This window comes from Cucurbita maxima, unplaced genomic scaffold (assembly GCF_002738345.1).
Source record: "Cucurbita maxima cultivar Rimu unplaced genomic scaffold, Cmax_1.0 Cma_Scf00015, whole genome shotgun sequence".
Taxonomy (NCBI): Eukaryota; Viridiplantae; Streptophyta; class Magnoliopsida; order Cucurbitales; family Cucurbitaceae; genus Cucurbita; species Cucurbita maxima.
The window spans coordinates 417,134-489,222 of NW_019272031.1; the positions used below are offsets into that span (position 1 = coordinate 417,134).

Genomic DNA, 72,089 nt, shown 5'->3' on the forward strand with positions numbered 1-72,089 from the left:
TTTTTGTAATAGCCTAAAAATAAATAAAGAAATAAACAAAACAAAAAAAAATAGTTAAAATAATAATAATAATAAATTAATTAATTAATTAAAATTAGAATTTAAAATATATATATATATATATATATATATATATATATATATATATATTTCCTCACCTTCTCCACTAACCTCTAGTCCCTCCCCACTATTATCTCTACTCGACCCATCCCAACTGCAATACATAAAAAAAAAAAGACATTTGAGAAGAAGTAGAATGACTTTCAACATATTGTAGATTTAGAGATTTTTGTCAGATATTACCCTAAAATCCTATCTCAAATTTCCTTTTCGTTTATAGTTATGGTTATAATAAATTAATTTAGGATCAAATCTTCTTTCATATCTTAACAGTCAGTAATAATCAGATCTCATATACAATTGATTCAATTCTTGTTAGCCAGTAATATCGGTTTACACAATTAAAAACCTAATTACAGGATGAAAATAACTAGGGAGAGAGGGAGGGAGATCGAGGAAAGATTTTTTAAACAGTAGGGAGATCGAGGAAAGATTTTTTAAACAGTATTTAACAATAAAACATGAAATATCAAAGGAAAGTGAGCTCCTTTAAATTTCGTCTAACATAAAAGATCATAATTTTTATCGGGGGCAGTAAGCTCCTTTAAATTTTGTCTAACAGAAAATATCAAAATTTTACGATGGCCTTTACCATAGCCAATGTAAATTAGGGAAATAATTTTATAGAGTTCAAACTTGAAACAAATGTCATGAGCTCATATAGGTTGACTTAGATTTCAAAGGATGGAATCGAACTTTCATTAAAGATATATTTGTGACAACGACTTAAGCGACCTTACTATCGGCATGGTTATATTTGATGTTGACACGTGCCCTGTGGTTCTGCATGTGTCATATATATTGATATGTGTGAATTGTCTGTGGATCGATATGCTTCCTATATGTTATGTTATGTTATGTTATAACATGTGGATTGTATGATAATAATTATGGTACGATGTGCTCAAGGATATGTTTGAGATAGGATACGAGAAGGATGCACAAAACAAAATGTAACGATAGGAGTAAGATACGCTCATGAAACGTAAGGTTAGGTTACATACCGGAGTGCTGCTATGGATAGGAAAGATTGATGAAAGAATACGGTTAGGTTATGGGTAGAAAGGGATAGGTTTGTGATAGATTGATAGAACGATAGCGTTAGGATACGTTCTTGTGATGATATGACTAAGGTACATTACGTAATGATATGTCTGTGATAGGTATAAGAACGTTAAGGCTATGGTAAGTTAGAGAACGACATGACTATGAAGTGTTTACATTATGACTTGTTTATGATATGATACATTATATGCTAGATTATTGTGCTTAAGTACGTAGTCATGTGAACGTGAATGTATGATATGTATGCATTTTAGTCTGATGTGATGTGTAATGCATGTAACGATATGTTGTTCTTGAATGGTTATGGCATGATTGTATGGAATGTTTGAATGTAAACAACATGAATTGTATGACATGAAATACGGTAAATTGTCTAGAATCATAACCCCAATAGGAATATGTATGAAATGTAAATTGAAAATGTGAAGGACATGAAGCATGGAACGTGACAGGGGGTTCTGTTCATTAATGATAAATGTAGAAGTAGTGGGGACCTCATGCATTATGCGTGTTCATGCATCTGGGGGGATACCCCTATCCCATCACGAGGGTACGTACACGTACATCCAATGGAAGGACAACGATCGTTATGCTTTGCATAGCGCTACAGTGACGGTTACTAGTTTTAAAGGGTCCCGGCATAAGGGGCTCCTAGAGTATGCCCACCGGATAAGAAAAGTGGCCCAGCGGTGTGCGAACTAGCTGGTGAGCCCATACTCGCATGTATGAGCTGTGTGTAAAGTATATGATACACATCCACAATTACCCGTTAGGACAGCACCATAGGGAAAACGAACGAAATGAAACGAAAGATAGGTCCCATCATTTCATTGCATGTGATTGTTGCATTTAACCCCAATAGTAGGGTCACTTACTGAGTATTTCTTTAAATACTCAAGTCATGTGCTACTATATTTTTCAGGTTAAGGCAAGACATTCCTGTACGGCTGATGAAGGCATCGTAACTCGTGATCATGGCACATGTATAGGATAGTGGTATTTATTTTCTTAGACTTAGGCTAGAATAGGATGTTTTAAACTTAAACGCTTATTTATTTTATTTCGGGTCTTTTGTTGTGTCGTTTTAAAGATGTTTTCGAAACACGTAAGTCCATGGCTGTGTTTTAAGTTAAAGGTTATGTTTTATGGAATTTAAATGAAGTCTTTCGCATTCAATGTTTATGGTACGTATACAGTAGCGGCCTTAAATTAAGTGGAAAATTTTGGGTTCAATGTTTATGGTCTTCCGCATTCAATGTTTCGTTCTTCATTATCTTTCTATTTTGTTCTTAGCATCCTCTTAAAGATCCTATTTAGATCTTGAAAAAAAAAAATCCTTATCGTATTGCTCTTAATAAATCCTTATTATTTGATCATTTCCACGTTTATTTGGAGATCAAATAAATTTCAATTCTCATTTTTTCCTAAAGCATATAAATGTGGAATCGTTGTGTTCGATCTTCACGACCATTCTCTTTGAAATTCTTTTTTTCAGTGTGCAATTATATCCAAAAATATTTTTGTCTCTTATTTGTTTGTTCACTCCTTGTTTTATTTTGTTGTTATTTCATAATTAACTTATCTTGATTGCCTTGAATAGCTTTCTACTATCAGAATTGCTTTACCCATATATTAGCCTACCTTGATCATAATTTAGTCTCTCTCCCAAACAGCCTACCTTTGTGTGTATAAACACGAGTCTCCCTGAGTGTAAAATCAGTGAGTTGAGTGTCTGAGGTCCTAAACATATTTCACTACTATTTGTACAATCATGAACCAAGACGAGGAAAATGGAGGGGAGAACAATGATCTAGTTAAAGAAGTCCAGAAGAATGAGAAGGAATTTGAAGATTGGGTTCATTTGGCACTTATAACAAGAAGACTGGTTAAAACTCAAGTTATGGAGAATGATGTTGATGATCAAAGAGACAACTTGTTCCACACGCAGTGTTTAGTCAAGGGTACTGCTTGTAGTCTTGTCATTGATAGTGGAAGTTGCACCAATGTTGTAAGTACCATGTTGATCAAAAGGTTACAAATTCCGACCCAAGATCATCCTAAACCTTACAAGCTCCAATGGCTCAATGATAGTGGAACAATGAAGGTAGTTTCTCAAGATTTAATATCTTTTACTTTGGGAAAATATAAAGATGAAGTTCTTTGTGATGTGTTACCAATGCAAGTTGGAGAAATATTGTTTGGTCGACCATGGCAATTTGATAGGAGGGTTATGTATGATGGCTATTTGAATAGGTATTCTTTTGTAAAAGATGGTAGAAAAACCATTCTTGTACCTTTGTGTTCTGCAAATGTATTTGCTGGTCAATTAAAGTTGGAGGAAAGAAAGAAAGAGTTTGAGGAATAAGAGTTAAAAGAAAAAAATGAGTTTGAAGTGAAAATATAGAGAAAAATCAAAGAGAAAAAAAGAAAATGAAAAAAGAGATTAAATTGAAGAAAAAAGGAAGAAAAAAGGAAGAGAGAGAGTTATTTGGCTACAGTTGGAGAGGTGAGAAGTTTTCACAAAAATCGATTTTTGTACTTATGTACAATGGAGGATTTTTGGTCTCTAACTATAACAACTTGGCTTTGCCTGGTGTTTTTCAATCTTTTTTACACGAATTTGAAGAAATGTTTCAAGATAAAGAAATACCTCTCATTAGAGATACTAAACATAAAATAGACTTCATTCCAAGGACTGTCATTCCTTATAAGCCAGCTTATTGAGTCAATTCAACCGAGACAAAAGAAATTCTAAGGCAAGTGGAGGAGCTCATGGAGAAAGGCTATGTACAGGAAAGTTTGAGACCATGTTCTATACGAGACTTATTGGTGCCAAAGAAAGATGAAACTTGGTGCATATGAATGGATAATAGAGTCATCAAGAAAATCATGGTAAAGTATCGACATCCTATTTCTAGGTTTGATGATATACTTGATTTATTGCATGATTCGTGTCTAGTTATAAAAGTTATCTTGAAATCTGGATATCATCAAATTAGAATGCACGTAGGAAAGGAATGGAAAACAACTTTAAATATTAAGTTTGGATTGTATGAATGGCTTGTTATGCCTTTTAGGTTAACTAATGTTCCTAGTACACACATGCGCTTAATATATAATGTTTTGAGAAAATATATGAGAAAACATGTTGTTTATATTGATGATAAAACTGCAATTAAAACAAGTTGCTTAATATATAGGTTAACTAATGTTCCTAGTACCCCTAAAGTTCCACTTAATTATAAAACTGCAATTAAAGAAAATCTGCAACTAGATTTGGTTCCTGAACCGTCCAACAGAAGAAAATCAATCGTATATTCACATCCAATCGTTGGATTGAGCTGCTATTTGGATATGTCTAACAAGACTCAATGTTCTGTAGATTCAACGGATAAAGTTGAAGACAAATGTCGGTAGCACCTTCATCGTTTTAGATATTTCCACTAAAATTTTAGATAAATAAAAAACGAGCAAATTCACCATAATTCTAGAATAATCAATGGCGGTGCAAGCTTGATCTATAAACAAGAAGTTATGGGCAATGTTTCAAGACAAGAATCAAGTGATGATTCCTAAAATTCGAGTTTGAAGCTTTTAGATTTGGATTTTTCTTCCTCATATTTCTTCTAAATTCGAGGGTTGTGGTGAATCATTTTTTATCCTACCAACTCCTACACATTCCATATGAGATTTCCAACAAGTTTCGTGAAGGAATTGAGCAATGAAAAGCTTTAGAATCAGTTGTCCCGAAAAAAGGTGAAAAACATGTTTTCCGGCGAAATTTGGAAGGTTATAACTCAAGCTACAGACCATGACAAGGTATGAAATTGGCCCCTACTTCTTCCTTGAAACTTCATCTAAACATTTTGTGAAGAAATTTAGCCTATTAGAGGTGTATATAGAGTAGTACAAAGGCAAAACTTGAGGAGTATGATAAGGAAAAATCGTGATTTTTCCAGCAACCAAGGAAGAAGATCAAGTCCAAAGTCAAAGGTCAAACTTTGACCCATAAAAGTCAAAGGTCAAACTTTGACCCATAAAAGTCAAAGGTAGCCATATGTTGACCTTTCTACTATTTTTGATCAATTTTGACCTTTTCAGATCAGTTCTCATGAATTTCTTTATGATTACTGAAACTAGACCCAAAGATGAATCTTGAAAAGATAATTTGGAATAATTTGGAAACCGAAAGCTAAAAAACGGAAGTCTCGAACACAGATGATGAGTTAAGTAGCCACCTAGGACTTTTCTTAAAAAATACTAGTTGGAATCACTTGGATTTCTACATGAACCCTAAACCAAGATGGATTAAAGATATATAAAAGAAAAAATCAAAGAACCGTGAGTTAAGCCCTGAATCGATCAAATTGCTCGGGATTTAAGTAACATTAAAATAGCAAACTAGATGAACTTTGCAACCTATGAAATTTTAATGCTGACCATATTATAGCATGTAGAGATTATATATGAAATTTGATGGTCATTGGACAAGGATAGGTAGGTAAACCAAGAAATGGTGCAAAATGACCATATTGCGCCTAAGGAAATCTACCTATGGTTCATGACCTAGAGAACCTCCAAATGCTATTAAATTATGTGGTAGACCTTATTTTGTGATGTCTAAAGATGTGGTGAAGTTTGAAACCCATTGGAACACGTTAAGCAGCAAAACCAAGAATTAGGGGTAAAATGACCAAAATGGCCCTAGGACTACTTATTTAAATTCAAGGTCTATATGACCAAAATGGCCCTAGGTATGTTTAAGAGTTCAAGTTGATTAGAGAAAACTTGGAACCTAAAGCAAGTTAGGACCAAAGAAAAATCTTGTAATAGAAGTGGTCATACAATTGATGAGTGTCGGTTCATAAGACAAAGTATCTCACCGTGGGAGCTCAGTACTCTTTGTCAAAAAGAAAGATGGGTCCTCAAGGTTGTCTATAGACTATCAGGAGCTCAATGAGGTTATGATAAAGTACAAATACCCACTCCCAAGGATTGACGACCTTTTCGATCAACTCTAAGGGGCTTCAATATTCTCCAAGATAGATGAAGGTCAGTATATCACCAACTAAGAATCAAAGAGAAAGACATACCTAAAATTGCCTTCAGAATAAGGTATGATCACTACAAATTCACGGTTGTCCTCTAGACTAACTAACGCCATATTCAAGAACTTTCTTAACACATTTGTAATTATATTCATAGTTGATATCCTTATCTATTCTAATGGTATTGACAAGATTGCAAAACCAGCCGTTATACGCCAAGTTTTCTGATGGCAAGTTTTGGATTTTAGAGGTGGCCATCCTTGTGCATGTCATAACAAAAGAAGGAATTTCCGTAGACACGACTAGAGTGGAAGCAGTAATGAAAATTCCTTAACTGAACACGATCATAGAAGTCCGAAGTTTCATAAGGTTGGCAGGTTATTACATAAGATTTATAAATAGAAGTCCAAAGTTTCATAAGGTTGATAGGTTATTACAGAAGATTTATAAAAAACTTCTCCAAAATATTACCACCTTTAAGCCAACTCATCAAGAAGGGTAAGATATTCACTTGGACATCGACATGCGAAAAGAGCTTCATGGAACTCAAGGACATGTTGATATCAGCTTCAGTCCTTCCATTGCCAGACAACTTGTGAAACTTCTTGGAGCTAGCAACCGTGGTGTTCGCCCATAAGATGTGGCACACTATGTTTATCAAGAAAGCATACAAGTATATATGGACCAGACGAGCCTAAAGTATTTGTTCAAGCCTCGACCCGTGATCGCAGCCCAGCCTACGATTCGTGACTGATGCCTCGACCTGCACCTCGATCAAAGTCACCTGCACACGTGTTGCCCTCGTATTGCGCCATGATCGAAGTCATCTGCAAACGACTCCTTCGACTTTGTCAGCTTAGACAACTCGACTTGGGTGTTCGCGACCCCTTTGACTTATTCGGCTCAGGTACTCAAATTTCAACCTAATTTCTACCGTTTTGACCCTCCCAAACCTGTTTTTAACCTCAAGTAAGCTAATCGTTGTCGTTTTAATGTCATATTTCACAAATGTCAATTAGAAATATTATTAATTGTGAAATACTAACGAAAGGTGACAAACGATCTAATAGGAAACGATTTCCGGTAATACTTTGGAGCAGCTTTTGAGGAACTAGAGCCAACGATAATAATTTAGGGAGAACGCCAGCTAAGGCCAATAAAGTAAATGGCCTTACTATAGAATAGACTAGAGACTTGTTTGCTGTATGATGTATGTTATATGAGATATGATGTATGATGACATGTATGAGATATACGATGATGTTTGATGATGTTTGATGACATGCTATGATGATTATGATGTATTTGTTGGCATTATGATGGTGATATCTGTTGATTATGATGCATGATATTGTTACCATAATATGATGATGTTTTCTATGTTAAGTAAGATGTATGTTATGAATGCCATTTTGCATGATGTCGAGAATTCGACCTAGGACTCAACCCTACAAAATATGAGCAACGATGTTAAAGATGAATGTTTAATGCGCATGTATTACTAATAGTAATATAGAGATGGAACTAAGGTTGTGTTAAAAAGGCGTTTTAAGGACGAGAAATAGAGGGACTTCATGCATTTCTGTATGTACATAAGCATTGAGATTCTTCCCCTTTTATGATGACGAGTAAAAACCCGCATGTTACGATAATGACGGTGATGATGTCGAGTATAACACCCAGGGGTTCACTGACCTTTAGATGTTGCTACAAACAACTAGCTCGACGATAATGGGTCCAAGGGGTGCGAACCGCCTAGGGATTAACAATTGCAAGTGTGGGTCGTGTGTAAATAAGTACTATTCATCCAAGTTAGTCCGAAGGATTGTTACATGTGTTTGCATTTCTTCACGACCCCTATAGATGGAACACTTACTACATATTCTTCGAAATACTCAGGCCGTGTGCTAGATTATTTTACAGATAAAGTCAAGGCATCCATGTACAGTTGACGGTGACATCACAAAGTAAAGACAATGGAATGTTCAGAAGATAAGAAAATATTTAAATTCAAGGGGCGTCTTGCCTTTATGTGAAAAATGTAGTAGCACAAGGGTTGAGTGTTTTAAGAATACTCAGTAAGCGACCCCCTATTTGGGTTCTGATGCAAGAACTTGTGAATGCAATGACGGCATCTATCATAACAGTTTATTTTCCTATAATACTATCTTAATGGGCAGCTTCGATGTGTATCATATACTCTACACATGACTCATATGTGCGAGTATGGACCCACCAGTCGGTTTGCACACCCTTGACCCCTTTCTTTGTCAGGCGAGCATGCTCTGGTAGCTCTCTATGCCAGATACCCATTAGAAGTAGTAGTCGTTACAACTATATTATGTAAAACGTAATGATAGTTCTCCTGTCTAATGGTGTACGCGCCCATACAATCATGAAGGAATACGGGTATCCCCGAATGCATGAGCACACATTAATGCATGAGGTTCCAATATTTTTCCATTTTCAACATTATTAAATATAACCCCTGCTTTCGTTTTATTCATATCATATCAGTCATTCATGCTTATACCGAGGTTATATTTCATGCTATTTATCGTTCTTCATGTCATTCATATCATTCTATACATACAATTCACAAGACAGAACGTAATATTTTCATGATTTCAACATAACGTTTCCATAATGCATAAACTAGCTAAATCTTATTATGCATAAAAACTTACTCCTAATGATTTAAACTGACTATGCCTAATTATGCATAAATAATTTAAATTGGATTAAAAAAATTTAACTTAAGCCTAGGTGTAAAAACTTACTTCTAATAATTTAAACTAAGTCTAATTATGCATAAAAACTTACTCCCAATAATTTTAACTAAGCCCTATTATGCATAGAAAATTACTCCTAATAATTTAAACTAAGCCTAATACTGCATAGAAACTTACTCAATTTAAACTAGGTCAAATCATGCATAAATAATTTAAACTCGATTAAAAATATTTAACTAGCCCTGCTAACTTTGAACGCTTTCTAAAAATTGAAATTAGGAGGAAAGAGTCCGAGCGAATCAAACCAAAATGGATCAACTAAAATTTTTGGCCTTGAGCCATCAGAAAGTGTACTCAGAGTTGGTTGAGGATGATAAAATGAAGTGGGGGACCTCCGTTTTATAGTGGAGGCCAACCCGACACTTCTAAGCTTTAGCAATGTGGCACAAAGTTTCCCTTCTGTTATTGTTTTTTTAATTTTTTAATTTTTTAATTTTTTGTTCATACATCATACATGTCAAGAAGAAACTTTCGTCCCACGAAAGTGTCTTAATATTGGAATTACTAGGGTACTTCTTGATCTCTTCCTCCTGTTTCCACATAGTTTCTTTCATTTCATAGTCGTGTAAAGATCATTTTCCTTGTACATGTTTTTTTCTATCTTTACAAGCATAACAAATAATCTTTAATGATATTTTTTACTAAAAAAATTGGGCCAGTTTGCTGGTTTCATATTAGAATTGACCATCATTTTTTTTTAGGAAAATTGACATGAGTTCTTTGCATATATCCATTTTATGATTTTAACCTTCCCATTTTCAATTATTATACATTTTTTTTTGTTCTAATTTGTTACCCTTTCAATGTTAAAACTTGAAATATTCCTTAATCTTGAAAGGGTTTTGAGTAGAGTCATACCTGAGTAAAAGAGAGTACATGAATGAACCAAGATTATATCCGATAAAGTGATCCAGAGTATATGAGAATGTTGGCCTATTCCACCACTCCTAAATGGTGTGAAAGTTATATATTTATAATCAAATAAATTACAAGGATATGGAAAGATACCTATGATAAGAAGGAAAATATTGATAATAAAATATCGAGTATGATATATATGATAAACTATAATTTAGTACTAAATATCCTTAACACCCCATCGGCAAGCTTAGCGTCAAATTTGAAGGAACGTGAAGCTTGGATCTTAAAATTCAAAGAGAGATCGAGAAACACTTTTCGTGAAAATGTAAACAACCTGATTCGGAGGAGGCATAGAGAAACACTTTCTTGGCCTTCGCAAATTGTAGAGGGATCGTCGCTCAGCAACAATGCTATCTTGGCTTCCACGAGAATATGTCTAATAAATGAAGAGGGATCGTCACTCAGCGACGAAGTTGCCTTGGCTCTGACGAGAATATGTATAACCCAAGAAGTAGAAGGGGGGAACCTAGAGCAAGGGACAAAGACAATGTTGAAGCCGGAAGAGTCACGAAAGTGGACGAATGAGCCAATTTTGGCGAGAAGGGTGGCGACACTTGGTTGGCGAAGAGGCCAGTGCGGCTCCCAGATTCCAAAGGTAAATCTCTGTAGAAGGTTGATTGGCTTATCGAGATTTCGTATATTTCCAAAGAGAACGCTAATGAGAATCTTGAGATTAGGGTTTCTGTGAAGGATGAAGGGTTGATTCGGTAGAAAACGAGAGAGGCTATGTTGGCTAAGGGGAAACCGATTGTGTTGGAGATGGTGAGGTTATATGTATAGAGTATGGCAAAGGGTGATTTGGAGGTCAAAAGGTTGGAGTTAAAAAGTAATCAATCGACTCCGCCTATGGCAGCCACGGAGACTGCCCCTGTGGCAACAAAGCTAGTAGTGGTGGTGGGGAAGATCAATAGAGGAATCAGAAGTCATTGAAAACAAAGGATATGGGTTATTAAATCGAAAGGGATCTGATAACATGAGAATGTTTGCTTAATCCACCACACTTAAATGGTGTGAAAGTTATCTATTTGTAATCAAATAAATTACAAGAATATGAAAAGAGTAAAATATCAAATATAATATATATGGTAAACTATAATTTAGTACTAAATATACTTAACCGCATAGATGACTAAGAAATGCCAAAAAAGAATTGAAACTTACTACCTATATCAACTAGATGCACTTTCCTTTTTGTTTGGTTAGCCGTAAGAACTTCAAGATTAATTATGTCTTTCTTGGAGCAATTTTATGTTCGAAGACCTCTTGAGAATTTTCGTAGCAAACATGCGAGTGAGGAAAAGACATGCGGGAAGGACTCATGTTTGTCTATGGAGATAGTTTTCACTCTTAGAAGCAACAAGTAAATAACCTTACAAGGCCATTAACTGCGGAATCCAGAGTTCCAAAGCATGCACATGGGTTGATACAAGTAGAAATTTAAAACCCAACCAAATTATCAACATCCAAAGAACTATAAATTCCCAAAATATTCCTCCCACTTTTATTAGACTTAAATATGCACATTAAAAGTCTTTAAAGAAACCCCACAACTCCCCATAGGTTTTGTGGGACCAAAATGAACGAGGGAGATTTTACTTCATTTTTTCTAAGGGTGTATCAATTCAAACATCTTGTAATGAAGATTTTTTAAGTAAAATTCATCATCAAATGCTGCCCAAATGGAAGTTTTTTAAGGTTGCATCGTTCAGAAAGCCAATGCGAGTTCTTTGGCCAAAATAACTCAAATGAAGCATGTCCATTCAAACTGTTAAAATTGGACCTATACAAAGTCATATGCCAAAAGTTCGTTTCGAACCTCCAGTGGAATTGGGCTCGCTTGTCCAAAATGGGTTCGTTCAAATCGTTGTCTTTTGACTTGCAATGAGAGTTTAAAACTGAGTTTGTTTGATAATTGTAAATATTTACTTGTCATTTGCAATCTGGTAAATGCCAATTTTCCCTACCGCTTGTCCGTTTGATCCTGCAAAACATGTGTTAATATTAATGCTTGATCCCAAAGCAAACAATAAGATAAACCCAAGCTACAAGTCAGGAACGAAGTGCTCGACCGGAAGGGAGAGGGTTGAAGACGCTCGACCAATGGGACAGGAACGAACGCGCATCCTACTTCCATTCTTTTTTAAGCTCACACCAGGAGAAAGGTTGTTTTTGGTCCGCTGTTTCCAATGAGTTTTGAAGAAGGAAGATGTGGCACAATTCGTTTTGTTAAAAAAGTCCTTATTTCATGTGGTTAGTGTTTTCTAATACCCTTAATATAGGGTAGGGCATGCAAGATGCAAATTGGTATGGAATATGGTGAATAAGCGATCTTAGCATGGTTTTGCCTAGAAAGAAAAGCATGCATTGGCAAACAGAATTACAAAGAGTAGGGAAAGGAAGTGGAAGACTAAGAAAAGTAGGAAATCAAAGTCACTTCATTCTGCCAAAGGAAAGTCAGAACGGAACTGCAAATAGCGAGAGAGACCCTAGCCAACTATCTTTCCCTTGCTTGCTGGTGTCAGGTTTTCGGAAATTGAATCAATAGTCGACGGTTAGAGTCTTCATTTTTTTAAAATACTCAAATTTAATTTTGTTGATGTTTAATCATTTGGATTTTGGTTCATTATATAGCAAAAAAAAAATAATAGATACTTGTTTTGAACCCGCTGTTAAAGCGGTTTGAGAAGGTGATTTAAGGTTAATATCTATTATAAAAATTAATTTCTATGAATGTTTTGAGGTTGGATATAATATTTGTTGCATAGTTGTAAATATCAATTCTTTTTTATTTGCTATTTTTGGTAGAGATGGAAAAACAAAGTTGGGTTAAACACAAACTAGACAGTTGAATTTTCTATATTTTCTCCTTAATTACTAGAGTTATAAATTTTTCTTTTAACTATGTTTATCAATTTTTTATTTAGGTTAAACGAGAAGAAAAATAGATATGTTAATAAGAAGGAGAGAATCAAAACAAAATCAAAATTTAAAAGGCGTGGTCGAATGTTCAAACATCCAAATTCGTCGCTAGTCGATATTGTCCGCTTTGTCCACTTTGGCACCTTATGTATCATCGTCTATGTAACACCCCGAGCCCAATAGGTACAATTCGCTCTATTCTTGTGACTAGCACCTTCTTATCCATTGGGAGTTTCTAGATTTTATTGGAGGACTTAGAGTGTGATTTTCATATTAGTCCAGAAGAATGAAATGCTCGGGATGCATCAAGAAACTTAGAAAAATAAATTTAAAAAAAATGATAATGTAATCGAATTTTGGATCAAAGTCAATTGGGGTAAAAAAGTAATTTTGCCCCACACATACCACCTTGAGGGAGGTCGGGAGACCTGGAAGAAAGGAAAAGAGAAGGAAAAGAAAAGAAAAGAAAATAATAATAAATAATAGAGAGAGAAAGAGAAAGGAAGAGTTAGGGTTTTTTAAGAAGAGGAAGGAGGGAGAAATGCCCAAACCCGAACTGAAGCACTCTCAATATTAGGTCTCCTACTAGGGCTAATCAGAGTATCAAAAGGAGTGGTCTGAGCGTTGGATCGTTTGTTTCCGGCAAGAAACGGGCAAGAACATGAGGTAAGTCTGCGACCTCTCTTGTTTCAAGATTTCACTATAGATCCGGGAGTTTTAGATGATTTAGACCTTAATAATCTAGTTGCAATAATTTAAGTGAGGTGTCTTGCAAGTTTTTAGAGGAAACGCGGCCAAAAATTGCGTCGGAAAACAAAATCTATAATAAATAGGTTGATATAGAATTTAACCGGAATCTGGAAATTGGATGAACTCAGGAAACCAGCGACGGACACGCTGCTGCCGGAAAGGGAGGGCACGCGTCGAGCAATTGGTGGAGAGACGCGTCTGACGCCTCTGCTGACACGCGTCCGACGACCCGCGGTCCAACCCAAAAACCTTCCGCCAATCCCTGTACGACGCGTGTCACACCCAGAAAATTCGAGGGGTAAGTCTACGTCTACTGGGGTTCGAAACGCGCCTCTGCCCTGCGCGTGGAGACCGCACATGGGTAAGTGTGCAGGCGTGAGGGAGTCCCCTATAAGCGCGTGAAGGCGCGTGAGTGTCCTGTTTTCACCTGTTTTTCATCCCGATTCTAGTGCTAATCCTATTTTGCATGCATGCTAGAGAAAATTACCCGTAGGTGGCTAGAACTAATGATCCTCTATACTTACAGAATTAAATATATATCTGTTGGACTTGTTGCCTAGTGAGATTTTGTACTCGTTGTTTGTATGCTTGCTGGACTATCTTACTACTGCTTCTATCTCTTCATACTATGTTGGCGAACGGGGGAATTTGTGTATCTGCACTCCGGGTGTTGATGGATGTTACCGCCCCGTTGAGCTTGTATGATTGTATGCGTTGTTAATCATACATAAACTCCTCTTGAATGATTGTGTGAACTTATGATATGATTGATAAGTTGTAGTGCTGTGATATGCCTAGGGTGAACTCTTGTAGGGATTGAGGCGTTCCGGGTGTTGATGGATGTTACCGCCCGTTAGGCTTGTACGATTGTATGCATTATTAATCATACATGAACTCCTCTTGAATGATTGTGTGAACTTATGATATAATTGATAAGCTGTAGTGTTGTGATATGCTTAAGGTGAACTCTTGTAGGGAATGAGTTGGGTTTAGTTAGGGGACCCTCCCGATGTTACGGTCTATAGTGTCATGAGCGACGCTTAGAGGGAGAGACCCTTTAACCCTATAGACTGTGATGGACTTGGGAGACTTGATTTAGTGAATCTGGAAGCCAGGGCCCTAACTCAATAGTTTTAACTACCCTTGAGATATAGAGAACCACATTAGGACCTCGAGGTGTAGAGAGATGATCTCTTAGTCGACAGTATCTGGTATAGAATTTGAGTATACTCTGCTTCCCTTCCTACTCTAGTGTGGTACTGTTGAGCTAGGCGAGACGCCGGTTAGGGAGATGTTACCCTCCCCTTCCTACTCCGGTGTGGTACCGTTGAGCTAGGCTAGACGCTAGTTAGGAAGATGTTACTCTGGATGATGGATCAGTCCTGTGGAAGGATGTTGATCATGCAGTGACTAATTCTAGCTAGGTTGTAGGAGTGGTCCATGTAGATATGAGGGAGCACCTCATCCTCAAACATAGGAAATCAAGCAAGTTTGGTCAAACCAAATTTTGACACTCAAAATTTCACTAACCCAAACATGGATTTTTCCATTTAAGTAAAGTCAACATTTTGACTTTCTCCATTTAAATTCAACAATTAATTTAAATAATTAATTTTAAATTAAAATAATATTAAATGATTAATTAAACAATTTAATTAATATTTAACGTTAGATCAAATGTCAATCCCAATCAAATAAAACAAATTTTTGATTCTCTCTTTTTGTTAAATTCGTAAATAAAATAAAAATGAGATTAAATATATCGTATATATTTAGCGCATATTCCCTGATTTGAATTCAAACAGTTTGAACTCACTCGTCATACTTTCTATGGTTTAGTTCGATATGAGCTAGAAGGGAGACCTAATAGACCTATAGATCATGGGCTCCAACAATCCGAGATTAACCGGCTAAACTCATTAACCTTGTTAACCAACATTCGTTAACTACTAGGACACTCCACTAGAGCCTAGTAGTTGCATTCCCTTTACTATAGATATATTTCAGTCCATTTGATATAACAATGATTAGTAAGTCGATCCTTCACAGGTTGTTCGTAACTAGAGCTGGGTCAATTTATCGTTTTAAACCCTGAAGTTACTTCTTGTTCCTTATGTTCCACTGATCCCTCTCAGGCCAATGAGAGGGTGGGGCCATTTGTTCAAGACCTAGAGTCAGTGCTTAAGGGAACTACCTCTCTACTATCCCTAAAAGTGGGTAGGAGTGTATTCCATTTTCCACCCCACGTCCCCAGCCATTCACCCAGTCTTACTCCTAAAATGGGAGGCCTATTGAGTCGGTGAACTCGAGCCACTCTCACCCATGTAAATCAAAGGATAATTCCAAAAACAGGAGTTCATGGTTAGCTTAGAATTAAGATCGAGTTACCTAGGTCATCGAAGGAAAAAATTAGTCTCAACAGTAAACGATATAATAAAGTGAGAGTGATTTTCTTCATAGTCCGATCTTATGAATTACTCATTGCATAGGATGCTCCCACTCACATGCCTCCGCATGTACAATATAGTGATCACATTGTTTATATCATATACAAAATTGGGTCGCATCCATAGTCCTCAGACTCGTGATTCAGGAAATCCAATCTTCCGTTTGTAAGGTGGAAGCCCCCCAAAATGGTTTACTCAGCCTTATCCCTGTACTATAGATCATTTTGACTATATACTTTAACTTGATTCACTCTTGTTAATAGAAATTACAAAACATTATAGAAGTAATCACCATGCATGACACTTGAAAGTGGGCTTGAAAATCTATTAAAAATAACTAAAATCAAGAACAAAGTTCAACAACATATCTATTTAATCTCTTTTGGCCAAACCTTCCTCTTGTTGATTTTTTCTTTGCTCTGTCTTTATTTTTGGGTAGTAGTGATACTTTGCATAATTTTGTTTAATTAGTTTTAAATCATCAAAAATAATTTGAATAAGACAATAAATTAAGTGAATTTCCATAAACAAAATTAACAAAAAAAAAAAAAAAAAAGGTTATTTTTGCATACTTGCATTTTTTCTTGTGAATTTTACACCAATTTATTATATACATTCATGAGCTATCACACACCCACGCAATGCCAAGACACAAAAATTGCTAAGAACAAAGGACCAAGACTCCGTAACCAAAGAAACCCCTAAACTTCCCACGGTAAACCATATTCATGATTCAAACAATGATTATGATTAAAATCAAATCACATATGATTAACTTGTGAAATATTAATCTTATCTGGCCTTCCCTCTAAAGTCTACAAAGTAGTAAAATAAGTTTAAAGTAATGCATAAGTGGCACTTTGTGTAGCGAACCTATTTTTCCTTTAAAAAATAAAGTCATTATAACATGCATGAAATGCCTAATATGTACAAAAATAAAATAAAAATCTTTAAAATAATATAATAAAATGTTGCCACGGACTAAAACGTTCATAAAATTTATTTAAACTAACAATTGATTTAAGAAAACAACAAAATCAAAATCAAACGAAAAAGAAAATCAAACGCTCTGATCCAACCTAAGAACTACAACATATAATGTAAATGCGACTACTCTAACTTTATTTCCATGACCTCTACAAAGATGTTGCCATCCGTACATGGGTGCGTTGCCAATACGTGGAGAAAAAGTAGCACGTGCCTTGAGTATTTAAATGTACTAAGTAATTAGCCAACTGTTGATGTCGGAAAATACAATCACATGCAATCATAGTGGGACCTATCTTTTCATAAAACTTTTCCCTTGTCTCTACTTTCCAGTCCATGTAATACTTTTCTATACATGAATCATGCACGTGAACATGGAACGACTAGGCTAGCTCAGATATGTACCCCGAGCTTCACTACAGGCTTGCATAAGCTCACACTGTCGAAAGCCTCGTAATTAATTATTTAATTTTTAATAATAATTTTGATTATTTTAATTTAAATTAATATGGTATGAAAAATCAAATGTTATTAATGTAATCCTGAACCATATATGGTTTACATACCAGAGGATAATGTTCAAGTAATAACGTAAAGGGTCTATAGTATAAGGATAAGGCTGGGTGCCTTAACCTAGTAACACTATTGATATGACCCACTTTGTAATTGTTACAAATTGTTTGAGCTAAATCGTTCATGTGGAGACATGTGAGTGGGGGTATCTTATACAATGAGTTTCTATAAGAATTGATCATAAAATATTTAATATTTTTTAATAGTTCGCTAATGAAGAAGATTAATATTTCACAAGATGACCATATGTGACTCAATATTAATTCTGAGTGAGTTATGAACTCCTATCTGCTAGGGTTTGTCCTTTGATGTGCATAGGCCAGAATGACTTTTGTAGTTGAATCAATATGCCTGCAATTTTAGGAACTTGACCAAATAGAGAGCTTGGAATATAATTTCAAAGAGAAAATTTCCTTCTTCCTATTTAGGGTACATAGTTGAGTAGTTTCCTTAAGTTCTAATTTCGAGACACAAACAATGGGGACATATACTCTCACTTGACCGAGACGAACTTTGTTTATTATTAGATCATAAAAAAAAAATTCATTAGAGATATAATCATAGGAGTAAAATGGGGTTTTGACACAGCTATAATTACAAACAACTCGTGACGGGACAACTTGCTTGTAATGATTATATCAATGGATATAAGTTATCCTATAGTGCATATGCAGCTTTAAGTTTATGGTGGAGTGACCTACCGTTATTGAATGAAAATTGATTAATTAAAGTGTTTAATTACTTAACTATTAAATCTTATAATCTATTGGTCCATAAGATCCCCATACTAAAACTAAAAAGTTCAATCTAGTTGAAACAAAAATGGGGAGTGTCCACATTAATATTTAATATATCCAACAAATTAAATATTTGTGGAGAAAATTTATTATAATTTGAAGGGTACAAATTAATATAATATTTTAGATACATTAAATGAAAAGTATATTCTCACGGGTTCAAATTGAAATTTAATATATTATATATATTAAAGATAGATGAGAAAAATTATATTTATTTAATTTGATATATGAAATATTAAATATATGATGTATAGTTCTTGTCCTTGTCCTTATCATTAGTTTTGTTCGTGGTTATTGTTCTTTGTTCTTAGTTCTTGTTCTTACTCTTGCTTCTCATTCTATTCTCTACAACCTTCCCTTTAGGATTTATGGTAGTAGACTTAAACTTGAGAACAGGTATCTAAGGCTTCATGTGTTCAAAGTGAGACAGTCGTAACCTATGTACAAGGTTTCCTGCATTTCAAGTGATGGAGTTTGAACTTGCATCCAGGGTTTCATGCATTCCTTGTGATACAGTCTGAAACCAATATCCAAGGTATCTGACATTTCAAGCGGTGTAGTGTAAAAACTGCATCTATGGTTTCAAATGTTCTTAGCAGCATAGTTTGAAAACCTATGCTCAAGGCTTCACCCGTTCCAAGTGATATAGTCTGAAATCTATCCAAGACTTCTTATGTTCAAAGCGATGCAGTCTGATAACCTATATTCAAGGTTTCATACGTTACAAGCAGCATAGTTTGAATACCTATGCTCAAGGCTTCATATGCTCTAAGCAACGTAGTCTAAAACTATTCCTGGTGTGCACTCCTTGTGTCTTCTTGAATCTTCTTCCTTCCGTCCAAAAATTGCTTGAAATATATCTTACACGATTAATTTACTTGGAGCCTTGAATTGAATTTCTAAGTTTTTCTCGAGCTCCCTCAACGGCAATTCAAATTAGCTTACAAGTTAGGTGCATTTTTAGTGTTTGGTTACTTCACCAAACTGGTGAGTAATATTATTTGGAAGGTGTAGAGAAAAGTTCGAAGGATAATGGTAGGAGGCTCTCACATTCAAAAGAAATTTGAGAAAGGAAAACCCAAAAACTAAACTCTGATATTTCATGATTGAGAGCTCTACTTTCTCTTTGTTCTAAATGAAACCTACTTCAAATTTTATAGAGGAAGTAAACAAACATTGAAATGGAAGCCTGACTTTTCTTTGATTTGATTTTCTGCCTGCAACTATTGTAGCATATAAGATTATCTAATTTTCATGGCATTTTCCTTAATTCTTTTAATATTCAGGGGTAGTTTAGTTATTTGCAATTTTTCGAACATTTTATTAATATTTTTCGAATAGTTTAGTCATTTTATGGCGTTTTTCTAATTCTTTCAATTTCAAGCTAGCGCTCAATAGTAGACACATATGAAGATATAGGAAGATTTTAAGGACACTTATAATGAGTAGCGACTCCTCCAAAACTATTAGACTTCCCTAGAATTTGTGACATACGCGGACACTCGGATTTATGTGCAGAAGGCGAATTGACGAGTTGGACCTTGGAGACTAGTAAATGAGACCCTAAGTACACCCTGAAATCCACAACTTCGAAGGGTGACTTACACCATTGGAATAGGAATATGTAGGGTATATGGACCTTAAGCATCTAAAAGGGCTAGAAATGAACCAAAGTCATGGATTTTGCCAACTCTAGGGTGCTTACTTATACATAAGTTATGGATTTTGCCAACTCTAGGGTGCTTACTTATACATAAGTTAAGAAACATAATTTTGATAAGAGCCTACAAGTAGGTGCTTACTTAGTAATTTTATACTTATTCTTGCTATTGTTTGTTTATAGATGAATCGTATATCGCCACTTGACGATGAGAGTGTGTGGAGCCATGCAACTGTAGGGACTTTTTAATCTGAGTCATTCAATTTTTATGTCATTTTTAATAATACTTTAATGTCACTCACTCGAAACTCGTGTTATTTTGTAAATTGTTCTGCCTTTAGCTCTCCACACATGATTTTCACTTTTAACACTTTTTATGTTCACTTTGATTTTTTCATGTTTTCTATTTTAAAAAATTAAAAATTTATACGTCCATTCGTACTTATGAGTCTACCGTAACCCAAAAAGAGCTCAAAATTTAAATAACAGAAACAAAACAATATCAACTTTAAACCAACAAAATAATATCTAACCTAAAGTTGCAATGCTTTATTATCGTTTTTTAACTCCATGCTTAAAGGGTTACACAATTCAAATCTACTATCAATCTCCTAAAATCTAAAATCTTGGTATTTTGAATATTTGAATCATATCTCAACTACTTTAAATCATATCTTCATTTTGAATACTTTGAATCATATCTCAACACTCCCCCTTGATTCAAAGTTGCACAAGTCAAGTACAAGCTTTTCTTTTGACAAGGCCTTCGTAAGTATGTTTGCTTTAACCCGTACAATGTCTGTCTCAACTTGTATACCTTCGTTTTTTTGTCTTGCTCTATGAATCCCTCTGGTGGTGTTACATAAACCTCTTCTTGTAAATCTCCATCAAATTGATAAACATGCCACCGCAATGGGTTGCATGTCCCATGTAAATCTCCATAGAACTTTTCATTTAGCAAGTCAACCGTATCTCATGTTCCATTTTTCTTAACGAACTGCATCTCTACTGCCATGGATTTCTTCAGTTTTTCTTTTTCAGTTGCTTCTTCATAATTCATAGAGTCTGAAATAGTAAGAGCAAATTGACATGATGCATATATGTCAGCTAAAGATTTATGCTTCCTTCGAGGTGTCTCATCCGAAAGTTCTTCAAGAGAAGAATCGATGTTTAGTGATGCTGAAAATGATGAATTTGACACATTTTGTGTTGCAGTCGAAGCACTAGGAGATACACTGGAGTTGACACTTGTCTCTTCATTTGAAAAAACCTCAACTGTAATCTTCTGCTGCTCCTGTTTTTTACTTCAATCCCAACTCACGTTTTCATTAAATATTACATCCCTCCTAACTAAAATCTTTTCACTAAGAGGTTGTATAATTTATATGCCTTCAATTGAGTACAATAGCCAATGAAAATGCTTTTTTCAGATTTTTCATCAAGATTTTGACGAGTTTGAGAATGTTTCAAATCATAAGCAACACAACCAAACATTCGTAAATGACTTACAGATGGTTTCCTTCCATGCCATGCTTCATAAGAAGTTCGATTCATAACCGCCTTTATTGGTGAGAGGTTTAATAGATAAACAGATGTTGCTACAGCTTCTGCCCAAAATTTGTTTGGAAATCTCCTTGCTTGTAACATACTTCTTGCCATCTCCACAATAGTTCAATTTTTTCGTTCAGCGATTCCATTTTGTTCTGGAGTGTAGGGAGCTGTTAACTCCCTTTCGATGCCCTCTTCTTCACAAAATAGATTGAACTCTTCATATATGAACTCGTCACCTCTATCTGTGCGAAGAACTTTAATGTAATAGCCACTTTGGTTCTCCACCATAGCTTTAAATATCTGGAACTTCTGAAATTTTTTTGACTTATGTTGTAGAAAGTAAACCTAGCTCATGCTACTATAATCATCAATGAATAGTCAAAAGTATAAACTCCCACCTAAGAACTTCGTTTGCATTGGCTCACATAAATCAATGTGAATTAGTTCTAAACAATATGAAGCTCTTTTCGCTTTTCGAATAGGAAAGGACTTCCTAGTCTGCTTGCGATAAATGCATCCTTCACATAAATTAGTTGAGTCAATTCTTGGTAATCTGAAAGCCATACCTTTGTTGACTTTGGCAATTCGAAGGTAAATGTCGACGAACAAACTGGTCGAAGGTTTCTTCGAAAGAAAAAATAGCATAAGTAAAAGGAGAGAGGGAGAGAGATTTGATGAAGACTCGATATTTTATTTCTCTTCAGTTGAATTCTTTAAATAAAAAATAAAATTACCAAAATAGAAAAACTAATTACAAAAAATAGAAAAGTAGGCGAAGACTTCGCCCAAGTTGGCCAAAAATTGCAGCAAGAATTACGCTCTTCCATTGGCGTGAATTCAGAAGTTTTGAGACGTCAAAACAACCTAACTGAATAAGGAACATAGCTTTTATTTAACAATCTCCTCCTAAAAGTTGTGCTATATCTACCTTATTATTTGAACTCCGATCTTTGAGCGTAGTTCTTCAAATTTTACCCGCGCCAGGGACTTGGTGAAAATGTCTCCAAGTTGTTCCTCTATTCGGATGAAATCAATCTTGATGAGCCCTCGATCTGCACATTCTCGAATGTTGTGGAATCTGATTTCTATGTGCTTACTCCGGTCGTGCAAAATTGGATTTTTGAACAGGGAGATCGTAGCTTTGTTGTCTACGTATAGCATTGGTGGATCGCTTTCTCTCCCGATGAGTTCTTCCATTAGTCGCGCAAGCCAGACCCCTTGTGTTGCTGCCATCGAAGCGGCGATGTATTCTGCTTCGAAGGAAGACAAAACAACTACCTACTGTTTTATTGATTGCCAGCAGATCGCGCCGCCTGAGAGGAAGTAGATCATTCCGCTGGTGCTCTTATGATCATTAATGTCACCAGCCATGTCACTATCACTGTAGCTGACCAGCTTGAGTTTCTCCTTTTCTCTCCCTGCGCAATATCTTACACCCCAGCCTCTGAGCTCCTCCTTCTTCCGGCTCGGTGACGAGGTACTCCACCGTGAATTGATTTGGATTATGGTCTGCCTCGATCACGTCATTCCACTGCCAGAAGATGCTTTCATCGAAGACAACGTCGCAAGACACGTGTTCTCGCCCCCCTACAGGATCATAGAGTCTGTACACCTTGCTCCCGGGTTCATAGCCGATGAAGACGACCTTCAGCCACCTAGGATCGAGCTTGACGAGGTGGGGACATGTTACCTTCATGTATACGACGCAGCCGAACACGCAGAAATGATGTACCGCTGGCTTTTTGTTGTACCAAGCCTCATATGGCGTTTTCCCGTCGAGGCTTCGGGTTGGTGACCGATTGAGAAGATAGACGGTCGTCATTACCGCCTCTCCCCATAATCTCCCAAGTATCCTGGCCGTCACTAGCAATGACCTCGCTGTCCTGACGATGGTCTGATTTTGGCACTTCACCACTCCATTCTGTTGGGAGGAGTAGGGCACCGTTAGGTGCCGTTGTATGCCGATCTCATCACAGTACTTATCGAAACTTACCAAGACAAATTCTTCGCCTCGATTTGTGCACAGCACTCGCATCTTCTTCTCACATTCGACCTCTGCTTGCGCTTTAATGCGCTTAACCACCTCTTCTGCCTCACTTTTCGCTTGCAGCAGGGTCAGCCACATGAAGCAGCTTTTGTCATCGCCGTGTACAAGCTCCAACGGCTCATCGGTGCGGTAGGACGTGGAAATGATGTATCCATGGCTTTTTGTTGTACCAGGCCTCATATGACGTCTTCCCGTCGAGGCTTCGGGTTGGTGACTGATTGAGGAGATAGACGGTCGTCATTATCACCTCTCCCCAGAATCTCCCAGGCATCCCGGCCGTCACCAGCAATGACCTCGCTGTCTCGACGATGGTCTGATTTTGGCGCTCCACCACTACGTTCTGTTGGGGGGAGTAGAGCGCCGTTAGGTGCCATTGTATATCGATCTCGTCACAGTACTTACAGAAACGTGCCGAGGTGAATTCTCCGCCTCGGTCTGTGCACAACACTCGCATCTTCTTCTCACATTCGACCTCCGCTTGCGCTTTAATGCGCTTAACCGCCTCTGCCGCCTCACTTTTCGCTTGCAGTAGGGTAAGCCACATGAAGCGGCTTTTGTCATCGTCGTGTACAAGCTCCAACGGCTCATCGGCGCAGTAGTCCCATTTATTGAAGTTCCAACTTTGGGAGAAATTGATGGAAAATGTTGGGTTTCTATAAGGAAATAATAACACAAATATATGATATAAAAGACACCTTACATTATGTCATAAATGATAAGGTAATAATATAAACATTTTCATTGAGAAATGACATATTAGAGGAGGGAAATACAGACTTACCATAATAAGGCATTTCGCAACTCGATCATAGATGGTAAAATAACAATTTAAAGGTTCGTTATTTTTTAAAAGAAATTGAAACCCTAAAGTTTCCAAAATTTCTAATTCATTTTGGATTAGAAAGAACAATAAACGAGGTGTTCAAATAGTTATCAAATTGTTCCGTCATTTAATAAATAAAAAAAAAAAAAAAACAAGAGTTGTTTTGAATGAACCTTATTTAGCTGATCTAGATCTCTTGGTGGTGGTTTGGTTTAAGGTTTTGTTTATGATGCTTATGAATCAAATAATTATGTTTGGTGTAGTATGGAAAATGTTATAAGAAAGAGAGGACCAATTCATCTTAGGATCATGTATTCATGATACGTAGATGTACGACCTAGAGACTAGTAACGAGCTAACCAATTCATCTTAGGATCAGGTATAAAACTGTGGTTGTTAAATACGACTTGAGAAGCCTATGATATAACACAAAAAAAAAAAAAAGGAAATTAGCTCCAATAAGAACAACGGCCCATGTAAGATCCAAAGGATTCAAGGAAATAAATTATGAGGATCAAGCAATTACTAGAGTCTTAAGCAAGTCATTTCTATAGGGTTAGATATAATTTTAAGACTTGAAAGCCTTTGGACAAAGATGGGAAAGGAAAAAGTAAGTGAAAAGTGCAAAAAGATCATTTTCTTCAATTACCAAGGATCTTTCTCTATTTTTAATTCCTTATCTAGATGGAAGATGGTCGAGAAGGAAAAATGAATGTGACAAATTAAGGGATAAAGGATTTTAAGAAACTTTAGGGATGTTTCGAGAAAAATAATAACAAAATATTATGAATGTGACAAATTACCAAAAGTACCCCTAAAGTTCCACTTAATTATAAAACTACAATTAAAGAAAATCTACTACTAGATTTGGTTCCTCAACCGTCCAACAGAAGAAAATCAATCGTATATTCACATCCAATCGTTGGATTGAGCTGCTATTTGGATATGTCTAACAAGACTCAATGTTCTGTAGATCCAACGGTTAAAGTTGAAAACCAATGTCGGTAGCACCTTCATCGTTTTAGATATTTCCACTAAAATTTTAGATAAATAAAAAACGAGCAAATTCACCATAATTCTAGAATAATCAATGGTGGTGCAAGCTTGATCTATAAACAAGAAGTTATTGGCAATGTTTCAAGACAAGAACCAAGTGATGATTCCTAAAATTCGAGTTTGAAGCTTTTAGATTTGGATTTTTCTTCCTCATATTTCTTCTAAATTCGAGGGTTGTGGTGAATCATTTTTCATCCTACCAACTCCTACACATTCCATATGGAATTTTCAACAAGTTTCGTGAAGGAATCGAGCAATGAAAAGCTTTAGAATCAGTTGTCCCGAAAAAAGGTGAGAAACATGTTTTCCGGCAAACTTTGGAAGGTCATAACTCAAGCTACAGACCATGACAAGGTATGAAATTGACCCCTACTTCTTCCTTGAAACTTCATCTAAACATTTTGTGAAGAAATTTAGCCTATTAGAGGTGTATATAGAGTAGTATAAAGGCAAAACTTGAGGAGTATGATAAGGAAAAATAGTGATTTTTCCAACAACCAAGGAAGAAGATGAAGTCCAAAGTCAAAGGTCAAACTTTGACCAATAGAAGTCAAAGGTAGCCATATGTTACCTTTCTACTATTTTTTTTATCAATTTTGACTCTTTTCAGATCGGTTCTCATGAATTTCTTTATGGTTACTGAAACTAGACTCAAAGATGAATCTTGAAAAGATAATTTGGAATAATTTGGAAACCGAAAGCTAAAAAAACGGAAGTCTCGAACACAAATGATGAGTTAAGTAGCCACCTAGGACTTTTCTTAAAAAATACTAGTTGGAATCACTTGGTTTTCTACATGAACCCTAAACCAAGTATGGATTAAAGATATATAAAAGAAAAACTAAAAGAACCATGAGTTAAGCCCTGAATCGATCAAATTGCTCGAGATTTAAGTAACATTAAAATAGAAAACTAGATGAACTTTGCAACCTATGAAATTTTAATGCTGAGCATATTATACCATGTAGAGATTATATATGAAATTTGGTGGTCATTGGATAAGGATAGGTAGGTAAACCAAGAAATAGTGCAAAATGGCCATATTGCGCCTAAGGAAATCTACCCACGGTTCATGACCTAGAGGACCTCCAAATGCTATTAAATTATGTGGTAGACCTTATTCTGTGATGTCTAAAGATGTGTGAAGTTTGGAACCCATTGGAACACGTTAAGTAGCAAAACCAAGAATTAGAAGTAAAATGACCAAAATAGCCCTAGGACTACTTATTTAAATTCAAAGTCTATATGACCAAAATGGCCCTAGGTATGTTTAAGAGTTCAAGTTGATTAGAGAAAACTTGGAACCTAAAGCAAGTTAGAACCAAAGAAAAATCTTGTAATAGAAGTGGTCATACAATTGATGAGTGTCGGTTCATAAGACAAAGTATCTCACCGTGGGAGCTCAGTACTCTTCGTCAAAAAGAAAGATGGGTCCTCAAGGTTGCCTATAGACTATCAGGAGCTCAATGAAGCTATGATAAAGAACAAATACCCACTCCCAAGAATTGACGACCTTTTTGATCAACTCTAAGGGGTTTCAATATTCTCCAAGATAGATGAAGGTCAATATATCACCAACTAAGAATCAAAGAGAAAGACATACCTAAGATTGCCTTCAGAATAAGGTATGATCACTACAAATTCACGGTTGTCCTCTAGACTAACTAACGCCGTATTCAAAGGTTGGCAGGTTATTACATAAGATTTATAAATAGAAGTCCGAAATTTCATAGGGCTGGCAGGTTATTACCGAAGATTTATAAAAAAATTCTCCAAAATATTACCACCTTTAAGCAAACTCATCAAGAAGGGTAAGATATTCACTTGGACATCGACATGCGAAAAGAGCTTCATGGAACTCAAGGACATGTTGGTATCAGCTTCAGTCCTTCCATTGCCAGAAAACTTGTGAAACTTCTTGGAGCTAGCAATCGTGGTGTTCGCCCATAAGATGTGGCACACTATGTTTATCTAGAAAGCATACAAGTATTTGTTCAAGCCTCGACCCGTGATCGCAGCCCAGCCTACGATTTGTGACTGATGCCTCGACCTGCACCTCGATCAAAGTCACGTGCACACGTGTTGCCCTCGTATTGCGCCATGATCGAAGTCACCTACAAACGACTCCTTCGACTTGGTCAGCTTAGACAGCTCGGCTTGGGTGTTCGCGACCCCTTTGGCTTATTCGGGTCTGGTACTCAAATTTCAACCTAATTTCTACCGTTTTAACCCTCCCAAACCTGTTTTTAATCTCAAGTAAGCTAATCGATGTCGTTTTAATATCATATTTCACAAATGTCAATTATAAATATTATTAGTTGTGAAATACTAACGAACGGTGACAAACGATCTAATAGGAAAAGATTTTCGGTAATACTTTGGAGCAGCTTTTGAGGAACAATAGCCAACGATAATAATTTAGGGAGAACGCCAGCTAAGGCCAATAAAGTAAGTGGCCTTAGTATAGAATAGACTAGAGACTTGTTTGCTGTATGACGTATGTTATATGAGATATGGTGTATGATGACATGTATGAGATATACGATGATGTTTGATGATGTTTGATGACATGCTATGATGATTATGATGTATTTGTTGGCATTATGATGGCGATATCTGTTGATTATGATGCATGATATTGTTACCATAATATGATGATGTTTTCTATGTTAAGTAAGATGTATGTTATGAATGCCATTTTGCATCATGTCGAGAATTTGACCTAGGACTCAACCCTACAAAATATGAGCAACGATGTTAAAGATGAATGTTTAATGCGCATGTATTACTAATAGTAATATAGAGATGAAACTAAGGTTGTGTTAAAAAGGCGTTTTAAGGACGAGAAATAGAGGGACTTCATGCATTTCTGTATGTACATAAGCATTGAGATTCTTCCCCTTTTATGATGACGAGTAAAACCCCGCATGTTACGATAATGACGGTGATGATGTCGAGTATGACACTCAGGGGTTCACTGACCTTTAGATGTTGCTACAAACAGCTAGCTCGACGATGATGGGTCCAAGGGGTGCGAACCGCCTAGGGATTAACAATCGCAAGTGTGGGTCGTGTGTAAAGAAGTACTATTCATCCAAGTTAGTCCGAAGGATTGTTACATGTGTTTGCATTTCTTCACGACCCCTATAGATGGAACACTTACTACACATTCTTCAAAATACTGAGGCCGTGTGCTAGATTATTTTACAGGTAAAGTCAAGGCATCCATGTACAGTTGACTGTGATATCACAAAGTAAAGACAATAAAATGTAGAAGATAAGAACATATTTAAATTCAAGGGGTGTCTTGCCTTTATGTTAAAAATGTAGTAGCACAAGGGTTGAGCGTTTTAAGAATACTCAGTAAGCGACCTTCTATTTGGGTTCTGATGCAAGAACTTGTGAATGCAATGACGGCATCTATCATAACAGTTTATTTTCCTATAGTACTATCTTAATGGGCAGCTTGGATGTGTATCATATACTCTACACATGACTCACATGTGCGAGTATGGACCCACCAGTCTGTTTGCACACCCTTGACCCCTTTCCTTGTTAGGCGAGCATGCTCTGGTAGCTCTCTATGCCAGATACCCATTAGAAGTAGTAGTCGTTACAACTATATTATGTAAAACGTAATGATAGTTCTCCTGTCTAATGGTGTACGCGTCCATACAATCATGAAGGAATACGGGTATCCCCGAATGCATGAGCACACATTAATGCATGAGGTCCCAATATTTTTTCATTTTCAACATTATTAAATATAACCCCTGCTTTCATTTTATTCATATCGTATCAGCCATTCATGCTTATACCGGGGTTATATTTCATGCTATTTATTGTTCTTCATGTCATTCATATCATTCTATACATACAATTCACAAGACAGAACGTAATATTTTCATGATTTCAACATAACGTTTCCATAATGCATAAACTAGCTAAATCTTATTATGCATAAAAACTTACTCCTAATGATTTAAACTGACTATGCCTAATTACGCATAAATAATCTAAATTGGATTCAAAAAATTTAACTTAAGCCTAGGTGTAAAAACTTACTTCTAATAATTTAAACCAAGTCTAATTATGCATAAAAACTTACTCCCAATAATTTTAACTAAGCCCTATTATACATAGAAACTTACTCCTAATAATTTAAACTAAGCCTAATACTGCATAGAAACTTACTCAATTTAAACTAGGTCAAATCATGCATAAATAATTTAAACTCGATTAAAAATATTTAACTAGCCCTGCTAACTTTGAATGCTTTCTAAAAATTGAAATTAGGAGGAAAGAGTCCGAGCGAATCAAACAAAAATGGATCAACTAAAAATTTGGCCTTGAGCGAATCATTTTTTTTTTAAGAAGATTGACCTGAGTTCTTTGCATATATCCCTTTTATGATTTTAACCTTCCCATTTTCAATTATTATACAAATTTTCTTTTTGTTCTAATTTGTTACCCTTTCAATGTTAAAACTTGAAATATTCCTTAATCTTGAAAGGGTTTTGAGTAGAGTCATACCCGAGTAAAAGAGAGTACATGAATGAAACAAGATTATATCCGATAAAGTGATCCAGAGTATATGAGAATGTTGGCCTATTCCACCACTCCTAAATGATGTGAAAGTTATCTATTTATAATCAAATAAATTACAGGATATGGAAAGATTCCTATGATAAGAAGAAAAATTTTTATAATAAAATATCGAATATGATATATATGATAAACTATAATTTAGTACTAAATATCCTTAACACCCCCTCGGCAAACTTAGCGTCAAATTTGAACGAGCGTGAAGCTTGGATCTAAAAATTCAAAGAGAGATCGAGAAACACTTTTCGTGAAAATGTAAACAACCTGATTCGGAGGAGGCATAGAGAAACACTTTCTTGGCCTTCGCAAATTGCAGAGGGATCGTCGCTCAGCAACAATGCTATCTTGGCTTCCGCGAGAATATGTCTAATCAATGAAGAGTGGGGAACCTAGAGCAAGAGACAAAGACAGTGTTGAAGCTGGAAGAGTCCCGAAAGTGGACGAATGAGCCAATTTTGGCGAGAAGGGTGCCGACACTTGGTTGGCGAAGAGGCCAGTGCGACTCCCAAATTCCAAAGGTAAATCTCTGTAGAAGGTTGATTGGCTTATCGAGATTTCGTATATTTCTAAAGAGAACACTAATGAGAATCTTAAGATTAGGGTTTCTGTGAAGGATGAAGGGTTGATTGGGTAGAAAACGAGAGAGGCTATGTTGGCTAAGGGGAAACCGATTGTGTTGGAGAAGGTGAGGTTATATGTACAGAGTATGGCAAAGGGTGATTTGGAGGTCAAAAGGGTGAAGTTAAAAGGTAATCGATCGACTCCACCTATGGCAGCCATGGAGACTGCCCCTGTGGCGTCAAAGCTAGTAGTGGTGGTGGGGAAGATCAATAGAGGACTCAAAAGCCATTGAAAAGAGAGGACATGGGTTGTTAAATAGAAAGGGATCTGATACCATGAGAATGTTTGCTTAATCCACCGCACTTAAATGGTGTGAAAGTTATCTATTTATAATCAAATAAATTACAAGGATATGAAAAGAGTAAAATATCACATATGATATATATGGTAAACTATAATTTTGTACTAAATATACTTAACCGTATAGATGACTAAGAAATGCTTAAAAAGAATTGAAACTTACTACCTATATCAACTAGATGCACTTTCCTTTTTGTTTGGTTAGCCGTAAGAACTTCAGGATTAATTGTGTCTTTCTTGGAGCAATTTTATGTTCGAAGACCTCTTGAGAATTTTCGTAGTAAACATGTGAGTGAGGAAAAGACATGCTGGAAGGACTCATGTTTGTCTGTGGAGATAGTTTCCACTCTTAGAAGCGACAAGTAAATAACCTTACAAGGCCATTAACGGCGGAATCCAGAGTTCCAAAGCATGCACATGGGTTGATACAAGTAGAAATTTAAAGCCCAACCAAATTATCAACATCCAAAGAACTATAAATTCCCAAAATATTCCTCCCACTTTTATTAGACTTAAATATGCAACATCTTAAAGTCTTTAAAGAAACCCCACAACTCCCCATAGGTTTTGTGGGACCAAAATGAACGAGGGAGATTTTACTTCTTTTTTTCTAAGGGTGTATCAATTCAAACTTTCTCGAATGAAGATTTTTTAAGTAAAATTCATCATCAAATGCTGCCCAAATGCAGTTTTTAAGGTTGCATCGTTCAGAAAGCCAATGAGAGTCTTTGGCCAAAATAACTCAAATGAAGCATGTCCATTCAAACGGTTAAAATTGGAACTATACAAAGTCATATGCCAAAAGTTCGGTTCGAACCTCCAGTGGAATTTGGCTCGCTTGTCCAAAATGCGTTCGTTCAAATCATTGTCTTTTGACTTGCAATGAGCATTTAAAACTGAGTTTTTTTTATAATTGTCAATATTTACTTGCCATTTGCGATCTGGTAAATGCCAATTTTCCCTACAGCTTGTCCGTTTGATCCTGCAAAACATGTGTTAATATTAATGCTTGATTCTAAAGCAAACAATAAGATAATACCCAAGCTACAAGTCTGGAACGAAGCGCTCGACCGGAAGGGAGAGGGTTGAAGACGCTCGACCAATGGGATAGGAACGAACGCGCATCCTACTTCCATTCTTTTTGAAGCTCACACCAGGAGAAAGGTTGTTTTTGGTCCGCTGTTTCCAATGAGTCTTGAAGAAGGAAGATGAGGCACAATTCGTTTTGTTAAAAAAGTTCTTATTTCATGTCGTTAGTGTTTTCTAATACCCTTAATATAGGGTAGGGCATGCAAGATGCAAATTGGTATGCAAAATGGTGAATAAGCGATCTTAGCATGGTTTTGCCCAGAAAGAAAAGCATGCATTGGCAAACAGAATTACAAAGAGTAGGGGTAGGAAGTGGAAGACTAAGAAAAGTAGGAAATCAAAGTAACTTCATTCTGCCAAAGGAAAGTCAGAACGAAACTACGAGAGAGACCCTAGCCAACTATCTTTCCCTTGCTTGCTGGTGTCAGGTTTTTGGGAATTGAATCAATAGTCGACGGTTAGAGTCTTCATTTTTTTAAAATATTCAAATTTAATTTTGTTGATGTTTAATCATTTGGATTTTGGTTCATTATATAGCAAAAAAATAAATAAATAAATACTTGTTTTGAACCAGCTATTAAAGCCGTTTGAGAAGGTAATTTAAGGTTAATATCTATTATAAAAATTAATTCTATGAACGTTTTGAGGTTGGATATCATACTTGTTGCATAGTTATAAATATCAATTCTTTTTTATTTGCTATTTTTGGTGGAGATGGATAAACAAAGTTGGGTTAAACACAAACTAGAAGTTGAATTTTCTATATTTTCTCCTTAATTACTAGAGTTATAAATGGTTCTTTTAACTATGTTTATCAATTTTTTATTTAGGTTAAACAAGAAGAAAAATATATATGTTAATAAGAAGGAGAGAATCAAAACAAAATCAAAATTTAAAAGGCTTGGTCGAATGTTCAAACATCCAAATTCGTCGCTAGTCGATATTGTCCGCTTTGTCCACTTTGGCACCTTATGTATCATCGTCTATGTAACACCCCGAGCCCAATAGGTACAATTCGCTCTATTCTTGTGACTAGCACCTTCTTATCCATTGGGAGTTTCTAGATTTTATTGGAGGACTTAGAGTGTGATTTTCATATCGGTCCAGAAGAATGAAATGCTCGGGATGCATCAAGGAACTTAGGAAAATAAATTTAAAAAAATGATAATGTAATCGAATTTTGGATCAAAGTCAATTGGGGTAAAAAAGTAATTTTGCCCCACACATACCACCTTGAGGGAGGTCGGGAGACTTGGAAGAAAGGAAAAGAGAAGGAAAAGAAAAGAAAAGAAAATAATAATAAATAATAGAGAGAGAAAGAGAATGGAAGAGTTAGGGTTTTTTAAGAAGAGAAAGGAGGGAGAAATGCCCAAACCCAAACTGAAGCACTCTCAATATTAGGTCTCCTACTAGGGCTAATCAGAGTATCAAAAGGAGTGGTCTGAGCGTTGGATCGTTTGTTTCCAGCAAGAAACGGGCAAGAACACGAGGTAAGTCTGCGACCTCTCTTGTTTCAAGATTTCACTATAGATCTGAGAGTTTTAGATGATTTAGACGTTCATAATCTAGTTGCAATAATTTAAGTGAGGTGTCTTGCAAGTTTTTAGAGGAAACGCGGCCAAAAATTGCGTCGGAAAACAAAATTGAGAAACTGTCCTACTTCGGTAAGAAATTGAAATTTTCTCAGTTTTCAACTCCATTTATTAAGCGTTGTGAGTATCAAAAAAATACAATAAAAATATATCTGGATAGGAGGACTTGAGATCTTGAATTCTTGTGGAGGAATCGATTTAATTTGAGTTACGGTTTGAAAGATAGAAAAACCTAAAATAAATAGGATGATATAGAATTTAACCGGAATCTGGAAATTGGATGAACTCAGGCAACCGCCGACGGACACGCTGCTGCCGGAAAGGGAGGCCACGCGTCGAGCAATTGGTGGAGAGACGCGTCTGACGCCTCTGCTGACACGCGTCCGACGACCCGCGGTCCAACCCGAAAACCTTCCACCAATCCCTGTACGACGCGTGTCACGCCCAGAAAATTCGAGGGGTAAGTCTACGTCTACTGGGGTTCGAAACGTGCCTCTGCCCACGCGTTGCCCACGTTGACCGCGCGTTCGCCCTGCGCGTGGAGCCCGCACATGGGTAAGTGTGCAGGCACGAGGGAGTCCCCTGTAAGCGCGTGTAGGCGCGTGAGTGTCTTGTTTTCACTAGTTTTTCATCCCGATTCCAGTGCTAATCCTATTTTACTTTGAACTAGGTGTCTAAATAGATAATTTGTAATTTTGGACTCCGTTACGCTTGTAATCAAGCTCGGGAAGGCACGCGACATACTTGTAAGTAACCATACGAATTTAAGAAGTAATACTTGTAGGGTGCGCTTAGTTTTGCATGCATGCTAGAGAAAATTACCCGTAGGTGGCTAGATCTAATGATCCTCTATACTTAGAGAATTAAATATATATCTGTTGGACTTGTTGCCCTAGTGAGATTTTGTACTCGATGTTTGTATGCTTGCTGAACTATCTTACTACTGCTTCTATCTCTTCATACTATGTTGGCGAACGGGGGAATTTGTGTATCTGCACTCCGGGTGTTGATGGATGTTACCGCCCCGTTGAGCTTGTATGATTGTATGCGTTGTTAATCATACATAAACTCCTCTTGAATGATTGTGTGAACTTATGATATGATTGATAAGTTGTAGTGCTGTGATATGCCTAGGGTGAACTCTTGTAGGGATTGAGGCGCTCCGGGTGTTGATGGATGTTACCGCCCCGTTGAGCTTGTACGATTGTATGCATTATTAATCATACATGAACTCCTCTTGAATGATTGTGTGAACTTATGATATAATTGATAAGCTGTAGTGTTGTGATATGCCTAAGGTGAACTCTTGTAGGGAATGAGTTGGGTTTAGTTAGGGGACCCTCCCGATGTTACGGTCTATAGTGTCATGAGCGACGCTTAGAGGGAGAGACCCTTTAACCCTATAGACTGTGATGGACTTGGGAGACTTGATTTAGTGAATCTGGAAGCCAGGGCCCTAACTCAATAGTTTTAACTACCCTTGACATATAGAGAACCACATTAGGACCTCGAGGTGTAGAGAGATGATCCCTTAGCCAACAGTATCTGGTATAGAATTCGAGTATACTCTGCTTCCCTTCCTACTCTAGTGTGGTACTGTTGAGCTAGGCGAGACGCCAGTTAGGGAGATGTTACCCTCCCCTTCCTACTCCGGTGTGGTACCGTTGAGCAAGGCTAGACGCTAGTTAGGAAGATGTTACTCTTCCCTTCCTACTCTAGTGTGGTACTGTTGAGCTTGGTGAAACACCTGTTCGGGAAATGTTACTTAGTGGTAGATCGACTACTCTGCATGGGGATCCATCTCATGGTAAGATGTTGATCATGCGAGTGGGTCAAAGTCGCCTGCATGATGGATCCGTCCTGTAGAAGGATGTCGACCATGCAGTGACTAATTCTAGCTGGGTTGTACGAGTGGTACATGTAGATATGAGAGAGCACCTCATCCTCAAACCTAGGAAATCAAGCAAGTTTGGTTAAACCAAATTTTGACACTCAAAATTTCACTAACCCAAACATGGATTTTTCCATTTAAGTAAAGTCAACACTTTCTCCATTTAAATTCAACAATTAATTTTAATTTAAAATAATATTGAATGATTAGTTAAACAATTTAATTAATATTTAAACGTTAGATCAAATGTCAATCCCAATCAAATAAAACAAATTTATGATTCTCTCTTTTTGTTAAATTCGTAAATAAAATAAAAATGAGGTTAAATATATCGTATATATTTAGCGCATATTCCCTGATTTGAATTCAAACACTTTGAACTCACTTGTCATACTTTCTATGGTTTAGTTCGATATGAGCTAGAAGGGGGACCTAATGGACCTATAGATCATGGGCTCCAACAATCCGAGATTAACCGGCTAAACTCATTAACCTTGTTAACCAACATTCATTAACTACTAGGATACTCCATTATAGCCTAGTAGTTGCATTCCCTTTACTATAGATATATTTCAGTCCATTTCATATAACCATGATTAGTAAGTCGATCCTTCACAGGTTGTTCGTAACTAGAGCTGGGTCAATTTACCGTTTTAAACCCTGAAGTTACTTCTTATTCCTTATGTTCCACTAATCCTTTAATGAACAATTGATTTGTGGTCCAATAGTAAACCGAATCCCTCTCAGGCCAATGAGAGGGTGGGGCCATTTGTTCAAGACCTAGAGTCAGTACTTAAGGGAACTACCTCTCTACTATCCCTAAAAGTGGGTAGGAGTGTATTCCATTTTGCACCCCACGTCCCCAGTCATTCACCCAGTCTTACTCCTGAAATGGGAGGCCTATTGAGTCGGCTAACTCGAGCCACTCTCACCCATGTAAATCAAAGGATAATTCCAAAAACAGGAGTTCATGGTTAGCTTAGAATTAAGATCGAGTTACCTAGGTCATCGAAGGAAAAAATTAGTCTCAACAGTAAATGATATTATAAAGTGAGAGTGATTTTCTTTATAGTCCGATCTTATGCATTACTCATTGCATAGGATGCTCCCACTCACATGTCTCCGCATGTACAATATAGTGATCACATTGTTTATATCATATACAAAAGTGGGTCGCAGTCATATTATCCTCAGAATAAGGTACTCAGCCTTATCCCTGTACTATAGATCATTTTGACTATATACTTTAACTTGATTCACTCTTGTTAATAGAAATTACAAAACATTATAGAAGTAATCACCATGCATGACACTTGAAAGTGGGCTTGAAAATCTATTAAAAGTAACTAAAATCAAGAACAAAGTTCAACAACATATCTATTTAATCTCTCTTGGCCAAACCTTCCTCTTGTTGATTTTTTCTTTGCTCTGTCTTTATTTTTGGACAGTAGTGATACTTTGCATAATTTTGTTTAATTAGTTTTAAATCATCAAAAATAAATTGAATAAGACAATAAATTAAGTGAATTTCCATAAACAAAATTAACAAAAAAAAAAAAAATAGGTTATTTGTGCATACTTGCATTTTTTCTTGTGAATTTTACACTAATTTATTATATACATTCATGAGCTATCACACACCCACGCAATGCCAAGACACAAAAATTGCTAAGAACAAAGGACCAAGACTCCGTAACCAAAGAAACCCCTAAACTTCCCACGGTAAACCATATTCATGATTCAAACTATGATTATGATTAAAATCAAATCACATATGATTAACTTGTGAAATATTAATCTTCTCTGGCCTTCCCTCTAAAGTCTACAAAGTAGTAAAATAAGTTTAAAGTAATGCATAAGTGGCACTTTGTGTAGCGAACCTATTTTTCCTTTAAAAAATAAAGTCATTATAACATGCATGAAATGCCTAATATGTACAAAAATAAAATAAAAATCTTTAAAATAATATAATAAAATGTTGCCACGGACTAAAACGTTCATAAAATTTATTTAAACTAACAATTGATTTAAGAAAACAACAAAATCAAAATCAAACGAAAAAGAAAATCAAACGCTCTGATCCAACCTAAGAACTACAACATATAATGCAAATGTTGACTACTCTAACTTTATTTCCATGACCTCTACAAAGATGTTGCCATCCGTACATGGGTACGTTGCCAATACATGGAGAAAAAGTAGCACGTGCCTTGAGTATTTAAATGTACTAAGTAATTAGCCCAACTGTTGATGTCGGAAAATACAATCACATGCAATCATAGTGGGACCTATCTTTTCATAAAACTTTTCCCTTGTCTCTACTTTTGAGTCCATGTAGGATTGTTAGTGTAATACTTTTCTATACATGAATCATGCACGTGAACATGGAACGACTAGGCTAGCTCAGATTTGTACCCCGAGCTTCACTACAGGCTTGCATAAGCTCACACTGTCGAAAGCCACAGAGGAAAAGGAGCGTGTATAATATCATGGTCTACGCGTCTGTACTTATCAAATGGGGATGTATCTCAATACATGTGGCATTTGTTTCAAATCATGGTACATATTGGAATTTATGCCCTAAAGCCTCTAATTAATTATTTAATTTTTAATAATAATTTTGATTATTTTAATTTAATTTAATATGGTATGAAAAATCAAATGTTATTAATGTAATCGTGAACCATATATGGTTTACATACCAGAGGATAATGTTCAAACCTAAAGGGTCTATAGTATAGGGATAAGGCTGGGTGCCTTAACCTAGTAACACTATTGATATGACCCACTTTCTAATTGTTACAAATTGTTTGAGCTAAATCGTTCATGTGGAGAGATGTGAGTGAGGTTATCTTATACAATGAGTTTCTATAAGAATTGATCATGAAATATTTAATATCTTTTAATAGTTCGTTAATGAAGAAGACTAATATTTCACAAGATGACCATATGTGACTCAATATTAATTCTGAGTGAGTTATGAACTCCTATCTGCTAGGGTTTGTCCTTTGATGTGCATAGGCCAAAATGACTTTTGTAGTTTAATTAATATGCCTGCAATTTTAGGAACTTGACCAAATAGAGAGCTTGGAATATAATTTCAAAGAGAAAATTTCCTTCTTCCTATATAGGGTACATAGTTGAGTAGTTTCCTTAAGTTCTAATTTCGAGACACAAACAATGGGGACATATACTCTCACTTGACCGAGATGAACTTTGTTTATTATTAGATCATAAAAAAATTGTTCATTAGAGATATAATCATAGGAGTAAAATGCGGTTTTGACACAACTATAATTACAAACAACTCGTGACGGGACAACTTGCTTGTAATGATTATATCAATGGATATAAGTTATCCTATAGTGCATATGCAGCTTTAAGTTTATGGTGGAGTGACCTACCGTTATTGAATGAAAATTGATTAATTAAAGTGTTTAATTACTTAACTATTAAATCTTATAATCTATTGGTCCATAAGATCCCCAAACTAAAACTAAAAAGTTCAATTTAGTTGAAACAAAAATGGGGAGTGTTCCCATTAATATTTAATATATCCAACAAATTAAATATTTGTGGAGAAAATATATTATAATTTGAAGGGTACAAATTAATATAATATTTTAGATACATTAAATGAAAAGTATATTCTCAGGGGTTCAAATTGAAATTTAATATATTATATATATTAAAGATAGATGAGAAAAATTATATTTATTTAATTTGATATATGAAATATTAAATATATGATGTATAGTTCTTGTCCTTGTCCTTATCATTAGTTTTGTTCGTGGTTATTGTTCTTTGTTCATAGTTCTTGTTCTTGCTCTTGCTTCTCATTCTATTCTCTACAACCTTCCCTTTAGGATTTATGGTAGTAGACTTAAACTTGAGAACAGGTATCTAAGGCTTCATGTGTTCAAAGTGAGACAGTCGTAACCTATGTACAAGGTTTCCTGCATTTCAAGTGATGGAGTTTGAACTTGCATCCAGGGTTTCATGCATTCCTTGTGATACAGTCTGAAACCAATATCCAAGGTATCTGACATTTCAAGCGGTGTAGTGTAAAAACTGCATCTATGGTTTCAAATGTTCTTAGCAGCATAGTTTGAAAACCTATGCTCAAGGCTTCACCCGTTCCAAGTGATATAGTCTGAAATCTATCCAAGACTTCTTATGTTCAAAGCGATGCAGTCTGATAACCTATATTCAAAATTTCATACGTTACAAGCAGCATAGTTTGAATACCTATGCTCAAGGCTTCATATGCTCTAAGCAACGTAGTCTAAAACTTGTCCTGATCTCCACTCCTTGTGTCTTCTTGAAACTTCTTCCTTCCGTCCAAAAATTGCTTGAAATATATCTTACACGATTAATTTACTTGGAGACTTGAATTGAATTTCTAAGTTTTTCTTGAGCTCCCTCAACGGCAAATCAAATTAGCTTACAAGTTAGGTGCATTTTTAGTGTTTGGTTACTTCACCAAACTGATGAGTAATATTATTTGGAAGGTGTAGAGAAAAGTTCGAAGGAAAATGGTAGGGGGCTCTCACATTTAGAAGAAATTTGAGAAAGGAAAACCCAAAATGGTAAGAGTTTCTTCTTCGAGGACCACCATGAAGATTCTTCATCGAAAACTACATCTCTTGATGTATCGTATTTTCCACTTGTTATATCACAGCACTTCCATCCTTTCCTTTGATTTTCGTATCCAACAAATATACACTTGACTGCTTTCTTGTCAAACTTGCTACCTAGATGGTCAGGCACAAATACATAGCAAACACAACCAAATACTCCGAAGTAACTAACTGTAGGTTTCATGTCCATTAGTATCTCAAATGGTAAGATGAATCCGAGCTTTGGTTGGGGAAACTTGTTGATCACATGGGCAGCAGTTCGCATAACTGTAGGTTTCTGGAGTTTGCGTTACTTCCGACTCCCATGTAACGACCCTCCGAATGGGTAGCTTCTCTGGGGCAACATGCAGGCAGGACATGGGACTCTCACGGTGCAACATAGTGGTGGAGACCATAGGATGCGTTGATATACTTCCGTCTTCCACTTACTATAAATACTTTCTCTATTCACCTTTTTATTGACTCATGCAAATACCTTCCGAATGGAGGCCTCTCTAAGGGCTACACGAGGCCGAGCATGAACCTCACGGTGTGAATTTTTCAGAGAGCGTAAAAAGAAAACGATGTATCTCATATACCTTTTTCTCCCACTAGGTATTTTAGACGGTTGGGTATACTTATTACTTGGGTATATTCCGGCTAATTAAATATAACCTAAGTCTAAGTGATTTTTTCAAGTATAACATTTATACTAGATTTTTAACTATGATGTCTAGGTGATTTTTCATTTTAAAAAAAAAAATCCTTACATCACTCAGGCATGCTCATAAAACTGGGCTAACTAAGCTCAAGTACTGGCCCAATCTCCAGGAAGCAGGTGTTCCATAAACCGTCAACTTAAGTACCTCCAGCCTTAGACAAGATCGTGCCAGGTGAGCCTTCTTGTAACCCCAGTTTTACAAGATATCGACCTATTTTAACTATTAAAATCGATCGTGCTTGGTTGTTAACCTTAAGTGAGCATGCATTTATCTTTGTTATAGATTTTAACGCCTAACTCGTTTTATGACGTTGAAACTAACCTATAACATGCATCTAACATGCTTTATATAACAATTATATAATCATCCATTTCATGCAATAATATAACAATTTATATCTGTCACTCATGGAACCCTAAACATGCATACTACACATTATAACACTTATAACATACTTGTAATGCATGAAACATGCTTAGCCTATGGTTGAATTTTAAATCTATATGGCATACTTTATGCATATACATTTTCTATTTAGTTAAAACATACATTCACAATACATAATTAATTAAACACACTAAAGGGGATTGATCTTGACATTTTAAAGCAAGCAATTAACTAAATTATTACATTAATAATTAAAAATAACTTGAACCGTTCCCGAGGATCACGAACAGGCCGAACCAACCCTTAAAAACGTTGAACCGGACCCCAACTGCTAGCGTTGAGCTAGGTCATGAGACATTATGAAAATTAGACTAGGTAAAGGACCCGAACGACCATAATAGAAAGTTAATTTCCATATTATACTTTTACTTTTTTTAATTCAAAATTGTAGAGAGCAATAACGAGTTTCAAGCATATATTTTGTAATTTAAAAAAGAACACAGTTATGAATCATGATTCTATTTTTATTATAAACAATTTAACCACAGTAAAAAATAATTAATTAATAATAACTAATCCTTTCCCTCCCCAAACTCTCACACAACTACGGCCCTAAAATACTCAACAAACTCTTCTACCAAAATCATATGTTACAAAAAAAGGAATAAAGAAAGAAAGAATTAGAAATACAAACAAATGGGTTGGTTTATTTATTTATTTATTTTTGGGTTATTACGGATCAACTGTTATCTTCCATTACACTCTTTTTCAACTATAAAAAGTGAAACAAATGAAGCACAAATGTGTTCATACACATCTCTTTTCCTCTCCCATTTCAACCATATGAGTTTATTTTCAACACTTGCACTTCCTCTCTTAATTTCATTGTTCTTTGCTAACCAATTCACTACCATAGAAGGATCATTCCTCCAAAATCCAAATATTATGGTCAAGATAACAAATGCTCTAAAATCTAAAAATCAGCTCACTATTCACTGCAAATCTGGTGATGATGACTTGGGAGTCCACAAGCTGACACCCTGGGCCAGCTACGGCTTCAGTTTTCGTCCAAACTTATGGGGCACGACATTGTTTTACTGTTCCTTCCAATGGCATGGCTCGTTTCATTACTTCAATGTCTACATAGATAAGAGAGATAAAGATAATTGTGAAAGTAGTCTATGTTCGTGGCATATGAGTGAGGAAAATGTCTGTATGTTCAACTATAAAACCGATAATTATGATATTTGCTACAACTGGTCAGGTAAAAAATCCATCTATCCATAAATTTGAAAGATTTATTTTAATATTTAAATAAATAAATGTTTTTGATATGTTGTTTATGTGAGATTTCTTTTTCTTTTTTTTGTTTGCTTTGTTTTAAAGCTTGATATGATTAGTACGAGTGATATATAAACCATGTTAATTACCTATCGACATAGATTATAATATGAAGTTTTGTTAACTTATTTTGGTCATGATTGATAATCAAAACAACTATATGAGATGCGACATTGCGTTAGAAGAATTTTGACGTAGGGTAAAGGTAAGGTAGAGCCTTAGGCTTGGCCTAGAGTAGAGGCAAGTCGGTTAGAGTTGTTACATGTATGATTGAACAAAGTTTAGTTTTTATACAAGTCATGTTCGGTTGGTGGCAAACCTTGTCTAAAGTCTAATGAAGCCTTAAAGTCAAGTAAAAAAAAGTTTTTCATGATCGTGTCAAAATCATGACGTTGTATGGTTGAAAACGTACGACTGTGACAGTATTCGAAAATGCTAACACAATGGACAGGGAGGTCCATCGAACCAAGTTCACAACCAATTTTTATTAGAAGACAAGTCACCGTCTAGTAGTCCCAATTATTGAAGTTCCAACTTTGAGAGAAATTGATGGAAAATGTTGGGTTTCTATAAGGAAATAATAACACAAATATATGATATAAAAGACACCTTACATTATGTCATAAATGATAAGGTAATAATATAAACATTTTCATTGAGAAATGACATATTAGAGGAGGGAAATACAGACTTACCATAATAAGGCATTTCGCAACTCGATCATAGATGGTAAAATAACAATTTAAAGGTTCGTTATTTTTTAAAAGAAATTGAAACCCTAGAGTTTCCAAAATATCTAATTCATTTTGGATTAGAAAGAACAATAAACGAGGTGTTCAAATAGTTATCAAATTGTTCCGTCATTTAATACAAAAAAAAAAAAAAAAACAAGAGTTGTTTTAAATGAACCTTATTTAGCTGATCTAGATCTCTTGGTGGTGGTTTGGTTTAAGGTTTTGTTTATGATGCTTATGAATCAAATAATTATGTTTGGTGTAGTATGAAAAATTTTATAAGAAAGAATGGACCTCACATATTCATGATGATGGACGCACATAGAGACCAGTAAAGAGTTGACCAATTCATCTTACGATCATGCATAAAATTATGATTGATGAATACAATTTGAGGAGAAAAGTGATGAGGAATGATGTAACACCCCAAAAAATAAAGAAAATTAGGTCCAATAAGAACAAGCGGCCATGTAAGATCCAAATGATTCGAGGAAAGAAATTAAGAGGATTAAGCAAGGACAAGAGTCTTAATCAAGAAATTTCTATAAACTTAGAAGTAATTTTAAGAATTTATGGCCTTTCGACAAAGATTGGAAAGGAAAAAGTAGGTGAAAAGGGCAAAAAGGTCATGTTTCAATGACCGAAGATCTTTCTTGATTTTTAATTCCTTATCTAGAAGGAATTTCAAGAGGGTCGGAAAAATGACTAGCCACATCTATGGGATGAAGGATTTTAAGAAAAATTATGGATTTTTTTTTAGAAAAATAATAATAATTTATTCAAAATGTGGAAAATTACCAAAATACCTCTGAAGTTCCACTTAATTACAAAATTGTAATTAAAGAAAATCTGCAACCAGATTTGGTTGCAGAACCATCCTCCAGAAGAAGATGAATCGTATATTCACATCCAATCGTTTGATTAAGCTGCTATTTGGATATGTTTAACAAGACTCAAGGGTCCGTAGATCCAACGGTTAAAGTTGAAAACCAATGTCGGTAGCACCTTCATCGCTATGTCGTTTCATCGTTCAACTCTTTACCTTTATTTGCTATCGTTTCTAATCTTTACTTGCTGCGAGTGCTAGCAGGAGTCGTACGGTAGTAATCTTTGCCACTAGACTTAATGTTTCATCATAGTCTAGTCCATATTGTTGAAAAAATCCTCGGGCTACGAGTCGAGTCTTGTATCTCTCGATTGATCCATCCAGTCGATGCTTTATTTTGTAGACCCACTTGCAAGAGATGGATTTGACATCTCCTAGTCTTGGCACTAGTTTCCAAGTTTGATTCTGCTCCAGGGATATTGTTCTTCTTTCATTGCTTCTGCCAAACTGAGTTTTATAATGCCTCTTCATATGTCTTTGGTTCGCAAGCTCTATCTTCTACCATATCTGCATTTGCATACTTAAGATTATGCCTTCGGATTTCATTTAAACGCCTAAGTTGTTGATGTGTCGTTTCATTTTTATCATATTCGCTTAATTGAGTCAGCTCTTGCTTGTCAATATCAATGTCACTTGGATCTTCAGGCGAATCAACATTTGATTGAATTTGCGTAGTTTGTTCCCCCATCATCTGTTGTAGAATTTCTTCGATCTTTAAATATGGTAAGAGTTTCTTCTCCGATGACCACCATGAAGATGCTTCATCGAAAACTACATCTCTTGATGTATCGTATTTTCCACTTGTTATATCACAGCACTTCCATCCTTTCCTTTGATTTTCGTATCTAACAAATATACACTTGACTGCTTTCTTGTCAAACTTGCTACCTAGATGGTCAGGCACAAATACATACCAAACACAACCAAATACTCCGAAGTAACTAACTGTAGGGTTCATGTCCCTTAGTATCTCAAATGGTAAGATGAATCCGAGCTTTGGTTGGGAAAACTTGTTGATCACATGGGCAACAGTTCGCATAACTGTAGGTTTCTGGAGTTTGCGTTACTTCCGACTCCCATGTAACGACCCTCCGAATGGGTAGCTTCTCTGGGGCAACATGCAGGCAGGACATGGAACTCTCACGGTCCAACATAGTGGTGGAGACCATAGGATGTGTTGATATACTTCCTTCTTCCACTTACTATAAATACTTTCTCTATTCACCTTGTTATTGACTCATGCAAATACCTTTCGAATGGAGGCCACTCTCAGGGCGACACAAGGCCGAGCATGAACCTCACGGTGTGAATTTTTTAGAGAGCGTAAAAAGAAAACGATGTATCTCCTATACCTTTTTCCTCCCACTAGGTATTTTAGACGGTAGGGTATACTTATTACTTATGTATATTCCGTCTAATTAAATATAACCTAAGTCTAAGTGATTTTTTCAAGTATAACATTTATACTAGATTTTTAACTATGATGTCTAGGTGATTTTTTATTTTTAAAAAAAATCCTTACATCACTCAGGCATGCTCATAAAACTGGGCTAACTAAGCTCAAGTACTGGCCCGATCTCCAGGAAGCAGGTGTTCCATAAACCGTCAACTTAAATACCTCCAGCCTTAGACAAGATCGTGCCAGGTGAGCCTTCTTGTAACCCCAGTTTTACAAGATATCGACCTATTTTAACTATTAAAATCGATCGTGCTTGGTTGTTAACCTTAAGTGAGCATGCATTTATCTTTGTTATAGATTTTAACGCCTAACTCGTTTTATGACGTTGAAAATAACCTATAACATGCATCTAACATGCTTTATATAACAATTATATAATCATCCATTTCATGCAATAATATAACAATTTATATCTGTCACTCATGGAACCCTAAACATGCATACTACACATTACAACACTTATAACGTACTTGTAATGCATGAAACATGCTTAGCCTACGGTTGAATTTTAAATCTATATGGCATACTTTATGCATATACATTTTCTATTTAGTTAAAACATACATTCACAATACATAATTAATTAAACACACTAAAGGGGATTGGTGTTGGCATTTTAAAGCAAGCAATTAACTAAATTATTACATTAATAATTAAAAATAACTTGAACCGTTCCCGAGGATCACGAACAGGCCGAACCAACCCTTAAAAACGTTGAACCGGACCCCAACTGCTAGCGTTGAGCTAGGTCATGAGACATTATGAAAATTAGACTAGGTGAATGACCCGAACGACCATAATAGAAAGTTAATTTCCATATTATACTTTTACTTTTTTTAATTCAAAATTTTAGAGAGTCATAACTGAGTTTCAAGCATATATTTTTTAATTTAAAAAAGAACACAATTATGAATCATGATTCTATTTTTATTATAAACAATTTAACCACAGTAAAAAACAATTAATTAATAATAACTAATCCCTTCCCTCCCCAAACTCTCACACAACTACTGCCCTAAAATACTCAACAAACTCTTCTACCAAAATCATATGTTACAAAAAAGGAATAAAGAAAGAAAGAATTAGAAATACAAACAAATGGGTTGGTTTATTTATTTATTTATTTTTGGGTTATGACGGATCAACTGTTATCTTCCATTACACTCTTTTTCAACTATAAAAAGTGAAACAAATGAAGCACAAATGTGTCTATACACATCTCTTTTCCTCTCCCATTTCAACCATATGAGTTTATTTTCAACACTTGCACTTCCTCTCTTAAATTCATTGTTCTTTGCTAACCAATTCACTACCATAGAAGGATCATTCCTCCAAAATCCAAATATTATGGTCAAGATAATAAATGCTCTAAAATCTAAAAATCAGCTCACTATTCACTGCAAATCTGGTGATGATGACTTGGGAGTCCACAAGCTGACACCCTGGGCCAGCTACGGCTTCAGTTTTCGTCCAAACTTATGGGGCACGACATTGTTTTACTGTTCCTTCCAATGGCATGGCTCGTTTCATTACTTCAATGTCTACATAGATAAGAGAGATAGAGATAATTGTGAAAGTAGTCTATGTTCGTGGCATATGAGTGAGGAAAATGTCTGTATGTTCAACTATAAAACCGATAATTATGATATTTGCTACAACTAGTCAGGTAAAAAATCCATCTATCCATAAATTTGAAAGATTGATTTTAATATTTAAATAAATAAATGTTTTTGATATGTTGTTTATGTGGGATTTCTTTTTCTTTTTCTTTTTCTTTTTTTTGTTTGCTTTGTTCTAAAGCTTGATATGATTAGTACGAGTGATATATAAACCATGTTAATTACCTATCGACATAGATTATAATATGAAGTTTTGTTAACTTATTTTGGTCATGATTGATAATCAAAACAACTATATGAGATGCGACATTGCGTTAGAAGAATTTTGACGTAGGGTAAAGGTAAGGTAGAGCCTTAGGCTTGGCCTAGAGTAGAGGCAAGTCGGTTAGAGTTGTTACATGTATGATTGAACAAAGTTTAGTTTTTATACAAGTCATGTTCGGTTGGTGGCAAACCTTGTCTAAAGTCTAATGAAGCCATAAAGTCAGGTAAAAAACAGGTTTTTCATGATCGGGTCAAAATCATGACGTTGTATAGTTGAGAGAAATTAGTAGAAAATGTTGGGTTTATATAAGGAAATGATAACGCAATTATATGATATAAAAGGAACTTTGCATTATGTCAAACATGATAAGGTAATAATATATACATTTTCATTGAGAAATGACATATTAGAAGAGGGAAATACAGACTTACCATAATAAGGCATTTCGCAATTTGATCGTAGATGGTAAAATAATAATTTAAAGGTTTGTTATTTTTTAAAACAAATTGAGAACGAGAAGTTTCCAAAATTTCTAATCCATTTTGGATTAGAAAGAACAATAAACGGGGTTTTCAAATAGTTATCAAATTGTGTTATCATTTGATAAAAAAAAAAATAAGAACTATTTCAAATGAACCTTATGTAGCTGATCTAGATCTTTTGGTGGTGGTTTGGTTTAAGGTTTTGTTTATGATGCTTATGAATCAAATAATTATGTTTGGTGTAGTATGGAAAATGTTATAAGAAAGAGAGGACCAATTCATCTTAGGATAATGTATTCATGATACGTAGATGTACGACCTAGAGACTAGTAACGAGCTAACCAATTCATCTTAGGATCAGGTATAAAACTGTGATTGTTAAATACGACTTGAGGAGCCAATGATATAACTCCCAAAAAAAAAAAAAAGGAAATTAGCTCCAATAAGAACAAGGGTCCATGTAAGATCGAAAGGATTCAAGGAAATAAATTATGAGGATCAAGCAATTACTATAGTCTTAAGCAAGTCATTTCTATAGGGTTAGATGTAATTTTAAGACTTTAAGGCCTTTGGACAAAGATGGGAAAGGAAAAAGTGGGTGAAAAGTGCAAAAAGATCATTTTTTCAATTACCAAGGATCTTTCTCTATTTTTAATTCCTTATCTAGATGGAATTTCAAGATGGTCGAGAAGGGAGAAATGACCAGCAACATTAAGGGATAAAGGATTTTAAGAAAATTTATGGATGTTTTGAGAAAAATAATAACAAAATATTATGAATGTGACAAATTACTAAAAGTACCCCTAAGTTCCACTTAATTATAAAACTGCAATTAAAGAAAATCTGCAACTAGATTTGGTTTCTGAACCGTCCAACAGAAGAAAATCAATCGTATTTTCACATCCAATTGTTGGATTGAGCTGCTATTTGGATATGTCTAAGAAGACTCAATGTTCTGTAGATCCAACGGATAAAGTTGAAAACCAATGTCGGTAGCACCTTCATTGTTTTAGATATTTCCACTAAAATTTTAGATAAATAAAAAACGAGCAAATTCACCATAATTCTAGAATAATCAATGGCGGTGCAAGCTTGATCTATAAACAAGAAGTTATGGGCAATGTTTCAAGACAAGAATCAAGTGATGATTTCTAAAATTCGAGTTTGAAGCTTTTAGATTTGGATTTTTCTTCCTCATATTTCTTCTAAATTCGAGGGTTGTGGTGAATCATTTTTCATCCTACCAACTCCTACACATTCCATATGGGATTTCCAACAAGTTTCGTGAAGGAATCGAGCAATGAAAAGCTTTAGAATCAGTTGTCCCGAAAAAATGTGAGAAACATGTTTTCCGGCGAACTTTGGAAGGTTATCACTCAAGCTACAGACCATGAGAAGGTATGAAATTGGCCCCTACTTCTTCCTTGAAACTTCATCTAAACATTTTGTGAAGAAATTTAGCCTACTAGAGGTGTATATAGAGTAGTACAAAGGCAAAACTTGAGGAGTATGATAAGGAAAAATCGTGATTTTTCCAGCAACCAAGGAAGAAGATGAAGTCCAAAGTCAAAGGTCAAACTTTGACCAATAGAAGTCAAAGGTAGCCATATGTTGACCTTTCTACTATTTTTTATCAATTTTGACCCTTTTCAGATCGGTTCTCATGAATTTCTTTGTGGTTACTACAAAATGTTTAGAGTTTGAGGTTCAACTTCATCACTAATTTAATCGTGATGAGAATAACGTCACTTGATAGCAAGAACTTCCATATCAACGTCCTCGGCTGCAACAACCTCACATTCCATAATATCAATATAATTGCACCAGAAAACAGTCCCAACACTGATGGAATACATATCGGTTGATCAAATAGGATCACGATCACAAAGTCCAAAATTGCAACAGGAGATGATTGCATTTCTTTTGGATATGGAAGCAGAAAAATTGAAGTCGCCAACGTGAAATGCGGGCCAGGACATGACATAAGCATCCGAAGTCTTGGAAGATACACCAATGAAGAACCTGTTGAAGGTGTCCTTGTAAAGAACTGCACAATTATTAACACCACTAATGGTGTCAGGATCAAAACGTGGCCAGGTTTTGCTGCTAACGGCACCGCCACCAATATGCACTAATGGTCAATGTTGGCAACCCTATTCTAATAGATCAAGAGTATTGTCCGTGGAATCAGTGCAATTGACAGGTATTGATCGCATTCTCAAAGCTTTGATTGATTTTGTCACTATAACTTTCACAAATAAACTATTTACAGAAATTTGTTGTCTCATTTTGATTTTCAGATTCCTTCGAAAATTAATATTAGTAAAGTGAGCTTCGAGAACATTAGAGGAAGTTCTGCAACTCTCGTGGCAATCAAACTTATTTGCAACCGTAGCTTCCCATGCGAAGAAGTGAAATTTCGTGACATTGACCTCACTCCCAACGGAATAACAGGTCCTATTACATCCCAATGCACGAATGTGAGACCCATCAACTAAGGAAAACAGAACCCTAAAATCTCGGCTTCTCCTTATCAACCTCCCTTGAATTGTTCATTGAATTATTCATGGAATTGTTCATTGCCATAGTACTTGAAAATAATAAACACCTTAATTAAGAGAAGACAGCCTCTATCCATTTGAGGCTCTTTCTTTTGAATTTTTTTTCTTATACTTTTCGAGATATATAATATGGTCGAATGTTTGAAGGAGACTTCGTGTTGTGAACAATGTAATGTCTTTAGTACCTCGACATTATAAAATAAAATTGTTTCACTCTTATTTTTCATTTTAGATTTAAATTCTAAATAAGACAATGCAACTATAGGGAAAAGGATGGTTAAAAAAAAAAAAAAAAAAACTAATCCAGTACACAAGAAAAAAATCTTTAACCAACAAAAATATCTACCACCCTCTTTATTAGTTACTCTAGACAAATCATTTACCATTAGAATTTTTTTAGATAGATCTTTAAGTTAAGATCAGATCTCCTAACAATATTGGTTGGATATCACAAATCTGTCATCATTATGAAAGAAGAATTGACATTAGAGGGGACTAATCAAGTCAGTCGTGTTCTTAAATCTATCTTTTTTGTCAATTGTGTAATTTCCGTTGCAATTTTTAGATTAGAAAATTGAGTGACAAGTATTAATATGTATTCTAGGAATTTACATTTCATATTAAATTATCTACCTATTCATCTCCACCAATTTTAGTTTTAGAAAAAATGTTGATAATTTAAGAAAATTTAAATCTTAAAAGAAGCTAAATGTTCTAGGAGGTTACTATACCAGAACTTATCCAAACGGGCCAAAATTCGTGGTAAACAAGGACAAAAAACGACAAAAATTGCAAAAGAGAGAAAATAAAACAAAACTTGGTCTCGATTCATGATGCTCTGTTTCGTGTTTTCAAGTCTTAACATATTTGTCGTTCATGAGTTGAGCTGGGTCGAGTTGAGATATTTTTTTGGACCTAACTCAGTAAGTTGGATCATAAAAATTTTCAACTCGAACAACCCTTATTAAATAATTAAATCTTTTGATTTTTATGTTTAGAATAATATCTAAGAAATAAAAATGGGAACCAAGCTTTTTGGAAATGGCCTATGGTGCCCCATGTTGAAGATTTGGACCAAGATTTGGAATTTGGATTCGGCAACTGATTCCCTCGACATTCCCTATATCCACTATGACATGGCTACATTACCAACTTGTCTTGAATTGCTTATAAGAGTGAAAACTATCCACACAAACCAACACGGTTTCTTTAAAATTATTTTTTCCTTGCTCGCATGTCTTCTACGATGTAATCTCATACGTAGAAAATAGTTTATGAAATCTTGTGTGTTAACAACAATATGTTTTTAGAGGTCGTTGTAGTGGTACAGTGGTGAGTATTTCCGCTTGTTACTTGAGTTATTATGTTCTAGAGGTCGTCACTCGAGTGACTTGAGTTGATCCCCAACAATAACAAGTTTAATCTTGTTTAGACAATTTTAATCCGATTCAAAATTTGAGTACTTTTTGTAACGGCGATTGATAAAGTCTGGTGTGTTAACAAATATTATATTTTTCGAAAGTCGTCATTGTAGAGTGGTGAGTATTCCCGCCTGGCACTCGGGTGACCCGAGTTTGATCCCTGCAGCGACGATTTGAATTTTTAATTTTCTTTTGGATAGTTTTAATTGAATTCGAAATTCGGTAGTGGTGAACTAGATGATTTGGGTTTGTTCCCCAACAACGAAATTCGGGATTGGATTCCTTTTTCTCTCGTGTGTTAACAAATAATATATTTTTCAGAGGTCGATGTAATACAGTAGTGAGTATTCCCGCTTGTCACTCGAGAGACCTGAGTTTAAACCCCAACAATAATAAGTTTAATTTTCTTTTGAAAATTTCCACCGGATTTGAAATTGGATTACTTGTTCCCAATCATGGATAAAATCTAGAGAGTTAACAATGGATCACTTTTTCTAAAGACAATTGATAAAATCTGGAGCATTAACAAATAATTAATTTTTTGAGTCGTTATAGTATAATGATGAGTATTCCTACTTGTCATGTAGGTGACTTGGGTTCGATCCTCGGCAATGGCGATTTTAGTTGTTTTATTTTGGTAGTTCTAACGGAATTCGAAATTTGACAACAGTTAACCTGGGTTCGATCCTCGGCAATGGCGATTTTAATTTTATTTTGGTAGTTTTAACGGAACTCGAAATTAGACAGCGGTGAACCTGTCATGCCGGTAGTTTAGGTTCGATCCCCAACAACGGTAGTTTGACGAAAGTCGGAACTGGATTACTTTTCCTAAAAAATGGTTTATGAAATCTTGTGCGTTAACAAATAATATGTTTTCAAAAGTCGTTGTAGTGGTACAGTGGTGAGTATTTCCACTTGTCACTCGAGTTATTATGTTCTAGAGGTCGTAGTACAAGGGTGAGCATTCTTGCTTGTCACTCGAGTGACCTGAGTTTGATCTCCAACAATAACAAGTTTAATCTTGTTTTGACAATTTTAATCGGATTCAAAATTGGAGTACTTTTTGTAACCGCGATTGTTAAGATCTGGTGTGTTAACAAATATTATATTTTTCGAACGTCGTCGTTGTAGAGTGGTAAGTATTCCTGCGAGTTTGATCCCCTACAGCGACGATTTTTAATTTTCTTTTGGATAGTTTTAATTGAATTCGAATGAACTGGATGATTTTGGTTTGTTCCCCAACAAAGAAATCGAGAATTGGATTCCTTTTTCTTTCGTGTGTTAAAAAATAATATATTTTTCAGAGGTCGATGTAATACAGTAGTGAGTATTCCCGCTTGTCACTCAAGAGACCTGAGTTTGAACTCCAACAATAATAAGTTTAATTTTCTTTTGACAATTTCCCACCGATTTTGAAATTGGATTACTTGTTCCGAATCTTAGATGGATAAAATATAGAGAGTTTACAATGGATCACTTTTTCTAAAGATGATTGGTAAAATCTGGAGCGTTAACAAATAATTTATTTTTTATGAGTCGTTGTAGTATAATGGTGAGTATTCCTACTTGTCACGTAGGTGTCTTGGGTTCGATCCCCGGCAATGGCGATTTTAGTAGTTCTAACAAAATTCAAAATTGAACAGCGGTGAACCTGGGTTCGATCCCCGGCAACAGAGATTTTAATTTTCTTTTGGTAGTTTTAAAGGAACTCGAAATTGGATAGCGGTGAACCTATCATGCCGGCAGTTTGGGTTCGATCCCCAACAACGATAGTTTGAAAAGAAAGCCGGAACTGGATTGCTTTTCCTAAAAAATGGTTTATTAAATCTTGTGTGTTAACAAATAATATGTTTTCCAAGGTTGTTGTAGTGGTACAATGGTGAGTATTTCCGCTTGTCACTCGAGTTATTATGTTCTAGAGGTCGTTGTAATACAAGGGTGAGCATTCCTGCTTGTCACTCGAGTGACCTGAGTTTGATCCCGAACAATAATAAGTTTAATATTGTTTTGACAATTTTAGTCATATTTAAAATTAGATTACTTTTTGTAACGACGATTGATAAAATCTGGTGTGTTGACAAATATTATATTTTTCGAAAGTCGTCATTGTAGAGTGGTGAGTATTCCCACGAGTTTGATCCCCCGTAGCGACGATTTTTTAATTTTCTTTTGAATTTGAAATTTGGTAGTGGTGAACCGGATGATTTGGGTTTGTTCCCCAACAATGAAATTCGGGATTGGATTTCTTTTTCTCTCGTATGTTAACAAATAATATATTTTTCAGAGGTCGATGTAATACAGTAGTGAGTATTCCCGCTTGTCACTCGAGAGACCTGAGTTTGAACCCTGACAATAATAAGTTTAATTTTCTTTTGACAATTTTCACCGGATTTGGAATTTGGATTACTTGTTCCGAATCTTCGATTGATAAAATCTAGAGCGTTAACAATGGATCACTTTTTCTAAAGACGATTGGTAAAATCCAGAGCGTTAACAAATAATTTATCTTTTATGAGTTATTGAAGTATAGTGGTAAGTATTCCTGCCTGTCACTCGGTGACCCGAGTTCAATCCTCGGCAACGACGATTTTAGTTGTTTTCTTTTTTTAGTTTTAACAGAACTCGAAATTGGACAGCGGGGAACCTGTCATGTCGGTAGTTTGGGTTCGATCCCCAACAACGATAGTTTGACAAAAGTCGAAACTAGATTGCTTTTCCTAAAAAATGTTTTATGAAATCTTGTGTGTTAACAAATAATATGTTTTCAGATGAGTGGTAATGGTGAGTATTTTCATTTGTAACTTGAGTTATTATGTTCCAGAGGTCATTGTAGTACAAGGGTGAGCATTCTTGCTTGTCACACGAATGACCTGAGTTTGATCCCCAATAATGACAAGCTTAATTTTGTTTTGACAATTTTAATCGGATTCAAAATTGGATTACTTTTTCTAACGGCCATTGTTTTGACAAGTTTACTAAGTTCCTTTCATTTAACTATATCTCGACCATCACAATACAAACCTTACTAAATATAAACATGTTTTCAATCGCCACTATATCATATAGCATTTAAATCATGATATAATATGAGAACATTTATTATCTTTCGTAGAACATATTTGACGATGACAAAACGTCTCCAGCAAGACCATAGAAACATTCGAGACATACATTTTAGACTAGTCGACCGAATTTATAAACCTAGAGCTCTCATACCAACTTTAAGAACCTTATTTTCCCTAATCCTATTTTTCCTAATAAAACAAAGACTCCACTACTAGTTTTTAGTAGATTACTACATTGCAACTTCCCCTTCACAATATAAACCTTAATAAATCTAAACCGCATCAATACATTAATTAACTTTCATATTCAGTACAAGGTAAATTATATCATAACAAAACACCATCATTTATTATCTTTTGTAAGACATACCTAACGATGAATGTATGTCGGTTGAAGAACAATGGAATGTATGTCTACACTTTCTAAAAACCTAGGGCTATAATACTTACGATAATGCCCATAATTTTTTTTCCCTAAATTAGAGACGTCACTACATGCATGCCTTATTTAACATATGCAGAAATTTGAAATAAAATATATACAATTGAAGTCATGGACTTACACAATTAATTTAAAAAAAGAAAATTAAAAATAACATAGTTGTTAAGGATAGTTGACCGTTTATTAGAAGTATATTTGTCTGTATTACCGCTTACCATATTTGCCCTTTTGTTAAAGGCAAATATATTGTATTCATTTATTATTCTTTCTTTCTTATTGTTCTTTCCATATTATTTATAATTTACCATATTTCTCCATTCTGTAGATGATTATAAATAGAGAATTTTCACCACCATTTAGGTGTGGTGGTTTCAGCGAACATTTTCATGGTATTACAGCCATTTTGGTTTAACAACACTGATCCTTTCTTCTCTATGGCTTTCGAATCTTCCCATCATCTTCTTCCTTTCAACACTCTAATCCATATGATCACCATCAAACTTTCTTCCTCCAATTATCTTCTTTGGAAAAGCCAACTTCACCCTCTCCTTGAGAGTCAAGACATGATAGGCTATGTTGATGGAACTATGGTTCCACCACCTCGCTTTGAACCAGAAATCTCCTCAACACTCAACCCCAAATATATGGCGTGGTGAGCAGCCGATCAACGACTTCTCTGTCTCCTACTCTCTTCTCTCACCGAGGAAGCCATTGTTGTCGTCGTTGGTCTCTCTATTGCACGTGATGTTTGGCTTGCGTTGGAAACTACGTTCAGCCATCATTTGAAAGCTCGTGAACTGAGACTCAAGGATGACTTGCAACTGATGAAACGTGGCACCAAACCTGTAGCTGAGTATGCCCGTGCCTTCAAAACAATTTGTGACCACTTCCATGCCATTGGCAGACCCGTCGAGGACATTGATAAAGTGCACTGGTTCCTTCGTGGACTCGGCACAGATTTTTCATCTTTTTGTATTGCTCAGATGGCTCTCACCCCTATCCCCTGTTTTTGCAGATTTAGTATCTAAAGCTAAAAGTTTTGAGCTATTTCAGCACTCCCTTTAGTCCTCTCACTCCACTCCTACAGCATTCATAACCACTAATCGGGGTTGCACCCATGGAAGTCACCCTACTTCCTCTAGCAACCAGCAAGGTCGTTCTTATTTCCACAAAAATAACTCTTCCAATCGAGCATGAACCCACTCAGGTCAGGATCGTCGACAACCTCACTGTCAAATATCCTGCAAAGAAAGCCATTATGCGGACCGTTGCAACCAATGGTATGTTCGACCTGATTCTACTCATGCTTACCTTGCTGAAGCCTTTAACATGTCATGTTCTATTGCTAGACCCCATGTTGCTGATTGGTTTCTTGATACTGGGGCTTCAGTCCATATGACCGCCGACCCGTCTATTTTGGATCAGTCTAAAAATTACACGGGTAAGGACTCTGTGATCGTAGGAAACGGTGCATCCCTACCCATTACTCACACCGGTATTTTTTCTCCAATTCTAAATATTCACTTATTAGATGTCTTGGTTGTCTCTCATATCAATAAAAATCTTCTTTCAATCAGTAAATTAACGTATGATTTTTCTCTCTCCGTTACATTTTCTAATAATCTTCTTACTATCAAGAATTGTCAAACAGGAAGGGTGGTGGCAATCGGTAAAAGAGATGAATGGCTATATATGCTGGAGCGCGATAACTCTGCTTTTATTTCAGTCCTTAGAAACAAATCTTTACGTGCTTCATATGATTTATGGCATGCTCGCCTGGGTCATGTGAATCATTTTTTTATTTCTTTTTTAAATAGAAAAGATTCTCTTACATCTTTATTGCTTTCTCCATCACTATGTACTACTTGTCAGCTTGCGAAAAGTCATCGATTGCCTTATTTCGGCAATGAACGTATGTCGTCTCATGTGTTAGGTCTTATTCATTGTGATCTTTGGGGTCCTTCCCCCATCAAATCAAATATGGGTTTTCTTTATTGTGTTATTTTTATTGATGATTATTCTGGATTCACTTGGCTTTACCTTTAAAATTTAAATCTGATTTCTTTGATATTTTTCTTTAATTTCAAAAAATTTTGGAAAATCAATATTCTTCTCATATCAAGGTATTTTGAAGCGATGGAGGTACTGAATTTACTAGCACTTGTTTCAAAACTTATTTACGTACTTCTGGCATCCACCATCAACTCTCTTGTCCATATACACCTACTCAAAATGGTCGTATTGAGAGAAAACACCGTCATGTGACTGAGACTTGCATGACTCTTCTCTTTCACTCCCATATTTCTCCTAGTTTTTGGGTTGATGCCTTCAGCACTGCAGCTTATATTATCAACCAGTTGCCTACTCCACTTCTTGGAGGTAAGTCACCCTTTGAACTCCTCTATGGCTACTCTCCGCATTATGACAATTTTCATTCCTTTGGTTGCCGTGATTATCTTTACTTGCGTTATTATATGCTTAATTAGTTTTCTCCCTGCAACATTTCTTGTATTTTTTTGGGATATAATCCTGCTCATAAAGAGTTATGCTATCTTGATCCTGCCACCACTAAGCTATATATCACCCGCCATGCTCAATTTGATGAAACTCACTTTCCTGCTATCCCTAACTCCCACGCCCAACCTCTTTTCTCTCTTCATATCTCAAATTTTTTGAAACCACATCTTTATCATATTGATTCATCCCCCCTACCACTTCATCATCGCACATTCCTCGATCCAGTTCATCCCCGTGTGATATTTGTTCTAACCTTGTGGATGAGTTTGTGCAGGTTGATATTTCTCGTGCAAATTCCGCTTTGCCACCCTCGACTTTTGATCTGACCTCTATTGAACCTATTGTTGATTCCTCTTCTTTCAACTATCATCCTATGATCACACGAGGCAAAGTTGGTATATTCAAGACTTGTCATCCAGCAATTCTTGGTATTTTTGGCTCATCTAGACTTCTTTCTACTCTTCTTGCATCCACTGAGCCAAAAGAATTCAAATCTGCGACTAAGAATCCTGCTTGGGTTACTGCCATGGACAAAGAAATTCAAGCATTACAACAAAATGATACTTGGACTTTGGTTCCTCGCCCTACAAACACCAACATCGTGGGTCTAGATATGGGTGTTTCGTATTAAATATTTGCTTGACAGATCCGCCGAGCGTTTCAAGGCTCGTCTTGTTGCCAAAGGTTATACTCAGGTTTCTGGTCTTGACTACACTGACACTTTCAGTCCAGTTGTCAAAGCTACCACTGTCCCGTGTTGTGCTTTCTATTGCAGTCTCAAATAAATGGCCTCATTGACAACTTGATGTCAATAATGCTTTTCTCAATGGAACTCTTATTGAACGTGTTCATATGGAACAACCTTCTGGGTATATTCATCCTCGATTTTTCACTCATGTTTGTCTATTAAAGAAAGCCCTCTATGGCTTAAAGCATGCTCCTCGCGCTTGGTTTCAGCATTTTAGCTCATTTCTTCTCACACTTGGTTTTTCTTGCAGTCGCGCTGACACGTCCCTTTTTGTCTTTCACCAGCAATCTAACCTTATCTATTTGCTTCTTTATGTTGATAACATTATTGTTACAAGCAACAACTCATCTCTTATTGACAGCTTTACTCGCAAGCTTCATTATGAGTTTGCTACCAAAGATTTGGGTTCTCTCAGTTACTTTCTTGATCTTGAAGTTTCACCCACTCCTGATGGTCTCTTTATTAGTCAGTTAAAATATGCTCAAGATATTCTTACTCGTGCTCAGTTGCTCGATAGCAAACTAGTCTACACTCCCATGGTTGTTTCTCAACACCTGATTGCTGATGGTTCTCCTTTCTCTAATCCTACTCTCTATATATCTCTTGTTGGCGCCATTCAGTACATGACTATTATGCGTCCAGATATTGCTTATGATGTCAATTCTGTCAGCCAATTCTTGCATGTCCCTACTGCAGATCACTTTCTTGCTGTCAAATGTATTCTTCGCTATGTCAATGGAACACTCTACTTTGGTCTTACCTTTCGTCCATCACCTATTCCTAGTATGCTAGTCGCTTATTCGACTGCTCACTGGGCTGGTTGTCCTAGTACTTGACGTTCTACATTCAGCTATTCTATTTATCTTGGTAACAATCACGTTTCTTGAAGTGCCAAAAAGCAACCTACTATCTCACGGTCCAGCTATGAATCTGAGTATCGTGCTCTTGCCACGACTGTTGCTGAACTTTTGTGGGTTACGCATCTTTTGCTTGACCTCAAGATCTCTATTTCACAGCAGCCCTTACTCTAATCCCGTTTCTCACAAGCACGCTAAACATGTTGAACTAAATTATCTTTTCCTTCAAGAACTTGTTATTGCTGGCAAATTTCATACACAATATGTACCTTACCGTCTCCAAGTTGCTGACATTTTCACAAAAAGTATTTCTCGATCTCTCTTCGAATTTTTCATATTCAAGCTTCACGTTTGTTCAAATTCGACGCTCAGCTTGCGGAGGTGATAAGGATTTTTAGGCAAATATCTAGATATTTGCCTTACATTACGGCTTACCATATTTGCAGTTTTATTAAAGGAAAATATATTGAATTCATTTATTATTCTTTACTTTTATTGCTCTTTTCATATTATTTGTAATTTACCATGTATCTTTCTTTTGTAAATGATTATAAATAGAGAACTTTCACCCCATTTAGGTGGGGTGAATTTAGCAAACATTTTCAATAGTCTTTGAAAAAAAAAAAAAAAAGAGACCTCCTATTAACTACTAAATGAAAATCAATGCATACTAGTGCCCTATCCTGATTTTCATGGATGTTTAAGCAATCATCGTAAGTCACGTGGTGAAGAAACAAGTTTGAGGAGGAATGATAAACTGTAGCTCCCAAATTCGAGGAAAACCCAAGAACACGGTACCCAAAATCGTAACTCACGATTGAGAACTCGATTAAGCTAACTTCTTGCTCTAATTAGTTGTCCCTACCTAATAATTTATAGATGAATAATTCTCAAACGTCTAGAATTGTCATTAATTCTGCCAAAAATACCTACTCCGATTAAAGCCTTTCTGACCTTAGATTTGAATTCTAGCCTTTGAATGAGATGATCTATGAACATTCTAGATTGTGTCAAATTTTGGAGGAGATCTAATGGCTAGATTTTGAGATTAAATAGATTTTGGGTAGAGGGTCGCCCTCAAAGTTTTGATTCTAGCCAAAAGGGTATTTTTGTAATTATCCATATTTTTAGGGGCGTTTTGGTAATTTGGCCATTTTTACCATTTTAATATTATTTTCTAAAATTTTCTCCAATTTTCATGGTTATTTGCTTCCAAAACATTGTACAACCTATTAGAATCATACATTACCTCTTATTAGAGGCCTTGGGTGTTACATACACTAAAAGAAATTCTTCTAAACCATTCCTTTTGCTTAAATGAAGAATAAGAAAGAGGTTCCATGAATAAATCGGGTCCTAATAACCTCTGGAAATGGCTGCCTCATAAGTTTTTTTTGGTAGAGCTCCGGCGAGGAAACTATTTCCAACGAACTTTAGAGATTAATAACTTAGGCTACGATCCACGAGAAGGTATGAAACTTATCTCAAGCCCTTCCTTGTAACACCATCTTCAAGTTTCATGAAGAAATCGAGGGGAGAAATCCTGTGATCGGAGTTGTGGAGGAGAATTTTCAAGTGGCGGCATTATGCGTTGCGTGCGTCTTCTTCCTATCTAGACGATGTCATATAAAAAAAATGACTCTCCATTGATTTTTCTCAATTTTAACTCTCTTACAGACCATTTCTCATGAAATATTTTATGGTTCCAGAAACTCGAACATCGACGACGAAGGAGGTCTCGAACATCGACGACGAGGTAAGTACCCATCAAAAAATACTTGTAGGAATTACTTGAATCTTTGTATGAACCCTAAACTAAGTATGATTTAATGGATTATGAAAGAAAAATACCAAGAACCGAGACTTAAGGCTCTATACTGATCAAATTACTCCAGATTTAAGTAACGTTAAAATAACCCACTAAATGAACTCTGCTGCCTATAAAAATTTAATTATGAGCAAATTATGGCATGTTAAGATTATATATGAAATTTGGCGGTGATTGGATAAGGTTAAGTAGCTATACCAAGAAACGGTGTAAAATTACCATAATACCCTTAAGGTAAGTTATCTTCGGTTCATGCTCTAAATGACCTCAAAATATTATGAAACTTTATAGTATATCTTATTTTATGATGTTTAATAACGTGAAGTTTCAAAGTCACTAGGACACGTTAAGTAGCAAAACTAAGAATTAAGGGGTAAAATGATCAAAATAACCCTCGGACTCTTTATGATATCAAGATCTAAACATACTCCAAATGACCTACTACTTTTTATATGGTCTATTCCTAAGGACATGAAGGTACGTTCAAGATTTCATGTTGATTTGATCAAGTTTGGAACCTAAACCAAGTTAGGGCCTTCACTTAAAAGAAAGTACTTCAAGGAATTCTTACCGACGGTTCAAGATTCTTCTTCTAGAACTCTATAAAGAATATATTATGACTCTATGACTTTTTGGAATAACTGTGGCATGTTACAATGCTTGGTTCACAAGCTTAAGATGACATGTTACAACTTATGCCTCAAGAAATAAAGAAACTTAGAAACTTATAAGCTCTACAACTACCAAGGTAACAAGAATGCTAGGTAGTACTCAAGGGTAAGGGACCAAGGTCTTCATACTCAGAAACTCAAGAAACTCCTAAGACCTCCCACCATATAGAATGTTCATGGCTCAGACTACACTGCTTAGAACGTATGAAGCCTTGAGCGTAGGTATTCAGACTACGTCACATGGAATGTATGAAGCCTTGGACATAGATATTCAAGTTGTATCACATGGCAAACACTAGATGAAAGATTTTAGACTATGGTACTTGGAACATATTATGCCTTGAGCGTAGGTATTCAGACTATGCCGCTTGGAATGCAGGAAGCCTTGGGCATAGGAATTCAGGTTCTATCACAATGCAAGCCATGGATGTAGAATTAGACTACATCACTTGGAACATAAGAAACTTTGGATGTAGATTTTCAGATAGTATCACATGGCAAGCCCTAGATGCAGGTTCAAACTATGTTTCTTGGAACGTATGAAGCCTTGGACATGGGTTGTCAGGTTCATGACTGATAACATAAATCCTATGGGGAGTGTCTTGGAGAACGAACCAAGAACCTAAAAAGTAACCATGAACGAGACAACGATCAAGGACTAGAACATGGATCAAGATCTAAATTTTAAAAACAAGAACCGAGAACCATAGTACTAAGACCCTTAGATCAAAACCAAGGTTGAGACCTCAGAATCCTAGGACCAAGGTCTTCAAGAGAGATCACGATAAGAATTCACAAGTCAAGAACATAACTAATGGGGCCTAAGTACTTGCAACAAGAACCTAAACAAGAAAAGAAAGAGTATTATACCCTAGCATACCAAGGACATGATTAAGAGCCTACAAGTAGGCTACTTATTGAGTCTACTATCAGCCTACATGCTATCTTGGAAATCATTGACAACCCGCATGATCAACATCCTCCTATAGGACAGAGCCATTGGGCAAGAAAATCAAATAAACTATCAAGTTATACATCCATAACCAACCTCATGCCTAACTCAAAGGTTCCATACTGAAGTTGAAAGGGAAGTTAAAGCTCTGCAGACACTGTATCGACACAATTACCTACATGCTAACTTGAAAATAACATCAATGACTTTTTTCCATAAGGCACTTAGCTTTAATTATTTTTTTCCCTAGAAACTACTCTACCCATTTTTATTGATGAGTAATGCATTTAATAAATACGAACTATATGAATAAATATCTTATCTTATCCTTATTGACAAAATGAGATTTATTTTAATAAAAAACATAATTTTTTCGCAATTGGATAACATAAATTAGTACCCAATAATTTTCACAAATCTAGTATATAACATCTAATCATCCACTTTCTCCATATATTTCTACCCAACCTTCCAAAATATATATATATATAAATTTCAATCCATTGAAATTGTCTATCCAAATCTTAACATTCTATAATTGTTATTAGACCTATTCGTATAAATAATTTTAGAATAATTAAATTGTGTCTTTGTTTAAAAGTAAAAGGTATGATAATAATATTTGCACATGGATTTCTTTAATGTCCAAATAAAATAAATGAAAGAAATAATAATACATTCAATCAAAAAATTTGCCACTAAGTGAGCCTTTGGTGTAGTGATATGATTCTTGCACATTAATTTTTCTTTCCTAATCGAGGTACATACATGAAATTGTAGTAATGCAAAATATGAGATAAATGATGGATATCATATCCAAGTCTTGACCATATATATTTTATTTACATTTACTTACACTCATAAGATCTATAAGAAACAAATATATTATTTTTTTAAAGTTCGTAGATTTATTACACACATATCTTACAAGTATTTGTGGTCCCATGGTCCAGTGGTTAGGACATTGGACTTTGAATTCAATAACTCAAGTTCAAATCTTGGTGGGTCGGACCTAAATTTCTTCACAAAATTTCTTACTAAAAAAGATTTATTTCTATTTGGAACCTAATAGTTAGGACTTAGAAAAAAATCAATAACTCACTCATAAGAAAAGTCCTTCCCGCATCAAGCACTAATATAGTTTTAACGCCTAATTAGATCGGGTAATCATTTGAATTAAGAACATAAGCCCGTTACTTTTTATTTCTCTATCATTGGAGTATAGGGCTCTATCCATTTATTCATTCGACCCACCCCACTTGACTTGACTTTTTTTTTCCGCATCAAGAATTCAAACAAGGTTTGGCCTAATTTAGTAAGGTAAAAATATTACTAGAATTTTTCATTGATACGACATGCTGCTTTTTCCATTCATTTCTTTCAGGATCAGTCGCGGTCTTACAAACTCTACCGATAGTATGAACGAATCTGTTTCTTCATAGAAATGTGTAAAAGATGCTAGCCGCACTTAAAAGTAAAGGTATGATAATATCCGCAACTTATTCAAGAAAGCATAATTTTGTTTCCTCAGGAAGCGCTCAACTTAATCTTCTAAAGCTAAAGAAAGACTAAATTTTGAAGAAAATGGATTGTAAAAAGATTTCGATCCTTACCCCAGAATTTTACACAAATAATTTTCTTCAATTGGACACATTCTGAGTCTTGTTAACCTTCATGGTCTTCTATGGAAATATTCCTTGGGGGTGCAAAAATCAAACCGGGTATGTCTCTCTTGACAAATTTATGTGTAGGCTCAGATTTAATGTTTGAGCTTCAACCTTCTTCCTTTAATAGCGGACAAAATCGGGAAGTTGTTTTTGAGGCACCTTCAACACTTTATTTCTTTGCCAAACTTGTGGGTAATCTCATTTAGAAGGAGTAGAAGCAAATTTGAAGGAAAATGGTTGACTATGGCTCCCAAATTTGGAATTAATCTGATAGTAAGAAACCCAAAATCTTAGGGGCTGTCCAAACTCATAGTTGAAGACTCAAATTAGCTCGATTCTTTTTCCAAACCAAAACCCCTACTTCAGGATTTATAGAGGGAGATTAAACCGACAATAAAACTTTTAGATTGCTGTGAATTTGAGATTGAGTTCATAAAATTTTTGCAATATATATTATCTATGATTAGTGGGCAACTGATTTGCATGTTTAATTTGGCCATTGGATTTGATGAGTTGTGTCTCTTCTATAAGATACTTGATTCGATTCTTGTTTTTGTCTTTAGAACTTAGACCTTAAGTTCTATCATAGTTTTCTATGTTCTTTTCACGATCTACCCTAAGAACCTTGGCTTTGAGATATGAGGTCTTAACCTGTTTTATGTTCTAAAAACTTTAGTTCTAAGGTTCACGGTTCTAAGTCTTAAACACTTGGGCCTTGTTCCGTATTCTAATTTTTATTCTTGTCTTAAGCTTAGCCTTGTTCTAAGTTCTTTCCTTAGTTCTTCTTTTGTTACAATAGACATTTCCTCTAATATGTACGGTATGAGTAATGAACGTGACAATATGTGTCTAAGGCTTCATTCATTTCAAGACACACAGTTTGTTTTTACGTCCAAGGCTTCTTGTGTTCCAAGCAACATATTCTGAACCTGCCTCCATGGCTTTATGCATTTCCTGTGGTACAACCTAAAACTTACACCTAAGGCTTCTTACAATCAAAGCGATGTAGTCTGAAACCCGCATCCAAAACTTTTTACCTTTCAAGTGATGTAGTATGTAGACCTATACCAAAGACTTCATACGTTCTAAGCGGTGTAGTATGAATACCTATGCTGAATGTTTCATATGTTCTGAGTGTCGTAGTCTGAATACCTACACTCATTTGGTTTCATACATTGTAAGTGATTTAGTCTGAAATCTACATCTAATCCTTTTTACCTTCCAAGCATTGCAGTCTACAAACCTACATCCAAAATTTGTTACGTTTCAAGTGATGTAGTATGAGTCATGAACACATTGTATCATAGGACATGAGAACCACCTACATCAAAAATTTGTTATGTTTCAAGTGATATAGTATGAGTCATGAACACATTGTACCATAGGACATGAGGACCATGGTTCTTTATTATGGAGTGGTACCAAACATTCTTCTTTTCTTAATTCCTATACGCCTTGTGTTGGTCTTTTCCTTGGTTTTTGTCCATAGAACATTCCATTAGTTTCATGTATTCTTAGGTTCTTAATTATTGAGGATTGAGTCATAAAATACTTTTTTATGGCCAACAACAATCTCATAAATTAGGAACTCATCATAATAACGGATCTTGATTAGAGTCACAAGGATTATTTCATTTAAGTCTTAACTTTTCCCCCAGTTTGGTTTTAGTTCTAAATTTGATCTAAGTAACTTAAACTCCAATATATAGATCTTTATGTCCTCGTGCATAAACCTTTATTAAAGTCTTAAGTTATTTAAGGGCATGTGGACTTTGAAATATCTAAAGGTAACCTAAAGGCATTTAGTCATTTTATCTATAAGTCTTGATTTAGCCTCTAAACGTGTTCTAACTATTTTGAAACTTTACATAATCCATGATCATCATGAAACAAGGTCGATTACAAAATCTTATGTTATTTAGAGGTCATTTAGGTCTTGAACAGAAGACAACCGTCATGGGGGCATTTTGGTCATTTGCATCATTTATTGGTTTAGCCAATTATCTTTATCCAATGACTACCAAATTTAATATATGCCCTCAACATGTCATATTATCTTTAGCCTTAAAATTTCATGGACAACCATGTTTATTTAGTGAATTATTTTTTATGTTACTTGGTTATGAAGAAAAACTCTCCTTAACTTATGGTTCTTAGTATTTTTTCTTTCATATGCCCTTAATCCAGGCTTAACTTAAGATTCATACTAGAAATCAAACGGTTCCTATAAGTATTTCTTAAAGAAAATGTTCTAGATGATTTTATACCTCATCATTGGTGTTCGGGACCTCCATTTTCGAGTTTTTTTTGATACTTGAATGACTCCAAATTTTCTTTGACAAACTCTTTAGAGTGTATAATTTCTAGAACCATAAATTTGCTTTTCAAAGAATGAGTTAGTAAGAATGTTAAAATTTAGAAAAAAAACTAACAGAGTGCTGGATTTTAGGTTTGCGAGGCCGCCTCAATTGAATCGCTCACGCCATTCTTTTCTTCCTTTCAAAGAAAGAAGAAACGTGTGAACCGTTGTACTGCTATTTGAAAATCAATCATCTTAGCTCTGTTTTGAGAATTTCTCCCCTCAATTTCATGAAACTTAAAGATAGAATTTCAAGGTAGATCTAGGGACTAACTTCTTACCATCAAGTGTAATGTAGCTCAAGTTATAGCTGGTCGAATTTGGATAAAAATAGGGTTCAACGTATGGAGTAAACCAAGTGGATTTTCTAATTTGTTGAAACAATTGAGGTACTTTTAGGCCATGATTTTTTCACAAAAGTTCGTCCTTATACTTCCCTCGAGCTTAAAATTTCATTTTGAGCGGACAAATCTATTTGTGGACTTCATTTTGGATTTCTTCCCTCGGTCTGCAATTTAACCCATATAAGATTTCTTGAACAGCTAGATCCTTACATCGTTAGGCCATGACTCCTTCATGAACATTGTCAATCTTAGTCCCCAAAAGTTTATGGAATCATCAATTTTGGATGAGAAGGGTTATAGAAAGAAAATTGAAACTTACCCCAATTCTTACTCGAAAATGAATTTCTTAAATTGGGCACTGAGACATATTGGTCTTTGTTAAGAATGAGAAATAAAAATAGAATTGGGATCGAAAGTATGATACAAACTATCACTTAATACTTGAAAATAGAAAAAATATATAACTAACTAAATCTTGTAAATAAATAAAATATTACAGTTAATCAAATCTAAATCTAACCTAAAATATACTACTAACAGATCCTTGAATATCTCAGATATACTCCTAACTAATTATTGAAATACATCTCCAAATATCATATCTTAATACTCCCCTCAAATTGGAGATTGTATGTCAATCACACCCAACTTGTCCTTCAAAAAATCAAACTGATGTCTTCCCAAAGCTTAAATAAAAACATATGTCAATTGCATTTTAGTCGAAACATAACACGGTTTGATGATTCCATCTTGTAACTTTTCTCGAACTATATGACAATCTATTTCAATGTGTTTCGTACGTTTGTGAAAAACTGAATTGGTTGCTATATGTAATGCTGCTTAATTATCACAATATAATAATGCTGGTTCGGACAGTGGAACATTCAAGTCTTGAAGAATGTATCTTAACCAAGTTAACTCTAAACAAGTATTTGCCATAGCTCAATACTTGGCTTCTGGTGATGATCTGGACACATTAGTCTGCTTTTTAGACTTCTATGAAATAATTGAATTTTCGAGGAAAATAAAGAACCCAGAAATAGACCGTCTGGAAGTTCGACAGCCACCCCAATCAGAATCACAATATACTTGTAATCTTAAATTGTTTTCAGATGGTAGTAGGAGTCCTTGACCAGGAGTGCCTTTGATGTATCTCAGAACTCGAAGAGTTGCCTCCCAATGTGGTTTTCTTGGTTCATCATAAATTGGCTAAGCATACGAACTGAATAAGCTATGTCAGGCCTAGTGACAGTCAAATATATTAATCTGCCAATCAACCTCAACTTCTCTCCTTCAATTAAAGAAAGTTTCAGATTCTGCTCCATAGGAAATTTGTCTGGACGTGCTTCTGTAAGACCTGTGTCTTGAAGAATGTCTAGAGCATACTTCCTTTGAGACATAAAAATTTCTTTTCTAGATCGAGAAAATTCAATGTCTAGAAAATATTTCAAATTTCCTAAATCTTTGATAAGAAATTTCTGGAGTAAACTAGTCTTGAGATATTGAATTTCTTTTAGATCATTGCCTGTCAACAAAATATCATCAACATAGATTAGAACTGCAGTGAAAGAAGTAACTTTACTCTTACACTTAGTAAATAAAAAGTAATCTTCTTTGGATTGAGTGTAGCCTGCATTTTGTATAGTTGTAGAAAATATGGAGAACCAATTGCGAGAAGTCTGTTTTAATCCATAAAGAGATTTATGAAGCCGACATACTGTATTCTCTCCCTGTCGGCGAAGACCTGGTGGTAAAGACATTTAGACTTCCTCGTCTAGATTACCATGGAGAAAGACATTTTGAACATCCAACTGATGAGTGAACCATTTTCGAGAAGCAGCAACAGTGAGTAGGCAACGAAGTGTAGTAAGTTTCGCTGTAGGAGAAAATGTTTATGTGTAATCAATACCTTCAACCTGAGTGTATCCCTTTGCTCCAAGTCGAGCTTTATAACGTTCAACATAACCATCAGAGTTGCATTTAATTTTGTATACCCAACGACAACCAATAGCTTTATGACCAAGTAGTAGAGAAACGAGAGACCATGTATGATTACGTTCCAAAGCTGCAATTTCATTATTCATAGCTTGCTGCCATAACGGGTCGCCAACTACCTCGTCATAGGTTTTAGGTTCTGTCTGAGATGTAATAAGAGCTATAAAAGCATGTTGAGTAGGAGAAAAACGAGAGAATGAAAGGTAATGATGAAGGGGATACCTGGTCCCAGTGTCACGACTTGAGCTAGAGGTTAAATGATTGGATCCAGAAGACATCTCATAATCCTTATGCCAAGCTGGAGGCTGTTTAGTACGAGTAGAACGTCGGAGTGGAGCTGATGTATCATGTGGGATAGGATTAGAATTAGTGGGTGAATTTGGAGAAGATGAAGGAGACGACTAAGTAGTAGGTGAAGGGATAGGAGGTGAAGGAATAGAAGGTGGAGGATGGATGTTTGAGTAGGATGGATCATGAAGTGGTACAACATGAGTCGAAGGAGCTAATGTCAAAGTTTATGAAGCTGATGAAAAAAAAAGTCATCTTCACAAAATTTAACATCATGGCTGATAAAGAATTTGTGAGATTGCATGTCATACAACTTGTAACCTTTATGACCACAAGGATATCCTACGAAAACACAAGGAATTTCTCGAGTTTCAAATTTTTACTTAGGATGTACTATAGTTGCATAACATTTACAACCAAAAACTTTAAGATGATGAAATGTAGGTGGTCGATTGTAGAGTGCTTCAAATGGTATCTTGATAAATAACAATTGTGATGGCGTTCTATTTATAAGATAAACAATCGTTAAAATGCACTCTCACCAAAAATTAAGTGGAACCTGTGACTGAAAAAGAAGAGACCTAGCTACATTTAGGATATGGCGATGCTTACGTTCTATGACTCCATTTTGTTGTGGACTATAGACACAAGTGCGCTGAAATTCAATGCCACAAGAAGTAAAGAATGGTTGCAAAGATATAAACTCAGTCCCATTGTCTGATCGAACTATCTTGAAGTAGTATGAAATTGAGTTTGAACGAATTTAACAAAATTCATTAACAAATGATCTACTTCTGACTTATGTTGCATTAGAAAAACTCAAGTACATCGAGTAAAATCATCAACAATAGTGAGAAAAAAACACAAACCAGAATGGGTAGGAATTTTATGTGGTCCCCAAACATCACAATGTATAAGATCAAAGGCAGAATGAGTTGTTATTGAACTTCTTGGGAAAGACAACCTAGTTTGTTTTTCTAGGTGTAAATGCCACAAATTAGATGACTGAGATACTTGATGAGCTGAAAATTTGATTGAAGATGAAGAAATATGATAGAGACCTCTAAATTGTTTAGCTGAACCAATCATCTTCCTCGTTGTCAAGTCCTGCATAACACAAGAATCAGAATAGAAGGTGACATAACATTTCAAGTCATTGGTAAGTTTGCTGATGGACATTAGGTTTAAGTTGAATGAAGGCACACATAAAACGTTGTTTAATTTAAGGTTAGGGCTAAGGGAAATATTGTCAGTATGTGGCACACGTGCTGTCTCTCCATTAGGCAAATTTATTGTAGACATGATGGCAACCTTTGGTTCAGTCATAACAAAAGATTTTGATACTATATGATTTGTAGCTCCACTATCGAGAATCCATGAATTAGAACTCGCAGAGTTAATAGATAATGTAGATATGGGAAACAAACCTGCAACATTGATGTGATTGTCAGAATTACCAGAAGGGCAATGATTGATTGCAGATAAGGCTTGTGCTATCTGTTTTAATTGCTCAGAAGAAAAATTTGGAATGGAATTAGGTGATGGTTCTTCTATATTCAACTGAAAAACATCGGCCATATTTGCAGATGATCAATATCAATGATTATTGTGTTGAATGACTTGTCTTGTCCTTCCAGAATTATTTTTTTGTCGACACCGATCTTCTTATGTCCCCTTCTATCACAAAACGTACAGTGAAACTTCAGGATTCGACACTCATTAATTATATGACCACTTTTATTGCACTCAACTTAATCTAATAAAGCTAAAGAAAAACTAAATTTTATTCTTGAGTGGTACAATCATTCTTCTTTTCTTAATTCATATACACCTTATGTTGGTCTTTTCATTTGTTCTTGTCCCTTGGTCTTTTCCTTTGTTCTTGTCCTTATTTCATGAGTTCTTAGGTTCTTAATTCTTGAGGCTTAGGTCATAAAATACTTTCTTATGGTCTACAAAAATATCATAAATTAAGAACTCACCATAGCAACGGATCTTAATTAGAGTCACAGTCACGAGGTAAGTACCCATCATGGATTTTTTTAAAAAAATACTTGTAGGAATTACTTGAATAGGCTCTATACCAATCAAATTACTCAGGATTCAAGTAACGCTAAAATAACCCACTAAATGAACTCTGTTGCCTATAAAAATTTAATTATGAGCATATTATGACATGTGAAGAATATATGAAATTTGGCGG

The 72,089-nt window shown here is 35.5% G+C and overlaps 1 long non-coding RNA gene and 1 other non-coding gene across 2 annotated transcripts; both read left to right on the forward strand.

Annotated features, from left to right (window-relative positions):
• Positions 1-10,620: 10,620 nt before the first annotated feature.
• LOC111490549 lies at positions 10,621-30,895 on the forward strand. Its single transcript, XR_002719587.1, has 3 exons — positions 10,621-10,644; positions 26,069-26,073; positions 30,785-30,895. It is a non-coding gene; the product is annotated as an uncharacterized LOC111490549 (long non-coding RNA).
• Positions 30,896-64,171: 33,276 nt separating this feature from the next.
• Positions 64,172-64,243, forward strand: TRNAQ-UUG. Its single transcript has one exon. It is a non-coding gene; the product is annotated as a tRNA-Gln (tRNA).
• Positions 64,244-72,089: the final 7,846 nt, after the last annotated feature.